The sequence below is a fragment of the Theobroma cacao genome, chromosome 4, assembly GCF_000208745.1.
Source record: "Theobroma cacao cultivar B97-61/B2 chromosome 4, Criollo_cocoa_genome_V2, whole genome shotgun sequence".
Classification (NCBI taxonomy): Eukaryota; Viridiplantae; Streptophyta; class Magnoliopsida; order Malvales; family Malvaceae; genus Theobroma; species Theobroma cacao.
In genome coordinates this window covers 28,796,051-28,867,026 of record NC_030853.1, presented here as the reverse complement: position 1 = coordinate 28,867,026, position 70,976 = coordinate 28,796,051, and the positions used below count along the sequence as shown (strand labels likewise).

The 70,976-nt window shown below is 33.2% G+C and overlaps 7 protein-coding genes and 1 non-coding gene across 11 annotated transcripts in view; 1 reads left to right on the top strand and 7 right to left on the bottom strand.

Moving 5' to 3' along the window:
• LOC18603163 (AT-hook motif nuclear-localized protein 20) lies at positions 801 to 1,744 on the top strand. The gene has a single exon (XM_018120321.1). It carries the CDS (start codon positions 923 to 925, stop codon positions 1,742 to 1,744), a length of 822 nt encoding a protein of 273 aa, XP_017975810.1. The 5' UTR covers positions 801 to 922.
• On the bottom strand, positions 13,033 to 13,103 carry TRNAG-GCC. The gene has a single exon. It is a non-coding gene; the product is annotated as a tRNA-Gly (tRNA).
• Positions 19,332 to 23,887, bottom strand: LOC18603161 (ethylene receptor 2). Its single transcript, XM_007034976.2, has 3 exons — positions 23,309 to 23,887; positions 20,915 to 22,801; positions 19,332 to 20,467 (listed from the first exon to the last, which is right to left on the bottom strand). The coding sequence occupies exons 2-3, from the start codon at positions 22,658 to 22,660 to the stop codon at positions 19,925 to 19,927; spliced, it is 2,289 nt and encodes a 762-aa protein (XP_007035038.2). The 5' UTR covers positions 22,661 to 22,801; positions 23,309 to 23,887; the 3' UTR covers positions 19,332 to 19,924.
• LOC18603159 (transcriptional regulator SUPERMAN) lies at positions 39,623 to 40,797 on the bottom strand. Its single transcript, XM_007034974.2, has one exon. The coding sequence runs from the start codon at positions 40,588 to 40,590 to the stop codon at positions 40,042 to 40,044; it is 549 nt and encodes a 182-aa protein (XP_007035036.1). The 5' UTR covers positions 40,591 to 40,797; the 3' UTR covers positions 39,623 to 40,041.
• On the bottom strand, positions 48,458 to 50,061 carry LOC18603158 (transcriptional regulator SUPERMAN). The gene is made up of 2 exons (XM_007034973.2): positions 49,732 to 50,061; positions 48,458 to 49,594 (listed from the first exon to the last, which is right to left on the bottom strand). The coding sequence occupies exon 2, from the start codon at positions 49,568 to 49,570 to the stop codon at positions 48,872 to 48,874; it is 699 nt and encodes a 232-aa protein (XP_007035035.2). The 5' UTR covers positions 49,571 to 49,594; positions 49,732 to 50,061; the 3' UTR covers positions 48,458 to 48,871.
• On the bottom strand, positions 53,252 to 55,441 carry LOC18603156 (serine/threonine-protein kinase BLUS1). The gene has a single exon (XM_007034971.2). It carries the CDS (start codon positions 55,121 to 55,123, stop codon positions 53,495 to 53,497), a length of 1,629 nt encoding a protein of 542 aa, XP_007035033.2. The 5' UTR covers positions 55,124 to 55,441; the 3' UTR covers positions 53,252 to 53,494.
• Positions 55,979 to 60,377, bottom strand: LOC18603153 (cellulose synthase-like protein G2). 4 transcript variants are annotated; one of them, XM_007034966.2, is made up of 8 exons: positions 59,547 to 60,377; positions 58,965 to 59,072; positions 58,454 to 58,573; positions 58,144 to 58,356; positions 57,641 to 57,740; positions 57,315 to 57,493; positions 56,873 to 57,220; positions 55,979 to 56,782 (listed from the first exon to the last, which is right to left on the bottom strand). In XM_007034966.2, exons 1-8 carry the CDS (start codon positions 60,141 to 60,143, stop codon positions 56,231 to 56,233), a joined length of 2,217 nt encoding a protein of 738 aa, XP_007035028.2. In that variant the 5' UTR covers positions 60,144 to 60,377; the 3' UTR covers positions 55,979 to 56,230. The 4 variants fall into 4 exon arrangements, with proteins under 4 accessions (XP_007035028.2, XP_017975685.1, XP_017975686.1 ...); XM_018120196.1 differs by lacking the exon at positions 58,144 to 58,356 and having other exon boundaries at positions 59,547 to 60,376; XM_018120197.1 differs by lacking the exons at positions 58,454 to 58,573; positions 58,965 to 59,072.
• The window catches only part of LOC18603152 (cellulose synthase-like protein G2), a 4,624-nt gene continuing 3,373 nt past the window's right edge, over positions 69,726 to 70,976 (bottom strand). The window contains exons 7-8 of the mRNA XM_007034965.2: positions 70,582 to 70,932; positions 69,726 to 70,421 (exon numbers count right to left, since the gene is read on the bottom strand). Coding sequence (XP_007035027.2) covers positions 69,870 to 70,421; positions 70,582 to 70,932 — 903 coding nt within the window. The 3' untranslated portion in view covers positions 69,726 to 69,869. The remainder of the gene's footprint in view (positions 70,422 to 70,581; positions 70,933 to 70,976) is intronic.

The following is a 70,976-nucleotide window of genomic DNA, read 5'->3' as shown; positions in this document are numbered from 1 at the left end:
GATATAAATATATATATATATATATATATATATATACACACTAGTGCACTACTACCTCAGATATGTTGGGGCACGAGAAAACGACGTGCTTCCCACCTGCCCACGCGCACGCGACCCCACGGAAACCCTAATTTCCAAGGCCCTCTAAAAGGAGAGCTCATTTTAATTACCAAAAAAAGGAAAAGGAAAATGATAAGGGAAATGGTGGTGATAATAATATTGATGATAGTGTATATATTAATAATAGTAATATACGCACGCACCCGGTAGCTCCCCAAATCAAAACACAACACAGTTTCAACCTAGAAAGAAAGAAAAGAACATTTGATCCAATCTTGTTTTACGTTTTCTTCTTTTAAATACTGCAAATTTCTCTCTCAGTGCTTTAGTTTATTCTTTCTCTTTCCTTTCTTCCTCTCTCTCTCTCTCTCTTTTTCTCTCTGTGTTTGATGCTATCAAGGGTTCTTTGTTTGATCAAATTTTTCTGGGTCGTTGATCTATAGTTGATTCATCTTCACCAGGGAGATTAGTTGGTTCTCTTTTATTTTCTTCTCTCTCTACTTGATTCTGCGTTTGGGAATTGCATCTAATTCTCTCTTCCTACAACCTTCTCATCCCTTGTCTTATCACCTTCTCAGCTAATTCTCTCTTTCTCATCAAAATTTGTGAAAAGTGTTATGGCAAGTAACGAGTAGAAAAAGAACCCTGTTGAGGCAGCAAGCAAACCCTTTCTCCTTGCTGACTTCTTCTTTAACTTAACTCTCTCTGATCTCAAACCCTTCAATTAACTTGTTAGAAGAAAGTGATCAAGGTCCGCCAATTCTGGTCCTTTTGTTCTTCTTTTTCGTTACTAATTGTGTGTTGAATTCAATTTGCAACCCTGGCGAATCCTTGGTGGGCTAATCAGGTGAGTCTTCCGGGCATGGACCCGGCAGGCAATTCACCAGCCTTAAGCAAACGTGACCTTGAAATTTCCATGAACGACACGAGCAACAGTAGAAGCAACGGCAGAGGGGATGAAGATGAAGATAGAGACACCGGCGATGAGCCTAAAGAAGGGGCAGTCGAGGTTGGTACCCGGAGACCCAGAGGCCGTCCTCCGGGCTCCAAAAACAAGCCTAAGCCACCCATTTTCGTCACTCGGGACAGCCCAAACGCGCTCCGTAGCCATGTCATGGAAGTTGCAAGCGGCACTGATGTAGCTGAAAGCATAGCCCAATTCGCTCGAAGAAGACAACGTGGGGTTTGTGTGCTCAGCGGCAGTGGCTCCGTGGCTAACGTTACACTAAGACAACCAGCAGCACCAGGAGCTGTGGTTGCTCTCCATGGAAGGTTCGAAATCTTGTCTTTAACGGGGGCTTTTCTGCCTGGACCAGCACCACCAGGCTCAACAGGGCTCACGGTGTACCTAGCAGGTGGTCAAGGCCAAGTCGTTGGTGGAAGCGTTGTAGGTTCACTGATTGCAGCAGGGCCTGTTATGGTCATTGCAGCAACATTTGCAAACGCAACTTATGAAAGACTGCCTATAGAAGATGATGAAGAAGCTGGCAGTGGTGGCCATGGAGGACAGATCCAAGGAGGAGCAGGTAATTCCCCACCGGCAATTGGAAGTAGCGGCCCACAGACAGGTCTGCCCGATCCATCTTCACTGCCAATATACAATTTACCCCCTAATCTACTCGCCAATGGAGGGCAACTAGGGCATGAAGCCTATGCTTGGGCGCATGGGCGGCCGCCTTACTAATAATTATTGGAGCTGCAGCTTCGTATAAGAGAGTGAGACTTAATTTTCTTAGATCTTACAAAAATGTTGTGTTTGTATCTAGAGATAGAGACTGGAAGAAAATAGCAAAAAGAGGGGATTGTGAACAAAAGAAAAACCTTGGGTGATCTCATTGTATATTAAACTCTCTCTTTCCCTTTGCTTCTTTTCTGTTTGCAATAAAAGATGATGATTTAGACTACTCTTTTAAATTGTTCTCCATATCCTCCAATTCAAATTATTGAATTGTTCATCTGAGCTAGTGTTTTTTCCCTTTTACATATCTTTCTTGGTTGGATTACTTATTTTATATTTTTTTCTTTCATTTGATTCTAAGTAGAGTATAGTTTCTTTGATTATGCATGATGGATTAGACAGATACAAAAAACTATATGTATATTTAATATTTATATTGCTGCAGGAAAAGGCATCCTCTTATTATAAAGATTTGTGTTTTGCTAATCAATAGCATTCTTTTTTAATCTCCTGCTTTATGCCTTGGTTAATCCCACTTTTGCACAGATGATGAACTACTAAAGGGACTGTCCTAAATTTCATGTCATGTTTTTGTGTTTGATTTTGTAGGTTGGCAGATAAGGAGCACCTACATATATGCCTGTTTGTGTCTGTATGTCTTTCATATATTTTGTAGTAAAATAAAAAGCAACCTCAAAAGATTATTTTATGCTATCAACAAGATAGCAGTGGCTATTCTGCAGAAAGAGCACAAGATAAATGTATAAATATATATAGATACACATTCATTTTCAAGAGCAGCATTATTTTTTTCTGCTTTCCCTGTAAAACAATTGTAGTTTCTCTTTAAAGTTATTGTTATTATTATTATAGTTGTATAGTTTGAGTGCAACTTTACTTAAAAGCATGCTGCAGTTAGACACACAGGTTTTGTAATAGAATAACCCCAAAAAAAAGAGGAGAAAGCACACATCTTCCAAAACTGTTTTAAGTTTTAAGTCAAATCATTTGATCTTTCATAGGTTATGTATATTTTAGAATTTATGTTAAAACTTTTTAAAAAATAATTATAGGTTTTACCAGAGACATTCTCCTTCTTTTTTTTTTTCCTCATTGGCATTTCCTCAATGGAGCAGCCTACTGCATCACTCTGCTTGAGCATACATTTAATAGCCCCACATGTCTGACCAAACCAAAGCAGCCCTCTTCCATTGCAGTAGGGCTCTTGTGTCTCTGCCATTTTTGAGGAAGACCAATTCTTTGTATCCCCCCTTTGAATTCACACATGTGATGCTTGAAACCCTCGAAGTGAAGAGGTCAATTAATTTAATTTCTTTTTTGGATCACAAATTTGCTGGTAGAATTGAGTATAATTCTGACCAATCGACTTAAGCATTTTGATGTATAAATTAAAAGATAAATTAACTGAAAAAGCTTTATTTTGAGGTAATTTTATAGCTTAATTCAAGCACATGATTTTTGGGATAAGGGCTCAGCCATTATTCTTCGAAGTGCAATAAAATTTTATACTGATATCAAGATCTATATGATGCCTTTCTCTTGATCGAATTTAAGTATTTAGGTTCTTGTTTAATATACAATGACTACGTCACATATATCTTCCAACAGATTGACAAAATTTTAGTAATGGTCTACTTATTAAATTATTGTCTAAACCCAATTAACAAACAAAGTCTTTCTTATTAAATTGTGTTATAATTAACCTATAAAATTCAACAATTGTCATATGCATGACAAAATATATTCATATTAGAATACTTATTCCTTCCCAGCTTCTAGCCACCTTATGTTCCAGGTCTTATTCTAACAATTAATTTTAAGCAGATCAGCTTATTTTATGGTTGGAATCTTGGACTTCATATAATATAAGGAAATTCATATGATGATTCCCATTTTCCCACCCTGATAAATAATTTTGAATTTCTATTTAAACATGAGTGTTATTACTCTATAATTGGCTCAGTCCAACATCTACTATAGCTAGCTAGGTAATTAAACTAAGGTATAATGGGAAATGAAATTCTTAAATTTCAGCAATAAATTAAATGAACCATGTTCCCATATCCTAGACTAAGGGGGAAAACGAAAATAAACAGCATTTAATTGCTCAGTCGAAGGCAATTAATTGGAAGGATATAGCTGGCTGAATGTACTAGCTAGGAGAAGACAATAACAGTATGATTAGATTGTTTAAGATGAAAAAAAATAATTAATATACCTTGTAACATATCATAGGAAAAGAAATATAAAGGAAAAAAAAAAAAAGAAAAGAGGGGGGAGAAGAAAACCATTCGAATAATTTTCACTTAACCCCATCCACTACTTTTTTTTATCCTTTCATCATATTCAAGAGATGCAACTTGAGAGGAAAGGGTTTCATCTTTTTCTTCTTCCCACTAATTGTCCTTAAGGAAAAAGGGTAATAGAAAGAAGAAAATCATTTTGATTTGATTTTGTACATGACTTTGCATTATCACGTGTTTTCATCAGCACTATGCAATTTTCCTACCTTACCTAATTTTCCTGTTGATATGAATCAAATTATTAATTTGTTTCATTAAAAGCACTTCTCTTCTAATTTACTTTGATTAGCGGATTAATTTTGACATCTACGATATCCTGATTAAAGAATGCTGGAAAGATGCGAAACTTGCTTCATCAAATTGATGAATTGCTTTGTGTGCATGCCTATATCTAAGTTATAAGTTATAAATTAATTGGTTCTATATAGAGCAGCAGAAATAGAGCAATGGCAGTAGATAAAGATATTTTTGTCATAAAAGGGCAATCATCATACTTTTTTCCAATCATCAATTAACAAATTAAGTGGTCCGAGTAAGATTAGATATAGTTTTAAAATTCAACTGCAAAGATGATATTGATGTGAATTGAATATGTAATCAAATTGTTTTTTAAGTGAAAGATTGCAAGGATTTCCTGTGGAATCGTAGAAGAATGATACACTTTTTACTGGACATGAGTTGAAATGCATGTGGGTTTTCATCAGTGACAGTAGTTTATTTTATTTTATTTTTTAAAAAAATTGGATTTCTTTTTTCATGTTTAATACTCATATATTGCTGTCGTAGACTTGTAGATTTCTATGAAAATACCCATATGCAACTTTTAACTACAGGTTCCTTCGCCAAATTGGGTGTTAATGTCATGAGAGTTTTTGATCAAGTAGACAAGAAACTTAACATAACATTCTGATTTTAAGACTTAATAATATCATCTTAAAAAATAGTAAAAACTAAAATTTTGGAGGAAACAATTAAGTCTTAAGACCTAATGGGAGAAAATATGAGACTTAATTAAAAATATGAAGGGGATAGAGTATCATATCTTTAAATATGATACTCTATCCCCTTCATCTTCTTCTGGTTTTCTTTTTTTTTGCGGGGGGATTCACATTAATCTCAACTGTACCACAATATATATAAATATAAATATGAAACATTTAAAAAAAAATGTCATAACCTCAAATATATAAATAAAAAAAATTCATAATATAAATAAGACCAATATTTATATCGGAGTCAAATACATGTTAATCGCATTCAATACATATATATATATCTGAGTCCAGTCAATATGGAGTATAAGAAAACAAAAAAAAAAAAGGTTTTCAAACAATTAGAAAAGCTGATTGGAAACTTTTATATTCCACCTAATACACTATAATACAACTTTAATCAAGCTGTTTAGAATAATGTTCCATCAATACACTCAAAGGATCATAGAGGTGTATAAGAGGTTAAGAACATGGAGGACCCTCTTCACATGAATTCACGTGTCATAGTTAATAAGCCCTAATAAAATATTACTCGAAATTTAACAACTTGGATACAACATTCCAACGCTAAAGTCACAACATCAATGGACCCCATTTTTGTTCAATAATTACCACTGTTTTTTCCCCAGTTAAATTAATCACAATCAAAAGAACCAATTAAAAACAAAATATATTCCCCTTTTTTGTTCCATTTGCCTTTCCAAATGTTGGCACCCTACCACTTGCTGTGTTGCACACACATTACTTAGCTTTCTTTTTAGATTGTGAGAGAGAAAGCCATTTTCAGCTTACAATAATTTGAAAAGGAATCCACTAATTAAGTCTTTGCATTAATGAAATGTAGACCACTCATATAAAGATGGTTAATTATTATTCTAATCTAGTGATTAAATTTAATAAGATTTAGTCGTGGGGCAGCAGCCAACATCATCCAACAGAAATCCAAAAACATGTCGAAACCCTTCTTTTGTTTATTGTTCTTTCAAGTCCTTTGATGCTAAAATTCAATGGCGCCCTGCCTTTTGTTGTGGAGTACACGTCATCTTTTTCGATCCAATGAATCAAAGAGTTTGACCTAATTTAATCTCAAAGAACCAATTGGACTTGGATTTTGTTTTGTTTTTTTTTTTTTTTTGAAAGGGATTACAAATAAAAGGCAGAATTTAACTTAGGCATGGATTCGTTGAATTAGCAATAGCCTTTGCTAAGCATAAAGTGTGTCAACAAATTAATTAAACAAAACAAAGCCTGGAATGTGGCTTCAAGTTTATCTATTACTTTTTACTTTTTACTTTAATTTTTTCTTTTTTGATTCATAGGATCATATTTGTTGTAGAGATTGCTTAGCCTGAGTGGCTTCTTCCTTTCTTTAATTGGCTTGATTTTCACGTTTTAATTGAAATTAGCAACAATTAATTTTGAACTTCTTAAGATGAACTTACAAGGGGTTTATCTTAAGATGAACAAATTTCCATTAAATTTTGGAGGTTAGGAAAATGGAAAAACTCTCCTTCTCAAAGTCTCTAATCTTCATTAATAGTGGAAAGGGATTGAAAGTACTGCTAGATTCACCCCTTCCCTTTCTTATCAAATGATTGACAAGGCTTGTAACTGTGATTGAATATTAGTCATGTTATGATTGATAATTTTTGCATACGTACTTCAAAGCCCCAAAAAATACAAATACAATATGCTGTAGGATTTGGAATTTTCTATTCACCCTTTGAGGCCAATCATTCAATTTCATAATGGCTAGAGGCAAACACAAATGAATCCCACGAGCCAAAATAGAATTCAATAAACAAATAAAAGGAAGCTATTAGGAAACAGTGCCAAAAAGTTCTAAAATAATTTAGCTGTACATATTTGTTTATTATTTAAATCTAATAAAATAAATAACCTATCATAATTGCACCATTTAAAATGAGTTATTACAGTTTTCCGCACATTTTTTTTTATTAACAAATGCTGAAATGCATGATGCTTTTGCATTGCATACATATATTGTTAACAAATATAAAATGTAAAAGTTACTCAAAATAAACTGCGGACAGCAACATAATCCAAAGACTGAACTGAACAGCACAACTCTAGTCAGTTACATAATTGATAAAAATTTGTGAATTAAATACCATATTAGCTTGGCAGACATTAGATTATTTTATATATATATATATATAGGTTTCGTACACGACGGGTTTATACGATATTTTAATTAAATGTGATACTATATATATTCAAATACTTCTAAGATGCGAAGTTGGAGCTATGGTGGTAATTATATACAGACTTTATGTAGCTTTATAAGATTTTCAACTTAATGGATTAGCAATGGCAATTAGAATTTAATACGTTGGCCAGATGGCATGCGTCTCACATTGCTTGAGTTCACCCACAATTTGCTTTATTGACTTCAAATCTCACCTAGTTATTGGACTAGCTAGCTAATCAGGATATAACTCCAAGCCCTAAATTTAGCAGCTTCCACACTGATCTTTGAATTAATGGTGATATGACTAAGAGATGAGAGATTCAAGCACTTGAAGCAACGCAATTGACAGATGATTAATGGAATGATTAATTGAGCATAGACCCCAATTAATTGGTGTTGTAATAACCAACTAGTTATATATATTTCTACCATTGAAGTTAGCTCTCATCCAAACCTTGGGAAAGTACTACACATAATTATCTTTCAGGTTTCTAAAGTGCTAGATCGGAAATACTTGTTGGTGCAAATGGGGTTTAGATAAAATTTAAATAACGGGTAAATTTGACTTTAAGACGATCCTTTTAATAGACGTTATTTTTAAAACTTATTTCACTCCCACCACTCAGTATGAAAAAGGAAAATTATGTCAATTGTCTTAGAGATACAATGAAGTCAACGTTTAACTTTATCCTTGCACTTGACGATAGTAGACCGCTAGATACACCCAAGGATTTGCAAAGTTGTCCAACCTTAGAACCTACTTTCTGCAATAAGTAGATTATAAGGAATTTGGATTCGTTCAATAAATGATGGAATCTCAAGTGTTTATATTTAATTTCAGAAAATAATACTTGAGTTGCCCTTGATTTTTTTGCCAATATCTTATTTGTTTTTGGTGTATCAAAATGGTTGGTAGTAAGTTCTTTACATAGGCTTGTAAATGTCTCTTCTTCAAGGACACAATCTTTTCATTAAAATACCACTTTGTCTAAAAGATATCTTTACATCTTGCAAGATACAACCTTTAGATAAAAGCATTGTTTGAATAATCACTTTATGAAAGATAACTATTCATTCTATAAAACATAATTTTTGAGCTATAATTTGAAACAATAACTTTTCATATTTAAACTTTTAAGTTATGGTATTTTTTTTAATTTGTCTCATAATTTTTTGATGTTATTTTATCAAGAGACGTAACCATTCACATGAAAAACCTTCCTACAATCCAATAATCACACTATGTCACTTTACCTGACATAACTTTTGAGTTAAAATAACTTTTCATTATGTGACATAACCTTTGATTTTGAAAATATACCAACAATCTCTCACCATTTTCAAAATTTTCAAATACCAACAAATTTAAGAATTTTATGCATAAATGAAGGTATCTCATAGATTTGAACCTTCACTTAATGAATGTGGGTGGTTTTAATCTGAATTGAGTGGTTGATCAAGCATTAAACCATCGATTTTTCATTTGATTAGTCAGGCCATTAAACACACAAGCTTCCTCACTCACTTTGTATTTAGTTTTGCCAACACGTTTTATAGCTTTGTATTCTGCATCCAGTCATGAGTGCTATAACAGTCAAGCATTTAGCTCCTAGAAGCAACCATACTTCCACTCATATAAGTAACCCCCATTAGAAGTACTCCATCATATAATACTTCAACATATACATGTTATGGGTCTATTAAGAACTTTTGTTCAACCTCATCTTACACATAACGGGAATCAAGCACTACACACCTCAGGATGAAAAATATAAATCGGTGCTTGCAATCACTATGTGGTAGAATGGTCAATACCCAAGACTTGTAAGTCAACTGCAAGCATCAAGGTGAGCTCCCACCATTGGAGATTTAGTTAATAGGCTTGAGACCCATCCCTCTTGAGGTCTTTATTACCAAGTCTTTTTTTAGACCTTTGGTAAATAGATCCATTAAATTTTCACAAGATTTCACATAACTTATAGTGACTATACCATCACTAATTCTTTGTCTTACAATGCTATATATGTCGAAGTCCAATATATCGACTCTTTCCATTGTATGCTTAATTATATGCCTTTGATATCATTACTTTATTATTAAAATGTATCAAGATTGATACCATTGGTTTAGGCCACAACGGAATTTCGTAGAGTAAATCTTTCAACTAGTCTGCTTCTTGAATGGCAAATGCTAAGGCTTTATATTCAACCGTCATGGTGGAGCTTGCTTAACAAGATTGTTTCTTACAACCCAAAGAAACAACACCCCCACCAATTGTAAAAATCCAACCAATTGTAGAGGTATGATCCATTCTATTTGAGTTCTAACTAGCATCTTTATACTCTTATAAAATCGAAGGAAAACCTAAATAAAAAATTTCATAATTCATTATATTTTTTAAGTACCTTAAAACTCTATGAACAACATACCAATATTTTTTACTTTGATTACTTATAAACTGACTTAGCATCCAAATCACAAATGTAATATCCAGCCTTGTATACATCATTGCATATATTAGGCATCCAATAATACTTGCATATTCATTTTGTCCTATTGGCTTTTCTTTGTTGGGTACTAGCCTTATATTAGATTATAAGGCGTAAACATTAGCGTACAATCTAACTAACTATACTTTATTCTAATCATTTGAATATAATGAGATTAAAATAATATTAGGTCATTAGTGTTTTTCATTATTCGTATATCAAGATTAACATCCGCTACACTTATATCTTTCATGTCAAAATTCTTTGACAGGAACTTTTTTTGTCTTCCACTTATTCCAAAATTGGTATCAAAGATTAATATGTCATCCACATATACACAAACGATGACACTTATAACTCACTGTAGACACGTTTGCTAGATTGATTGATTTTGTAGCCATTAGCTAGTACAATCTCATCAAGCTTTGATGTCATTGTTTAAGTGTTTGTTCTAATTCATACAAAGATTTTACAAACTTATACACATTCCCTTCTTTTTCAATTGACACTATTGTACCTTAATGTACAATCAAAATGTCAAATTAACACATCAACGTATATGTTCACACAAGCACCATTGTACCTTTATTGCATAATAAAAATGCCATGTCAAAGATATTGAATATCTATGTTGCTCCATTTTGCCTTTGATGGTAAAATTGGAATGTACCACATACCAAAATGATAAATTTACATATTGACACCATTATACTTTCACGTATAATAAGAATGTTATTTACCCACCTATCACATAAACCTTGATGGTATTTACATATTGGCATCATTATATCTTAATGTATAATAAGAATGCCACATACCCAAGCCTTGTGTCTTCCATCACATGGATCTTCATAAACTTAAGATGGTTTACTTTGGGATCTTTATCCTCCTCATCTTATTTGTGACTTCATCTTGGTTGCAACAATCTTCTTTTATTCGAAAGTGATTACCAAGGTCCTTGAGAGACATCATTTTTTTCTTATGATTTAGAGTTTTTTTAATGTCTCTCCATGATGGGAGAAGTATGTCAATTATAGAAGACACAATAAAAACCTTATCCATATCAAGATCATATATGAATATAACAAAATCTTTCTTTTCAACTAATATTCGTTTTCCATGCATGTCAAATACAATATCATGCATATCAAGTAAAGAAATAAAACTTATCTTGTAATCCAATGAGGAACCATTTTGTCACTTTCCTTGTCACCATCAAATCGATCCATCGTTTGCCAACGAATAAAGTTTCCTTCTTCAAAGAAGTCTAGCTAAATGATGTTGGTATATCTCTTTTAAGGAAACCATTGAATTCCAATACCACAAAAAATAAGTCTTAAAATTGTTGGTGCAAATGGGGTTTAGATGAAATTCAAATAATTGGCAAAATTGATTTTAAGGCGAGCCTTTCAATAGATATTATCTTTAAATAGATATTATCTTTAAAACTTATTTCGGCCCCACCACTCGGTATGCAAAAGGCAACTTATGCCAATAGTCTTAAAGATACAATGAAACCAACATTTGACTTCGTCTTTGCACTTTAAAATAGTAAATTACTAGATGCACTACAGGATTTGCAAAGTTATTCGGCCTTAGAACCTACTTTCTGCAGCAAGTAGATTATAAAGAATTTGATTCTTTTGATAGATGATGGGAACTCAAGTGTTTATGTTTAATTTCAGAACATAACACTTGTATTACTCTTGATTTTTCTACTAATATCTTTTTTTTTTTGTGTATCAAAATGATTGATAGTAAGTCTTTTATATAGGCTTGAAAGTATCTCTTCATCTATGACACGACCCTTTTATTAAGGCATCACTTTGTCTAAAAGACATCTTTACATTTTGTAAGACACAATTTTTGAATAAAAGTATTGTTTCAATAATCACCCTATAAAAGGACAACCATTCATTTTATAAAACATAATCATTAAGCTAAAGTTTGAAACGATAACTTTTCGTATTTAAACTTTTGAGCTGTGGTATTTTTTTAATTTGTCTTATAACTTTTAAATGTCATTTTATTAAGAGATGTAACCATTCACATGAAAAACCTACCTACAATCTAATAGTCACACTATGTCACTTTATATGACATAACCTTTGAGTTAAGATAGTTTTTCATTATATAATATAATTTTTTATTTCAAAAATACACCAACAATACTTAACTAAGACTATTAAATGGCTTACTTATCTTAATTTATCTAAGAAATTTTGATGGCTTACGCATTAACTTACATATTGATTCTTGTGGAAAAATGAATTAAACATGATATCCATGTTATAATCCCTTAAATAAACAAAGAAATAACCAATTTGAAGTGCTCACCTAATAAACCGACACAAATAAAATATATAAAACTACTATTTACCAGACTAAACCAATCTATAAAGGTGTAAACACAAATGCTTTCCCAGTAATTTCATGTCATTTTCGTTGCATACATATAGTGTACTATATCTTTTCCCATCGATTGTATGTTTGTCAGCAATAATACTGATAAATTAACTTGGATTGGCATCCAAGCTAGAATCACTTCGAGATATCGATACTTTGTCTAGATTTGATATTGGATAAAAGGATGAAGCCAAAGAAATGGACTTGTTGAGTGATATGGGGAAATAGTAACAGGCAGGCATGTTGAGCTTAATATATGTCCCGACTATGTTGCTTAATTCACAATTTATTTTTAAGGTTGACACTTTGAGTTGATCGGATATAATATTTAATTGACATAAGTTTGAAATTTGATTCTCATCCGATTAAGTTTAGAATTTTAAATTTTCACATATAACAAATATCACAATTTCGTATCAAACATGAAATCCAAAATTATTTGAATTCATCAATTTATCAGCTCTAGATAAGTCAATGAATATGCAATTCAGCAAAATTAATCAGCTGCCCAAAACAAAACCCTAGAAGGATGTTGAAAGAAAAAAAAAGGATGAAGAAAAAGAAATGGTAAAAGTGGGTGTAACAGACAAAAAAGGGTATCAGACTATCAGTATCCAATAGAGGAAGAGACCCACCAATCTTTACCTTTGCAATGGGACACCCAAATAAACCGATGTTGACCGGTCAACTCCTCATGTGCTTCCACGTGGGCGTCTTCTGGTGGCTTTTGGTCCCTACAAATCCGCCCGTTGCTTCCCTCCCGTCAAATGCGGGAGGACAGTGTTTGTCCCTAGGAGGAAAAAGTTTCTTCTTTCTTCAAAAAAAAACGATTGCACTAAAAATAATATTTAAAAGCAACCGAGAAGGCATATGCACCAGCCGGGAATCGAACCCGGGTCTGTACCGTGGCAGGGTACTATTCTACCACTAGACCACTGGTGCTTCTTGAAAATTTTTAACAAATTTACTATAATTTAAGTTAATTTATTCCAATGCAGATTTGAGCATCTTTAATACAATTATTCACATTTATTAACACGTATTATGTTAAAAGGAATCAAAATATACATAAAAATAGAATTCTCCTTTCTTGATTATATATAGTTATATAAATTTTGATAAGATTTGGAGATGATGGGTGGTCAAGGTACTGTCTTATAGTGCAGTAGTGACTTGGATTTGGTGTTGTTAGAGCTGACAGCTTATTAGTCACCTATTGACTCTTAAATCAAACCAACGGCTACAAACCATCCCAAACTACATCATTTCTTAATCAAATTGCAAAACCCAAAGTGATGAACAACCTTGACATGACCAGCTTCCTTGAAGTTAATGAACATCAACTAGGCTTTCTCCCCTTTATTTTTCTACCCTCCCTACTTTCTTAGTCAACGAAGGGCATATTCCTTTTTTGGAAAGTAAGACTTGAGATTGGGTTTCAATTATGCAAGAAATCCCCCTTTTGAAGAATGTAATAATGTTCAAATATTGTGGGTTACCATCTCAAGATAGCCAATTACACATCTTAGAATGTTGAAAATAATTAAACTCAAAACCCAACAAAATCCTTAGAGATGTGAAAACGGTTTAGCATTTGTTACAAGAAATTGATTTAATTAAATCTCAGATTTGACCTTGATCATATGTGTCAAATAATGAAATGTCACATTTTTCCATCTGCCAGACCAAGGGGGCTTTAAACATTTTTCCCCCAAATAATGCTGAAGATAATGATAAAATTAATCAAAAGGACAGCTCATACATGTTGAATTTGTCAGCAAGCAACTACAGACATGGAGTGGGGCTGCAGAAATGCCGGCTTTAAAAAAAGGAAAAATTATTTAACAACTAGGGGGGAGGCTTGGAGATTAGTGAATCAACCATATTAGTTTATTTAACATGTTCCTTAATTAAATTAAGGTTTGTTATTTCCCTTTTTTTATAATTAGTTTAATATAAGTTTGTCATCACTAGATGACAATTTGAAGAAAGGGTTTTTGGCTGTTTTCTCTTTGCAATTACATTGACTAAAGAACTATTATTTTTATGTATATAATCAGCAAAATAAGAAAAAAAATATCATGTCTGGGTTTTAAAGTTTGATGTAGACTTCTTTTTTTTTAATTTCTTTGGACTGACTCTCTTCAGCTTAATCTTAATTTTAATCTTAATCTTATGTAATCAGCAAGCGGTAGTAAATAATTGTATTCAACAAACATAATATATTCAAAAGCAGCGACCTCTTTTTAAAAAAAAAAAAGTAAATGATAGTCATATTTCAGCAGGTTGCAGACATTTCCGACCTTGAAAACTTCCTTCGATCGTCAAGTTAGGTAAGTTATTACTACTAATATTATTTTTTTAAAGATTTTGTTAATGAATGTTAGACTTGATAATGTTATATATAACACGAATATGATTTAAAATTAAATAAATTTAGATTTAAGATAATTATATTTCCTGTTTTAATTATATCGATATAATTAAAATATTAAAATTTTGTATCTTATATGTGTCAAATTTGTTTAACTCATTAAATGAATCGTGTTATTATATTTTGTTAATTTGTAATCCGTTTATTACTCATTTAATTTATCGTTTAAATATCATTTATAATCTGATTATAACCCGTTTAAACTAAATATGATAATGTAAACACATTTATAGTTTGATTATGACTCGTGTAAACTAAATATGATAATCTTTACCCTTCTGGCACTCGTTAACAATTGTTTTTCAAAACAATTTTGGAAGTCTAAAAGAAAGACTTCACAATATAGCCTGAGCGAAAGGCTTGACCAGCTCGATGAGTGTCACCTGGTTCTTGCTTGTGGAGTTTGGTGTCTCGACCTTCCTTTCTACCAAAAACCAATAATAAAAAAACAAGATTAAAGATTGGTATATCTGGGCCTCCTTCTTTATAGTGCTTGGTGGGCCTTTATGAAGAAACGACGAAGCCCAATTGAGCAAATGAAAAAACAACTTAATTAATTGCCATATCTGGGCCAGAGATTTTTTTGACCTGGAATTTCCTTCTCAAAAGCTTTGCTCACATTTCCAAGGTCATGCTTTGGTGCCAAAAGTAGTTGCTGGCCCAAGGATGGAATGAGTAAGGATCAAGGCCAGCCCATTAATTTTCTTACAATATGGCCCATCAACCACAAAGCTTTATCTTGGGTTCAAAAAACCCAGCTCCAAATCCAATTAGGCCCATCAGCCCTCTTCTCAAACAAGTCAAGAAGAAGCAGTGCCCGCCTAGTGCCTACTTGTCTGTTGCATAACTCTTTCAAGTAATCTTACGCACAAAAGAAAACTCAAAAAGTAGTCAAATTTAGAGATGCTCTCTTCCATTGTCTCTGAATCTCTACAGTAGTTGTCCTTGGCGAAAAAAAAAAAAGCCAATCTCTCACTGTCATGCGATTTTATGATCAGTAATTGGGCTTCAGTGCGCCAATAGGCTTCAATCATGCCTTCAAATTGGAACCTTGGAAATTCCTTTCCAATGAGATATTTTATGATTTTGTACATTCTTTTCTTACTTTTAATAACATTACTTGGAATATTTCATTGGTTGGAAAATCACAATTTTCATCTACAAATTCGTATGCAAACTCTGTAAAATGGGATTTAAAAGATAAGAGGAAGCTTCTCGCACTTTGTTTGTAACCAAATAAATCTTTACATATACACACAAAAAATGAAAATTTTATAAGCAATAAATTTTATCAGAATTACATCCACGGCTTTGTTTATTTTGTCTTAAGATATTAATTGCTTTTGATTTTGATAGATGGAAATTGAAACAAATTTCCAAATGGATTGAAAGATTAATAGACAAGAAACAAACGAATAATAAAATGTCATTTCTTTATAGTGATTCTCACACCTTTACAAAATTGATGGTAAGTATAAGGCCTTTATTTTTTGTTAAAGAGGAACAAAAGAAAAAACCCACTTCCTATGGGATTGTCACTTTTCAAAGTATGCTAATTTTTTTTCTTTTTTCCCTAATTTGTTAATTGACAAAAGCAAATTACAAATTAATTAACAAAGAGGAAAGGTACCGTCCCTTTTTTTGTCTGTTTCTTAAGAAAAAATTCTAAGACAATTTCTCATTACTCAAACATGCTAAAATTGTTCATTTCAAAGGAATAGGGACCAACAAGATATAGTAGTTCTAAAACCAAAATTAATGGACAAACAATTGAGGGAAAAAAAAAAAAAAGGGAGATCAAACAAAAGAACTAAAAACAGAAAGGATACACTTTTGAGTGTGGTGGGATGAGTCTCTCGTGTTCTGGAAGAGTTTTCTGCTTATGAGATTTTCTATTTGGTTGTGTGTTTCGTGGTGAATTGTTAAATGATCTTATTATAGTCGAATAAATTTATTTCTGTTAATTTACGCAAATCAAATAAAAAATAAGGTTTTTATATCCCTTCTTATACTGAATTATTACATTACAATTTTGCAAGATAGTTTTTGTAATTTTTTTTAAAAGAAAGTTTTAATTTACCTTTTAAAAAAACAGAAACTTCATACATATATTCCTTTTTGACTTGTGCTTGATAAGTCTGTCACATTATAAGTTCAACCATTGTAATCAAATGATAAGACTTTTGGAAGAGGAATGGGAAAAAAGCTGAGTAAATTATTACCACCTAATTCTCATGTTTAAATTAAACTTTTTCATGGCTGAATCATAGTTAAAAAACTAATAATTTTTGCCACTTCTTTTTGGTTGTAAACATGGCCCCTAGATCCTAGCCGTGATGTTAGGTAAATATAATAACTTAATTAATAAGCCCACATGCAGACAGCAAAGTCCAAATTTTTTCAATTCAGCAAACTTAATTTTTTTTTTTTTTTGTTTTTGTATATATTAAGAAGATATTTGAATGTTGATCCCATTGGGACAAGAGCTGCTTTTCTATTCTGATCTCTTCTTAATAATATTAAACTCGAATTTCAATTATCTATAATGTAGGTTTGTACTTTGTTCTTTCTTATGCTCAGATTAGGGCAGCATATAAATGGAAATATGCATGTGAAAAAGCAATAAAGAATTCAATAACCATTAATTTAAGTTCTTAAACCCCCAAATTAGGAAGTCCTGCCAATCCTTCATCTAAAACCCAATGCAACTCTTGACTTTATTTTAATTTATACTTTGCTTGCACATAAAGCCATTTGGCCCATATTAGCTTCCCTATGATAAAGCAATATATGAACAAGTGGGTTTGAGGTTTGCCAGGCCATTTCTCCTAGATTCACTGCTTCAAACAATCAAGTTCCCATGAAAAGAACAAATTGATTGTATTTTTTTTTTCTTTTTTTGGTGAAGGTGCAGAGCCCCTGGCAGAACACTTTTTTACTAGCTAGTACAAAATCATATTCTCAACTTGTTATTCTGAGCAATAAATATAAAAGTTTTGGACAAGTTGTGCCATAATTTAGTACTGGGATCCATTGCATATGTTTCTTTATTTTGACCAGGTTGTTGGTCCTGAAATCATATTCCCTTAGATATTTTAAGAAGCAATGCTATCACCTTCATTATGATTTGCCACCTTCTTAGAGACACCACTCATTGATAAGTTTCTTGTTCTATGATAAATTATGGAGCAAGACTACAACTCTAGAGTGGGGCAATTTTTCTTTCCTTTTGTCAAATGTGACCTAACTCAACTTTTTAGATAAAGAACTAAATACATAATTTCACTCTTACGAAAAAATTTGCATAAAATTTATATGATAATAACTCGCGTAATTGTATAAAGTATGATTTTGAGTAGAGATCTGAATTCGACAACGAATTTTTTTTTATATATATAATAGTGTTAATTTGTCAATTTAAAGTAAAAAAAAAAGTTTAAAATGTGAAGAATTGAAAAATCAGTAATTGTTGGATAGGAAAGGGATGAATGGAATTAAAATTAAGAAAGAGAGGGAGAACTTAAACATGCCATAGGTACCGTCAAGCTAATGTTGAAATGCACCAACCAAAGGCATTGTTTACCTAATCATGATTGTTGAGTGAGCCACCAACTTAATACTAATTCGAAGAACCTGCAGTAGAAGTTGATGGGAGCAAAAGCGACAGCCAGCAAATGGAAGAATTTTTGGCAAGGGGGGATGGTCAATATTCCAAAAGGATCTAAAGGTCAAATCCTCCAAATAAAATAATCATAACCCGAATAGAAAATTTGTATGGTATAGACCAACTTCATCCCTGGGTGTGTTACCGATAATACTTAATATATTTTTCCCAATCTGGGGTTGGGGTTCGTATGATAAGACAGCGGTCCACGTGGTGTGATTTTATTGAAACAGAAGGGGAGAAGAGAAATATATATAAAGAACGAAGAACCTAAGTCTATATACGTACTCGGGTTCATGCATGAACTTGAAAGCAAAGAAACAACAGCAAAAGCTAATAGTCTAAATTGACCCATACTCTCCCATCATATCCTTTCCCACTTTCTCAACGCAACCAGTATTTGGAAAAAGGCACATGAATTCATATCTTGTGAATTAAATTTTGTCTGCAATATCATGGGTGTGCCATTCTTTTTTCTTCCAAACCTAATAAAAAATATTTCTTCCAAGTCTTCACATCCTGTTCAAGAACTGAATGGAGGGAATGTGAACAGCGGGCTCACTTTATGTCAGCTAAGAAAATCCGTAAAACAATGTAAAACCTCGTTTGAAAGGATTGCAGGTTCATGGATTGGATAGAAGGACGAATTCCAGTCATTGTTCATAGGTTTTTCCTGAATGAAATAATTGCTGGGTTTTAATATGGTCCGCAGATGGGTGAGCTGCAAGGGTATTGCCATTGCCATCCTGGTACGAAAGCACTGGTGGGAAGACCACACGCCGTGAACCAACATAAACTGAATATTTTCGCATGGTCGATCATTCCATTGCATGCTTCTACCATTTATATTTTTCTTAACCCTAACCCGAGGGAGAGAAGAGAATGAAGAATATGGTCTTTGCTGAACTTGTTATATCCCTTGGGATTTCAAGCTTTGACCGTTTCTTAAGGTATAAATCTTCCAAGAATGTCAGCTTTGACAATTATCATGTTGAGTAGCCGGTTTGTACTAAGATCAAAGAGGAAATTGAACATAACACTGACACTCAACACAAGACTTGTTAGGCTAGGCTATAGCAGATTGCAAGTAGACATCATGTTCAACTGAAATTTCAATTATGACAGAAGGCAGAACTAGCACGGCACAAGGCAGGCTGATGAACAACTTTCTACAAATACAACTTCTGCGAAATGTTTCACCTAGAGATTTTGAATTGTCTATGAACCATTTCTTTCCAAATGGCACAGAATAAACTGCCTTACAATTGCCAAGTTGTATCTATACTATAGCACTCTAAGTATGTTCCCAAATTGCTGTACCAACTGAATTCGAACCTGCAATAACTTTATCTAGCTAGTTTTGCACTGTGCATGTAATCTATTTTATTAGAATGATGTGTTGAAGAGAATTCTAGTAAACTAATGATTAGATCTGAAACTATCTATGCAATTGCACAAGAGCTTGAGCACATCAAGGGGGGAAAAGGTGAAGGAGCTAACTTTGTATACCATTTTGACTGTGAAGGTTGTGTGTGTAACATCTCTATGCAGGAAGCACGTAGGGGAATTGAAGGGGCCAAAAGATGTTTTCTTAGTCTATGGAAACCCCAAATTGATTTGAAAGATTCAAGGCCGCCAGAGTTCTGCAACTTAAAGCAGGTCTCATCACACAACTTTGTTTGCCTGCGTCAGGACTTTTCGAAGCTCAATGGCAATTTCTTGTAATAGCACTGGTTTTCGAATAACTCCATTCATTCCAATCTGCGAACATCTTTCCCAGACATCCTCATCACCACTAGCAGTCATGGCAACAATCAATGGCCAACTTCGACTTCGGTACTTACGAATTCTCAGTGCAACTTCATATCCATCCAACTCAGGCATCTGAAGCTCCAAAATAACAATCTGAAAAGGAGATGAGGCTGTCCCAATAGCACTAAGGCATTCAAATCCAGATGACACAGCAGAAACAGTGCATCCCAACTTCTCAAGAAGCTTTCGAGTCACAGCACGGTTCACATCATCAATATCAGCTAGTAAAACTTGCAAGCCCCTGAAAAGAGAGTTGGAACGTGGCTGGTCTGAAGATTCTCCGGACTCAGTCATTGTTATGGTGATGGATGGTCGGACTTGAAACCGAATAACAAGTGCCATGCTTTGAGCAGAACCTTGAGGATTTTGTACTACCCAGATATTCCCATGCATCAGCTGCAAATTTTTTTGAGATCATCAGAAATAAATTAATCAAAAAGTAGTATTAAAAAAATATTATTATCATAGGGGTATAGCCTCTTTTACTGCATCACAATTAAAAATTTCAGCTTGCACTAATCACTTGCAGAAAAAATCAACACTTCTCGCTTAGCCACTTCCTTAAAGAAACTATCAAGCATCCAAGTGGAAAACTCTAATATGGTTTCAGAATATATCCAAGCATCCAAAGCCTTAGCCATATATAGGGAACAGCGAGCATGACATGCCATACATGCAATTAACTAATAATAGAAAACCAGATGCAGGACGTTTCATCAGCAACTTATCAGATGATAAAAACTCTTTATCCTACTTAATGCCCTATCATGTTGCAGATTTTATATGTTCTTAATACTCTATTACTCTCTTTCTCTCTCAGCAGAAAAAATTTACCATTTTTACCTGCACTAGCTTTTGGCAAATGCTGAAGCTCAAGCGTTCCTCAGCTCCATGGCTGTGGTATCTTCTCCCACTGTGCTGTACGTCCAACGTTGAGCAGCCCTCTGATTGAGAATCGCTTTCAATCCTAATTTCAAACCTGATATGTACATCTGCATCAGAAGAGCTTTGCCTCCAGGCTGCCCGTCTCTGATCATTCCGTTCCTGACTACCATTCTCTGAAAACACCCGAAGTGTTACAGTTCCCCCTCCATTATTGCCATCCAAGAGACTCCCAACCATATGCAGTATCACCTGAAAAACTCTCCTTTCATCACCGAAAACAAGATCAGGCAAGGACTTCTCAACCTCAATTGAAAAACCAAATCCCCTATAAACACACAAGCACTTGGCAAGGCAAGCAGCTTCTTTTATCATGGAATGTAATCGGAGAGATCTCCTATCCAATGGGGATCTTCCACTATCCATTGTTGAAATATCCATCACATCATTTATCAAAGTTGATAGGACATTGCTGGTCTTCATCATCGCATCAACAATAATGCGCTGATCATTATTCAAATTTCCATCCTGCATCACGGAAAGCAAGCCTAAAATCGAGTGCATAGGCCTCCTCATTCCATCACTCATTACCTTCTGAAATGCATTTCTAGCCTGGCTTGCCCTCATAGCATTCTGCCTTGCCAGCTGTAATGCCCGATTTTGCTCAACCAACTTGTCCCTCATGAGTTGGGATTCTTCAAGAACTGCAGCATGAGAAAGTGCAACAGCAACCTGATCAGCAACCACTTTAACTATCTCTAGCTCCTGGTTGCTCCATGATCTATGTTGTTCACTTGGAAGAAGACAAACCAAGATAGCATAGCATGTCTGAACTAGCTCAGGAGTTCCCCCTTTAAAATTGGATACACGAAGCATTGGCATCCGAATTGCAGCCACTGGTCCTGGCTCACCATACTCTCCATTGCTTGCAGTAGCAAGTGCTGAGTCTGGCTTGAGGATATTCACTCCATCACTCCCTTTAATCCTTACAACATCTGGATCAGTAATGGGAATGGTAAAATTAAATGAATAGTTCCTTCCTTTGAGTTCATGAGTCAGATTCATTTCTGTCTTAATCTCATTAGGCATCCAAACAGCACAATTTTGCAAACCTAATGTCTTGGACAATTCAACCATTGTTGTGTACAAAATGTTATGCCTATCCAATGATTTACGAATTTCTTGAGTGAGCATGCGGACATGCAATCCAGTCTCCTTCTGTTTCATTATAATACCAACTTCCCGCCCAAGGTCCCAAGCCTTTTTCTTCAACATAAATTCTCTCACCTTCACTTTGAGAAGCAAAGGAATGAGCGTGATAAGCGTAATAGCAGTGGCACATGAGACCAAAGCAGTGAGAATCTTGAACACAGTGAGAGCCAACATAAGTTGAAAAGGATGGGGGCCATAGGTCCACCCATTTAGCAAATGGGTCAATCCACATAGGACAATGAAGGCGATGAACTGAAAGAGGACCCATTTGAATGGCACGTTTGAGCAGCTAACAAAGTAAAGCAGCTCAATAGGGATCGAAAAATATGCCACAGCAATCAAGAAATCACTCACTCTTTGAGTCTCTAAGATGCTCTCAATGCTCCAAAAACTTCCCTCATCATCACAATTACACCTCGGAAAGCCATTATCTGCCGTTGATACCGATATGAGAAGTGAAGAAATCAACAGCCCAGGAGCTAATGCTTTTAACATTGCATCCAAACGGACTGCTACCCTTTTTCAATCCATTTATTGATAAACCATTTCAGTTATTTCTAAACACTTAACGCCTCTATCTGAAACACAGCTCACCTGAGCTACAAACTTAGAATTCCAAGCTTCAATTCTCATTGCCTGTAATAGAAAGACGACTCAATACTGTCGAAAAATATTAAAAACCCACCAAAATATTAGATTTAATAGCATTGAATTAAGATCTAAAACACTGTACATCCCAGAATTAGTAAACTTAATTAATTTTGGTTGGTCAAAATAATTTAGCCCAAAAATCTTATCTGATTTTTATTAGCTTATATAATATGAATTATCAAATAGTACAGTAACAAAAGAACACGACATTTTCTTCACTCAAAAGAAATACAATTTTTTATAGCTTATATAACCCAAAAAAAAGGAAAAAGGAATAAGCTTTCGAAGGGCAGCCCCCACAAAAACAAAACAAAACAAAAAAACTTAAAAACAATATAACCCAGAAACCAAAAAAAAAAAAAAAACCTTAACACCAGTATAAGCAACAGAAACCAACCCATTTCTTCTGACTGATAATCCCAGAAATGCAGCCTCAAAATATGCCAAAAAAGAAAACCCGGAAATTTAAAAACCAAAAAAGGAAAAACTTACCTGAAACTCGAAGCCAGGACAAGGACCACCTTCAGATCTTTTGAGTTTCTACCACATGCAAAGCCAGAGACATATCTTCGACGACTCCAAGTAGAAGTTTTTCACATTCCAATTCAATCACTCGCCGTTCATTTGACAGGTTCAAAGCACCAAAACGAAAGAAGAAAAAACGAAAACAAAAGATATGGTTTTTTTATTCCAAAAGCTTCCGGGGTATTTTCCTTCTTTTTTGTTTTTTTCAACCGCTGAAACAAAAACCAAACCAGGAGGCGGTGAAGCTAACAACAATAACACAAACAAGAATAAGAAGAAGCGGCTAGAACAAGGTGGTTTTTGAGTTTTATGTCTGGTCTGGTCGACTGGGGTCCCCTTCTTTTTTCCTTCTTCAAAGCTTTCCTTTATATAGCAAACAATCTGGTTTTCTTTTTGTTTAATATTTGTTTTTTCCTCTAAATTCTCTTTCAAATTTCAAACAAAAGCAGAGAAGCACACCCCAAAAAACTCAAAAACCGAAAAACAGTTTTCTCAGAAGAAATGAGAGAGAGAGAGAGAGAGGTTTTAAGAGGAAAAGGAAAAGGGGTATGTATATATGTAAGTTAGCGCCGTTGTTTTTGTAAGAAGCTGAAAAAATTAAAAAAAGGAAGAGAGAGACAAGGCGAAGAAGAGAGGGAAAAGCCTGGGACCCACCTTCTTACATGAAGAGAACTTGGACGCTCTTTCGAACCAAAACGTCCTCGTCACACCCCAAAAGATTTGTTTTATTTCTCTCTCTCTCTCTCCCCCCCCTCCCACCCCCCCACCCCGAGGCTTTACNTTTCCTTTCCTTTTTTTTTTTTTTTTTTTTGTTGCTAATTTTAGTACTTTATATTTCTCTTTTATCATTTTCTTGCAATTCAATCTAAGCTTCCCAATCCAAACCTATTTTCATTTTCCCTTTTATTGGTTGTTTGGTGCCACGATAGTCTTTTCTTTCATTTTCAACTTACGGCGCGTGGGATATCGGTCCTTTTACAATGTTGATGGAAAATGCAACATGTTTCAAATCCTCAAGCCTTGTTTGGGCGCACTCATTATTGGGATTTTTTTTTTTTAACTTGCCATCCATGCCATCTTATCTCCATCCACCATGTTTTAATCATATAGTAGTAGATATGTCATACTTCAATTTTACTGTTTATTTCTAAAAATGACCCTATTTAGTCTCTTAATTTCATCTACCATAAATATATTTTGTGTTAAAAATACGTCTTATCGGATGTGAACAAATACATCCATATCAATAACTGTATTCATTCTTAATATATTATGATTAAACGAATGTAATCTTACATGTAAGATAATTTCATAAACAATTATAATTCATTCTTATTATATTATGATGTTATTTTATATTCACAAATTCTTCCATCGTTGTGGCAAAGCGCATAGGAAAGCAAAAATGACAACTATTGCAATTATATATATATATATATATATCATTTATATGACCCTATATATCTCTATAATATTTTTATAACTGAATTGTCATTACGTCAAGTGATGTGTTGCTCTAAAATGAAGATAAAAAGGGTTTGAACTTAATAAATAAATTAAATATCTCAAATTATTAGATTTACCATCTCTATGACTACCATCATCTTGTTCATTCAAATTATTACATGTTTAGGTTATACAAATTTGATAATATTGTGAATAAATGTAATTCTTTGTACAGTTAATGACAACATTCATCAATCTCAAAGAAACATTCCTTAAAAATACTAACAAGAATTACAATAATTGTAGTTAGTAAACATTTCAATGACCTGCTAGACAAACAAGGCATAACATAATTAGGCACACGGTATACACTGCAGCATAGATTTTTTAGAAAGAGAAAAAGGAGAGTGTTTCCTACGCGCTTTTAAGGGAGTGGTCCTTCTTGTGATTAGTGATCGTATTAGAATAGTATATTGTTAATTACGCCTTAAACTTTTTTGATTTAGGAACTTAATCCAATTGCTATCCAATTCCTAATAAGTAATCAAGCTGTCATCTAATTTTTCATGTTTTCTTATAAAGTCAAGGCTACTTACCTTGATTTTGATTTATCTCGATTTTAATATTTTTATAAAAGTTTCATATTAATAAAGAGTTTAATATATTTTTATAAGAATTTGTATTTTTAATTTAAAAAATATGTTTATTAAATAAAAAAAATTTCTTATTTATAAATCAAGATTCATTTCATTTGTTACTAATGTCAGATTCGTGACATTAAAATAACTCAATACAATTTGAATTTAATGTTTAAAAATTTTAAAAAATGGGTCTATATCTTTTCCTATTTTTGGTTATAATTTAATTGACAATTTGTGCTACTCGAGACCACTTGGTTTCATAAATTTGGAACCAAGACAGTTCCTTGTAAAAAATGAAAAGAAAAACAATAATTTAATATAAGATTTGGATTAGAAGTTAAATGAATACTTAATTTTTGTTTTCTAGGTTCCATTTTTGTCTTCTTTTATAGAAATTTGATCCTTGTGAGATCAAGGGACGCTTGAGAAAAATTGATATCGCAAAAGTTGACATATTCTACCAGCATATAAAAGACTAACTAATAGTCAAATTTTCATCTTATAAAGGAATGTTCTTCTTCTGAATTTTATTTTCCTCTAAAAGACAGGATAAGAGGAATTTTTTTTCCATATCTACATTTGAGTCATTCATTGCGTGAATTAACAAGGTTAGCAATTTATGGACGCATTCAATGCACATTAAGTTTCAACATTTTGTAGATTTTTCTTTTTGACAAAAAAAAAAAAAGAAACTGACTATCAAAATTCTCAATCAAACTTTCAACTAAATTCGTTAAGTTCAAAACTTGAGCAAAGACGATTTTGATTACTCAAATCATTAATCAAACAATTCAACTGTAACAAAAATTAAGTTGGATCAGAAATTATGTACAATTTTATTACGTGTGTGTGTGTGTGTGTGTGTGTGTGGGCACATCCACACCTAACCTACTACTGAGTGGATTAAATATGGTATGAATTTTGATAAATGTTCAAGGAAAAAAATATCAAAGTTGGGACCTTCTTGATTATTAGAGTAGTGCATTGACCATATAAAGACAGCGCTTCTTGATCAAAAGAAAGAATGGTCAATAACCAAATACTTTTGATAAATTTTAAAGTAATAATAAATGATTTTTTAAACGAATTTGAATGTTAAAAATAATATACGTGGAGTATTGGGCTTAATTCATTTATATTTTGATTGAAAATCATGAAATTATTTCAGGTATTAGAGGGTTACATACTTACATTTAACTGTTCATTAACATTTGATTATTAAAAACTAAAAGTATTGAATAGTTTAAGTTTAAATTAATATAAAAATAAAATTTAGTATTAAAAAATATTATTTATAATCTGGTTCAAGTAATGAGAATTTTAACATTACTACTCGAACCTATATAAGGTAGTAGTTTTACTACTCAAATTCAATTATGTGATATTTTAATCTTATTTAATTATATAAAAAAATGCAAGTCACCTGATTATAAAGTATTTATTACATTCTTAATTATAGTTAACTATTGATTAAAATTTGACTGTTAAAAATTAAACCTATTAAAAAAACTAATTTCACCTTACATGCAAACAATTAAAGCAATTAAATGTGTGGTGAGGGCGAATTTAGTCATTTAAATAAAACCCATTATTTGCGAATTTGTACAAAAGTCATGTTCGGTTTTGAAAAATATTGTAAAAATTCTTATCTTCAGAGTAAGCGTGGCCTTAAAATTCCATACCAAATCGTACGGAGGCCGAGTAAGTCAAGTCTAACTTTTTTCCACAATGCGTACGGTCAAGATTGGTGGAAAATACCCAACTCTCCTTCGATAAGCAAAACCAACAGTAACGTGGAGCACGTGATCACCGACCCGAAGGAGGAGGACGACGCTTCCAGCTCACGCGCGGGTGGATTGGTTTTATTTTTTTCATTATTATCTGAGTGTTTTTTCGGGAGTATTAAAAATGGTGAACCGCACGGGACGGTGATGGTCCAGCAAGATCCAGCCATTCTATATAAGGAAAAATCATGATCCAAAGAGATTTTGACTGGCATCTTTTACTTAAAATAGAAAACAAATATAGAAATGAGCAGAAAAAGAGGGAAAAAGTTTTAATGTGCTCACAAAATATAAAGGGAATTCCCTCTCCTTCTCACTTTAGGTCTGTTTGGCATTTCTGTTGGTTATTTAAAAAAATAATAATTGCAAAAAAATCTTAAAAAGTGTTTTTGTAATTACTAGAACCACTTTTAAATATCAAATAATCAAAATTATTGAATTATTTAAAATAAAAAATTTATTGCATTAAAAAAATAGTGAGGATATAATTATTTAATTTTTAATTCAAAGTAATTTTAAAATTTTAAAAGAATCTAAATAATATTTTACGTGTACGTATTTAAAATTAAATTTCGTAATAATTTTTTTGAGTACGTCTTTATAATTATTATTAAATAATACAAGAAAATAATTATTTTTTATTTTTCAACATCACGTCTTTTTCATACATTTTAACTCTTTATCCTATTTATTCAGAGTAATATCAAAGTTTTCCACATTAATTTTTTGCAACACTTTTCAAACGCAGATTTTTCAACCGCAACAGCAATTCCAATTCCAATTCCAATTCCAACACTAGCTTTTTCCAAAAGCACTTGTCTTTTTTGATCTTTTCATTCCCTTTCAGCCATTAATTTAAGTTTTAGTGGAACTTGCTGTTCATTTTAGCTTTTGAACCTTTGGGTTGAGGTTGTTTATTTTTTTTGGGATTTTTCTCTTGTTTTTAGTGTAAATTATAGGTGGGCAAATTTTGATACGATACTTATTTATTATATTCATAGCGATTTTTTTTTCAAAAAATTTTTAAATGTAAAATTAAAATTTTAAACTTGATAAGGTTAATCAATTAATATAATAGTTATTATTGAATGTTAAATAAATATGTTGTGCAATTCAAAAGCTTCGGCTGCCAATCTACAAAACAATAATTCATGCTTCTAACGTAAACTTTTGAGACACTTAGTCCCTTATTTGTCTTTTTAAATCATTTTGTCACTCTTTTAATTTTAATAGATCTTTAAATTTCTCAAAGTTATAATTAGAATTTTAAAATTCTAACCACACAAATAATTTCAAATCCTCATGGTTTAAATTATATCCACACAAAGAATCTAGATTTTAGATTCACAAATAGACCACTGGATTTAATTTCATGCATATGGATTTTTTTCTCATTTCTTTCATGATTAACATTTGACTTTAAACATCAATCCTATTTGAATAAAAGAACAAATTATTATAATTAAAAAGTCTATAAAAAGACAAAGTAAATTAACCATGATATTTCAACGTTATATTAATTCATTGAATCACTCTCCTACTTTTATCGCGATATCGTAAATTTTTTGATTAAATAACTTATGAAGATAAAAGTAATTCAATTAATTACCCTAAATAAGAAGTCAAAATGTTAAAAAGTAAATCCCTGTTTTTATTATTTACATACAATTCTCAATTAGAACAATAGAAAAGCAGTATTGAAATGATCACATGTTGAATTTACGAGGTTGAAATAAAGAGAGGAAGCTTTGATGATTTTTACTGGTTAAACAAACATAGTCCATCTCCTTTTCTTTTTTCTTTTACGTCACCATTGGCAAGCTCAGCATTATTAGTTATGACAAAATTTTAATACTTAGCAACAGTTTATGAAAATAACCCGACTAGTCAAATATTTCAACACATTATTTTTTTTTTGTGGCAAATTCCATTATGTTGAAAATGATGGGATTTCCTTTAAAAAGAAGATTGAACACTTTCCTTCTCAGCTAAAAGAAGAAAAAGGTTCAATTTTTTTTTGTTTTTTTACCCAAAAAAATTGCTTTTTAAAGCAAACGTGCTTTAAAGAATAAACCAAGTAAAGTGATTCTTTTATTATATTTTATTTTATGTTCTGAGATTGAATTTTTCTTTTTCTTTTAAAGATGGTAATAATTACCTTAATTGAGATAAGGACATGAATAGGTGAAGAAAAATTAATTTATTTTCCCCATGTGAACATGCATAAACGTGTACCTAAATGTTTGCCTTCATTTATATAACTCATGGCAGGCAGGCTATCGAAATATTCAAAAGCCAACATGTGCGCATTTTTCACGTGATTTATTCGTATTTGATCCAAAAAAAAAAAACTCTTAGTCCTTTTGTTGGGTTTCCAATTTTCCTTCGGGTATTCATTCTATTTCAATAGTTTTTTTTAATTGACTTTTATTATCACTATTTTTCCTTTATTATATTTCTTGCTTTAGGTTTGAGTAAAAAGAAAAATATGTTCCTCATAAATATATATATACATATATTTAGCTACTTTATCTTTGCATAATAATGTTTTGTAATTAATCATTTAGATCAGATCAATTTTGATTAGAGGATCTCATGATCTATAGATGTAATACTTATGTATTGCTCATTTGTTTATGTAAATCATGTATACCAAGGTTTAAATGGGTGTTATATATAATTAATTTTCTAGTGAGTAAGACTAGCATAACATAAAATAAAAAAAGCAAGATTTTTTTATAAAAGGTGGGACGACAAAATATTATTTACTGCAATAGGTGTCTACAAAGTGGAACAACCAAACAAGCCATAAATCTAAAGCATCTTTTACATTTTAGTCTAATTGAAGATTTTACCTAATTCTATCAAATGCCCCCCAATCGCATTGCCCCATTGCAATTAAAACATGCAAAGAGAATTCCGTTCGAAATTAACCTAAAACATGGAAAACAATTTTCATAGAGAATGAATTCTTTGACAAAGGCATTTTCTTTTCTTTTTCTCTCATCTTGCTTTGATTTTTTTGATCATAAAAGTCCTTTTGGCTTAGTGCAATCAAAGATAAGTTTCATTAGCATACGGTATTAGTAAGTGGCATTTGGATATGCGTGATTAGACATGAAAAAGAATGCTTAGAAGTTAGAATTGTGATCCATTGATGCTTTGGAATTAATGGGTTTTATTTAGTCAAAAAAGTAAGATAATAAATACCTTGGGGAACCCCCAAAATAAAGGAAGATAAATGCAATGTACCGGGGATGAGCATTAACATTGATAATAACATGACCCAAATGAAGGGGATGATGATAGCTAGATACTTGATGATTAGAGCCTACAAATCAATTTTCTCCTTGGTCTAATCAATACAAAAGGGAAGTTGTGCAATGAATTATGATTCAAAATTTCTCTTTAATCTAATTCTAAGCATGTAAAATTGGTTTAAGATTGTTGTATACATGCATTAATGACTTGGTCTAATCATATTTTTAAATTGTCAACGAAAATGAAGTTAGGTCGTGACTCAGTCATTTTATGAAAATATTTCTAATCCTTACAACGGGTTTTTAGGAAAATATTAATCATTTGTTGCCTAAATTCTTTTTAATATTAATATTTTTCATTTTAGTGGTGTAAAAAGTATTGATAAATATTATTCACCTTGTTCTATCGATATATATTTTTTGATACAAAAAAAAATATAAAAGAATTCGAAAAGATTCAAAGCAAAAAATATTAAAAAAAATTTAAAGTGCTTGTCTATTTTGAAATACTAAAATCAAAACATCACATAAACAAGCTATATAGAGAAAGAAGATCGTTAACAATATAAAAGGTAAAGTTGGGGGGTAGGTTAAAACGAGGAATATTGTGTACACAAACTAAGCATCATCATCATCTTTACAACCTATAAAAACAAGGGCATCACTTTGGTATTCCCAAAAGAGGGAGGACAAAAGAAAAGCAGAAGAAAATTCATGCACCTAGTGACACATTATCTTAATCATTTATTTTCTTTTCTTGGAAATTACTCTGACCACAAAAGCTAATGTATTTTGTCATTTGAATTTCTGTCTTCTAGATGTTAATTTGTTATTAGTCACCTATCCTTTTTCTCTATCTAACACAAAGGTGGACACACCCACAAACCTAATTATTACTTGCCTAATCTCATTGGAGACAGTTCTTCATAGCCACATGCTTTATATTAATCCATTTGTTTATTTTTCTTTAATTAGCTAGAGTCAAAGTTTAAAGTTAATGTCTTAATTATTTCTTAAAAGACTGTGTTAAAACTGTGTCAATTGATGATTATAAGCTTAAAAAATCCAAATTTGGATTAACGGGTTTTTGTCTGTTCATTTATTTTTTTAAATGGAAGAGCTGATAATATTTCTCTTTCAATCCTATCACCTTTATTTTTCAAAAAAACCAAAAAAAAAAAAAAAGGAACTCTATCACCTTTTGGGCAAAGCAAAGGAGAGAACAAAGGAAATGAAGTTCATTATCGTCCTAGATCGAACTTCTTGTCCTTTGTCTCTTGCAAAACTGGGGGAGAAACCACCCCTTGTTTTTGACTTTCAAATAGCCGTCACGTTTAACTTCTATATGGCGGAAAATTGACTTTGAGATATATATTTCTTTCATTCTGTTTTTCTCATTTAAAAATTCAACTAAAAGGGGAAAAATTATTGAAATGCTATAAACAAGTTTCTTTTCTGTAATTGACCTTTATGCTCTCCACGACAAGCCATTCTACCGTCCCATAAATATTGAATCATGTATCAAGCTATATCGAAAGTGTCAAGTGCAAAATTATTGATTTCTTTTCGATCATATATCGAGAGCAATTAATAATATAATATGATAGATAGATTAATAACAATAAAAACTCCTTGCATTAGAGATTTTAACGTTATTTTGTAGTAATTTCTCTTTCTTTTATCTATTATGTTAAGTATGTTAATTATTATTGATTTTTTTTTCTTCATCCATAAAATTAAAATTCTTGGTACCTTTCAAAATAAAATAATCCTTGCAAAATTTGGTTACAAAATACTCATAAGCTTCAAATTAATTTTTCTCTTCCTTCATTTTTGTTCAAAATATACTAAAAAACATTGATGAAAGAATTTGAATTTTAATTAATTAAGATAAAACAGATATAATATGATCTTTTTTGAAGGGGATATTAAATACTGAATGAATCTCATCAATTAATGTTTTTTATTTAACAATTTTATTTTATCTAATTTACTAAAAGCAGGATTTTGGTGCCCCTTAATGTATAAGTTCTCTCTAAAACAATTTCAAGGGGTGAAAAATTAGCATTATGATTTTGGAGATTATAGAAACAGAAGCCACCCCTCATCAGTCATCACATGTCACTTTACTATCAAAACATTTTAAAATTCCAAAATTAAACTGTTTGTTGCCTCTTTGAAAGCTAAAAAAAAGGAAAGAAAAATAAAAACATAGAAGATGTGGTAAACCGTTGTAGGCCAAAGATATTACACGAAAAAAGGAATAAAATAGGAAAAAGAAAAGGTGGAGAGAGTGGTAAAAATTCCAACCCAAATGCTGCTTCAAAGTCTGCCATCAAATTGTCAAATCTTAGTAGATGTCCCCTTTGACAAAAAGAATTGGTAATTAGCTTGGTCATGAGCCCTAGCATTGCAAGTGGGCGGCACCAAGCCTTTGGTCGGAGACGAAGCTTCAAATGTCTCAACATTTTGATTATCACCGTCAAGGATTGGGTCCCTCTTAAGTTTATCATCTGCTCAATAATTAATTAATTACTTTCCATGTATTTTATAATTTAAAAAATCCATCCGACTTCGTTTTCAAATCATGGGCTTTGTCACATAATTCCTTCCTTCCCCTCTCGTGGATAGCAGCCTTGTCATTTGTTTCCTAGTCATCACTTTCCCCATTCATTGTTGTGCTAATCCTTTTTGCTTGTAATTTTAAGTGTGAGAAAATGGGTTTAGGATTGCACAACACCTGTTTGTGCTTTACCTAATCCAATCCAAGTGCATTTGCTGCCTATGGTGGCCTCTTCAATCAACAATATTTGAACCAACTTATATGCGGTGAAGAGTCAACGTTATTTATAAATAGTTTCAGCTTTACTCTGTGACCCGACGACTTTGAAACATTAATATTCATTGAAAGATTTAATTTTCCATTGAAGATTATTTTTAATGCCATGAATTCTTGACTACCCTTTTCTTTTAAAAAATAAAAATTAAAATCCAGCACAAGCAAGAAATTCATGACAAAATTAAGATTAAGATAATAATGAAATAATGATGAGAGTTAATTAGTAACGACGAAATTAAACAATCGAGTGATAAAAAAACTTCATTCATATTATTTTTCAAATCTTACTTATAACAGTGATATCAGAAATGGTAGATACTGAATATCTTTTAAAATAATATTTTTAAAGTTATGAATTGTTGTGATTTTCTTTTAGTGTTTTCTTTTCTACCGAATCAAAAGAATGTTCAAAGCAATTTGAACATTCTAAGTATTTCAAGAGAAAATTGTACACTCACAAGTTTGCACACTCATGCAATGCAAGGCACAATTGTCCTCGTCATCTTCCTTTTGGATCAAGTTCAGTGAAGAAAACTGGAGGTGCTGTAGAATCAAATGATGGGTGTTGACCCTTAAATATACATCAATCAATTGACTCGAAGGTTTGTTTGGTATAGTGTTAGTGCTTCTTCCACGGTAGCCTTTTTATGATTATCCTCAAAAACACCTTTTAAATATCAAATAACCAAAAAAACTTGTTTATATTTTTTAATTATTAAAATTACCATTTTAATATTTTTTAAATTAAAAAAAATTCAAATTTTATATTTTAGACAAAAAAAATCATACACCAACTATTGAACTAAATATTCAAATGCTACCACTTTAATTATTTAAATATTTTAAAATTAAAAAATTATGTTAATGCATTTAAAAATAATAATAAAAATATAATGAGAATATCACAACAGTTTGCAATAATTTCTCACATTTAATTGTTTTCAAAATATTCTCAATCCAAATTTTTTTTTTCAACCCCAACAATTATACCGAAACTAAATGTCCCTGTGTGAACAAACCCAAATCTCGGGAAAATTCACCAAGTACCCAACAAGTGGGCCTAGGCTGATGAAATTGTAGGGGTAGAGAAAAGAGGGAATCTGCCTTGGTACTTTTTTCACTGTGTTCTCAAATGCAAGAGATGGACTATATTGCAAGGAAGATGAATCATACAGAGTAAAAGATTTTAAAAATAAAAAGAGAGCGAGAAAAACAAGTGAAATTCCTTTTACTAGACAGTTCCCAATCTTCTTAACTACTTATTTTTAGTAAATGTGAAGTGAAAGTTATGCTCTGTTCCATCAAGACTACTGTTAAGGGAAGGTTCATGAACATCAAATCCCCAAAAGAAAATTAGCTTACTGGCCTTGGGGTTAAGGCCATCGACTAGTAGGCCACGTTCGGTGCACAAAGAAAATGTTCAATCACTCTTTTTCTTTTGGCAATCAAATCACATTTTTTCGTTGAGAGCATCTGTTTATCCACGAATTTTCATTTACAAATCCCTGCTTCCGAAATTCCAAAATACAAATTGTTTTAACTTTATAAGTTATATAACTTCTTTCTTTACTCAAATTGGATTGTGGGCATGCAAGGGCAGCGATCAAGTCTCCTTTCACCATCCTCGATTGATTGATCCTCCTCTTACAGAACAATAAAACAAGATGGACATGTTTTAACTTCAATGGTTTTTTGGATTTTAAGGCAGGAAGTAACAATAATTTGATGGGCTGGTAGGAGGAGGGAGCCCTGTCAACTGTGGATAAAGAGGTAAACAGAGGAATTGGAAAAACGAAAAATACCATAAGACAATTTGCCATTACATCAACAGATATTTGTGGGGATTAAAAACCAAAGTCTTATCCATGTCGTTTACTTTGAATTACATGGAAGGTGCCATGCATATTTGCTATGATGGTTTGTTCAATTATTTTCATTTAATTAGCCGTCAGATGAGACTTGTAAATTAAATTATCATATGTTTTGTGAGAGGAGGTATCATAATGAAACTTAAAAGACATAATATTTTAAAAAAACTTTTAAACTATTAAGAAATATTATGTCCAATGCTTAGTAAAACAATTAATAAGTAAATTATTTGACAAAAACAAAGACATTATTTTTTTTTTTACTTTCTAGATAAGAGAATAATGTATCAATTAACGAGTTAAATATTTGGTGCAAGAAAATGATGATTGATTTTCATATGTTTTAAGAAAAATTGGTGTCCAAAGAAAAAGGTGAAGAACCCTTTGATACATGTATATAGAGAATTCAAATTCCTGTGGGCTAGGCGGCTAGCTGACAGGGGAGGGGACGGCTTGCGTTATTGGAAATACTTGTATCTCACTGCAAAACAAAGTATGGGAAAGGGAAATTGCTTCATTGGTTGTGGACAAAATATAATTGAGGTAGGGAAAGTCAAGATCACGCTAAGAAAAGAAACCCCCCTCCCTCTTCTTCTTCTTCATCTTCTTCTTGTTATTACCTTCCATGTGCTGTTGTGGATGGTACATGCTCTGTTTTTTTTTTGGGCAAAAGCTGGTGGAGGGGTCCCCTGCACAATAGCACATGCCCAAACATCGCCCACATGCTTATATACACACCCCATGTGTCTCAGGGAAAAGGGGTCAAATCCTTGCCCTCCCACGCCCCTCACCAACGATGCCTTGTGCCAACATTTTCTGCTCCTTTTTAAAGGGTTTGCTCTGCTGCTGCTTAACCATTTTGTTTTCTTTTGCTTTCTGCTGATATCAAAATCTTAATTTACAAATGCTGAAAAATCTCTTAGTAGTTATCCAAATGTGAGACATTAAATCTTTACCTTTAAAGTTTATATTTAATTAGTAATTATAATTATAATTAGGACGCGGGAGGAGCAAACCATGTGATACATTTATTGAAGAAGAAGTCAAGAATTACATTCTATTGAACTTACAATATAATGTAATCTTAAGCTTTGATAGCCGTAATACCAAATACAACATGATTGGCTATAAAAATTTAGCCCAATACCATGAACAAAACACCTTTTAAGTGCTTTATACGTACAACAAATTGATATGAGAATGTGAAGGCAGGATATTGCCCACGGAATGTCTAAGCACGATCTTTGAATAAAAGGGCGTTTGGGGTGTGCTTTAGAAAGTCAATTGTTGGGGGGGAGGCATTCTTGTCCTTTGACATCTTTCTGCTACTGCTTTCTTCTGCTTTTTCGCTGTAAGGCTATGAAATTTAGGTGCCCGTGGTTAGCAACAAATCATAACTAATACTCCAATGAGATTTCCTTGTTTAACATTGGAGGTACTATTGCCTGTCCATATTCGCTGCCGACAGAACACGTTTGATCTAATCTTGCCTGAGAAAATCTTTGAAGTTGTAGATGACATTTGCAGACGGTATGAAAATGGTTTATAATCTGGTGGGAGTTTCACTCTTCATTAAAAAAAAATTGTGCTGCTGAGCTAAATTGACATGGTTCTCTTCGTCCAAGCTTATGGATTTGGTGTCATAGAAAGACTGCTGGATGTCCAGAGAAGCTTTTCTCTAACCCTTTCAAATTGGATAGAGGGCCGTGCGGTAAATGCATTTCCTTTTTCTCTCTTAATTAATCACTAGAGTTACTGCTCAGATTTTAATGCTGAACTCTCTTTTAAAGGAGATGACATGCAGTTATTGCTCCGTTACCTTGTGTTTCAGGGTAGGCACCAAGCAGGTTCCGGCCATCAGTCATCTCTAACAAGAAAAGAGGGGCCAATTAAAAGCCAGCCAATGTAGCTTCATTGCCCAGGACCTAACAGGCACTTATTATTAATAGGCACATGCTTTTCATGGTTTGTTGAAACTTTGCAATTCAACCAAATTGCTGGACCCTCCTTTGTTTTAGCTTTGCAATCATCAAATCTGATCAAATGAAGGGCAGCGGATTGGGCTACATTGGGCCAACAAGTGCTAAAGCAGGCAGTAAAAACTGATGGTCCATATATATGCATCTCCAAATCCACCTATTCATCTCTTACAGCCTAACAGGAGACACCCTTGTCCTAGAGAAGAGTATTTCGGGCCAGTAATTCTGTTGTGGCCCAAAAGAGATGAGAAAAAAACAAAAAAAAAAAAAAGAAAGAGGAAGAAAAATCAAAACAACGAAAATTCTTTGTGGCTGATATTGTTATTGTCCTTTTCAACAAATTTCTGCTGTTTGTCAGATACGTTGGGATCGAATATGATCTTTGCTTTCAATATGCAACCAATAGGGCTTTAAGGAAATCCTTGATGGGGATTTCGAAAGTGGTAAATAATTACAGATGCTTGATAGATGAATCAATATTTATATCAAATTACGTGTAAATTCATAGGAAATGATTGAATTATTATATTTATATCTCACATTTTTATCCAATTTCTCTGGATCTCTTGGTATGGTAAATTAATTGGTTTTTCATTCGAAATTTTAAATGTGGATCATGCATGTTAGGTAAGTGGAGAAGATTGCAAAATAGTTACATAGGCTCATGAGTGAAACATTCCATTACGTGACTTTTACGACAATACTATCATAAAAAAATAGTTATATTATTTTAAAATTTGATTTAAATTGAGTCGATTTATATTCAAGTTCTTACATTGAAGATACACGTGTTAAGATAATTAGGTTCAATTTGGAGATTATATATGCACATTTCCCTGCAACTATATGTGAATGACTGATTAGAGAAGGCAGATCTCTTGAGCAACCTTGCAAATGTAATTGCACAACATGGTGCCTAAGAAATAAGACTCTAGTGCCTACACCAATTTATATCGCTCATTACTAACTCTTTTCAAAAAGCCAACTGAAGTGATAAAAAATGAATTCTTTAAATATTTGGTTAACTAATTTGTAAATACATTTTTTTTATTCAAAGAGTTGATTTCCAATTTTTTACTTTTGTAATTTAAAATGGACTTAAATGATATTGTTCTCATTAGTGGCAGTGGTATAGACTTCTTAAATGTCAATATATCTTTCCTGCAATCCAAAGACAAGATTTCAAGTTCAAGTTATGACTTATATATCCTCCACAGATCGAAGAAAAAAATGATAATTCACTAAATAATGGTTCCATGCCATTGCATGCATTCGAATGGAAGTGGTTCCAAAAAAAAAAAAAAAACTGGTTCATCACTCACCCTAGGTAGAGCAAGTTGGTATTATAGGAATCCAGTGAAGAAGATTAAATGTACTAAAGCTATGTAATTCTCTAGGCTTCATAGAATTATATGCATAGCTATATATAAAGTGGAAAGTATACCATTTCCACGGTTGACTATTGCAACAAGTATGCCTTCTTGGCAATTCTTTCACATGTCTGTCACTCTCTGCATTTGCAAACCTGAACGAGTAAATTTCGAAGAGACTGCAGTTAACTCGAGGATCATTGTTGATGGTCATCATACTTGGGAATTATTTGACCAGATGGGGAAAATACTTATTGAATGAGCAATCTCTCCCTCTATATAATTAAAGGTATGTATAATATTCCCGGCAAATAGACCTTTGCATCAACTTAATTAACTAGGCACAGTCCACCGAACATTTTAAGGAAGCTGTCTGCATAGATAGCTATATTATATATATGAAGGTAATCTTAACTCATGTTGATTCATTGTTCAAATTTGCACTAAGCTTAGCTAAAAATATTGATGTTTCCTATATATAATTCATTTGAAAGATTAACTGCGTTCCTAATGCTAATTAATACCAATGATATAATGTGTTAAGGTTAAAAATTGCTACGAACTTCATTGAATAATCAGGTTCTATGACTAGACAAGAATTCCTAATTCTAATTAAGGATTACTTATAATTAGTTTTTAAGTACCTCTATATAGGACTAGAGCCACATATGACAAAAAGAAAACTCATCTAACATTTCTATAAATAAACTTCACATGCATGTCAAAGAACCCTAGGGTAACTTACATAGTCTCTAGATACATTAACAATAGTAGTACCATAGAATTGGAAGAAAAAAACATCAATGTCATCCCTCAATTCAATCATTTTCACTGTTGATGCTACCCTAAAAGAAATGATCTTAAGAATTAGATGTAAAGCCAAACTAACGTGGTATCATCCTGCTTAATTTTATGGGGACTGTATAATAAATTATATTTGTCAAACTAATTAATTAATGTCGAGCCTCAAGTGGAAAACTACATTAAAATTGAGGAAGAAGAAACATGAAGGCAGATGCTGAGTTATATGTTGCCTGATCAGATTCAAAAGGGAAGGAATTTAAGGAAGAAGAAATGAAAACATGCATGTTTATCTTAAATTAATATTCATTTACAATCTGAAACATACACTTAAATAAATGGAATTTTTAATAAATTAAAAATAAAAGAAAACTTTTGCTTGATTTCTACTTAAAAACACCAAATAATACACTTACCCTCAGAGAGCATTGACTATATGTGCTTCATTCAGCGGATGCTTCCATCGTTCATCTTTCAATTAATTCCAGAAAAATTAAGAATCCCTCTTCTTTTCTTCGTCGATCCAATATCAATGAACGTCCTAAAGGGAAGAATCTAACAAATAATGTTTTCTCTGCTGAAAAAAAACCCTTAAGAAAATCCCTTTGCCCTATGAAACAGTAGCTAACTAAATATTTCTCCACTGTACAATAAAATTCCTTTAACACTAGAATTAATACACGGTTCGGGATAGAACACAGTATACTGTGTACTATGGATGGTGACCGAGTCGAAGCTCCAAATCCACTTCATCTTCTTTTATAATTCCCCTCCTCACTTCACGATCATCTACATGCGTAGGGCCAATTTGTAGGCTCAAATTTGCACCCAAAAGCTCTTCATTCATGCTCAGAGATTGCGACCTGGCAGGGACAAGAAAATCACTTTCATAGTAACCATATGGGAGTGTAGGGCTAGACACTGGTGGCTGAAGATACATGTGATAGTTCCGTTGAGCCTCCAAAACCGGGTAATACTTTGGCGGTTCGGTCGAAATTGGTGGCAGATATCCAGGGTTCATGTAGTCCTCATTCATTGGCTCACTTGGGACCGAAGAACTCGTTGGTTGCTTGGCCTTGGCTCGATCTTTGCGATGTATGTTCATGTGTCCCCCTAAGGCCTGAGCGTTGGTGAAGCCTCGCTTGCAAAAAGTACACTCGTAGGAACGTTTGGTGGTTGCAGCCGTGTCGCCCTTGACTCGATCAACCCGATCGTTTTCTTCACTTGAAGCATCCGAGCTTCCTTGTTTCCCTGATTCCATTCCCAACCAAAATTTATAGAAACTCTTCTACCTAAAGTTTGGTATTGGCTTAGGATATGGAGATGGCTACGCTCCCAGGAAGAGAGAGAAAATGGTATGGTATTAAAGAAGGGTTATATAGAGCGGAAAAAGATAAGAAGAAGGAACATAGAGACAATTAGAAGACATTGGCTTTGTCATTGCATTTTCTTGGTATTTGTATTTAGGGGGAGAGACTAGGTTTTGGCGTTTGCATACGGACTTTTCCTTTCAGTCGGCTTTAAGATGGATCCATCTTTAGTAAACTATTTAGTATATAATTAACTCTCCCTGATCACACCCTCACAAACAGACACTTTGATTTGGTTGTGAACTTCTGATTTGTGCTCATGTTCCTTTCAGCGAGGTTTTCTCAACGCGGTACCTCTTCCCTTGGGACTTAACCTAAATACCATGAACTTGTATATTTTTTATTATTAAGTTGCAAATAGAAAGTGAAAGATTCCATGAGGATACATATATATATATATTGTATTCTAATTTTTGAGGAAAATTTGATCATTAATTGCCCCATCTTGACATGCAAATATATTTTGCATACAATATTTCTAGTTCACGAGTGGGAGATATTCTAAATTTCAATGGAATGATCCTCATCTTAATTTATATGTGAATGCAAATCCCTCACAATAGGGAGGAGAAAGGATGATAATGAAAGACATATGTAATCAAACCGCGTCGTTCAAGCATCTTTGACATTATTTTCCAATAGCTAGGTTTGAAAGGTAAGCCAAAAATCAAAGTTTCTAAAATTTGTTTCTCCCCCCCAACAACTCCCTATAGTAAGGAAAATGGACTTTCAATTCAACATCACCCCGTTTGTTTCCCCTATTTAGACTTCCTTGCTGAAGGGGAAAGAGATCATGTGACATATTTTCATATTTCAATTCTTATGAACAACTCTGAGGCAAATTAAGTTAGCATTTGGCAGCATTCATGTGACCTGATGGCATGCTTCATCATCAAAGGGGGATTCTTTTTTTTTTTTTTTTGTTGAGGCTCATGTCCTATTAGCCACATGCTTTATTCTCATTCATTTAATGCAAGCTAGCTACAACTAACAACTGACTCCAGTCTATAATCTAATAAAAAGGCTGAGAAGGGAAAGGAGGGAGCAGTTCAAAAAGAATAAATTGATGTAACCCATTAATTATTTTTATTTGGACATCTTTCTAACATACCTTATGTCTTTTAGTGTATGCTGATTTCTTTTTAGATTGGTAATTTGGGGGTTAAAGACGGCCATAAGAACGCGTTTAAGACACATAATCTTTGACATCGTCCCTTGACACAGCTGCTCTTTTTTCAGGATCATAAGGTGTTTGCTTCTTTGAGAATAATTGTAGTTTTTGTTTAATTTATAAATCGTTAAGATGTTAATCAGTCTCGTACAAATGGAAGATGGGCGTCAATGACAGCAACGTAAGTGCTGTACTTCTTACCTAGTGCCAGTTCATTCATTGTTTCATCTAAAAAACACAAAAGAATTGGGAGAGACCTTGACCGATCCTCTTGTCCTCCTGTTTGATTCTGTTTTCTGTTTCCTGAGAAAATCCCAAGCTTCAAAACTGGGCTTCAATAATTAAGAAGCATAGTGCATCTATTAATTATGGGTCCAAAGTTTTGCTTAAGAAGTCGAATTTTGTTCCTGGACAATCATTTGGGCCAAAGAGATTAGAGATTGGGCTTCTTCTGGATTGCTTTGAGTTTTTATCAAAGCTTATGCTTGGTGGAGAAAATGGGATAGCACTATGACTTTGAAAAAATGGCAATTAATTCAGTGCCATGTTATAATTAAAAAATAAAAAAGAAGAAGAGATGGTTAGAAAAATCAAGTGATTTTAAAATAAGTTCCATGTTAGTGAAAGCAATGGAGAAGGGGGAACTAGGGAGAAAAGGGAGATCAGGCGTAGAAGGGGCCAGGTTGAGCACCAAGGTGGATGGCGATGCGCGCCGACTGTAGCTAGGCTTTGCCCTTTTTCCTTTATGCCATGCGTCTCGCTTTCTTCACTTTCACTAAAACAAGACCTTCTACGGCCTCACCCTCCTTCCCATTTGTCTCTCCTCCTTTCTCTGTATTTCCTTTCACCATCCACGTGTGGGGACCTCTCCCTCAATTAAAACAAAAATTCTCCTTTTCTTTTTTTACAATTCCTTTAACTTTTAGATAGTTGGTATCATATCAATGAGGTTAAGCTTCATTTGATCCCACACTCCATGCATTAACTTAAAAGATTGCCGAGTTGAAACCAATGTTAATTTATATCACATTTTTTATTGCCTGAATAGGAGCGGATTTAAAAATTTTTTTGAGTGGTGTTATAACTAAATCTATTTGACTTCAAGTTTTTGACCTCACTCCCTATAAAATTATAAAAAAATAATGGATTAATTAGAATCATTAACTATATAAAATTCTAACATAAATAATATAATTAATAAGAATTTTTGGTAGTTTAGTGATGGTATCTGGTACCTGGTACCACTCCACTTTATGTTAGTCTACTCCCATGGATGGGAGAGCAGGGTATGCATCATTTCACATTTCACATGTAAATCTCAAATTTGACCATACAATGGAATAGGGAAGATCCCGAGTACAAGTATCTTGAGATCCACATTGTATTATTGGAAAAAACTCACTTGCAATACCTAGTCTTGGGTCTTGAAGTATGATATATTACCATCCTTATTTGGTAAGTCTTAATTAGTCTTCTGACAACCCAAGGACCAAGAAAACGAGTTTTTGTTTGAACTTTTTCTCACTTAAAGATCTAAATTAATTAAGTGACTAGCTACATATGAAAAGAGATAGCAAGCTTCGCATTTGATTTTCCCCAAGAAGCACTTTTTGGTGTGTGTTATTAATGGGAAACGAATGCAAGTTTAGTTCAAAACGACATAATCAGTCAATCACTCAACAATGACATAGTATAAAGTTTGTAATAACATTTAATTGATTGAATGAGTCGTGAATGCATGCATAATTTGCTTTGATTGTGCATGCTTATTTGCTTATAAACGTACGCACAACAATTTGCTTAGTTGAAAGTAATTAAGTCGCACATCAAAGTTCTTTATTTTTATTTTTATATTTTTTATGATAAATTATCTTTTATGGGTAAATCTTAAATACAGATGTCACACATCAAGAGTTTTCCAATCGGTTTTCCTTATTTTTTTGTTTAATTTAAGTGTTAATTTTAGATAATTTAACTATAGTTAAAGTGAGTCCACGAGGATTTTTTTTTTTGAGAAGTCAGTCAACGAGGATTGATCCGATACAAGAGAGTCTATGCTATTAAATAACAGGGCTTAAAAAAATTATGAAGTTTTTAGAGGATGCCTAAATACCACTTTGTAAAATAATCTTATAAACATAATTTAAACTATTTTTTTTTAAAATTAGAATTTTATTGAAATTGCACCAAGGGAAATAGGGATGAGCAAATGAGTGGATTAAGTGGTTTGGTCCACCATACCTAAAGACTAAATAGACAAAACATTTTTAGAAAACCAATCAAAATCGACCAAACTTAAAAAAAGATCAAATTGACCAAACATAGAATTGGTTTGTCAGTTTGATTTTGGACTAATTGATCAAAATTTTATTATTTATTTATTTTTACAAATTATAATATTAAAACTTATAAACTTCATCTTTACTATAAGATATGCAAATTATGTATATAATAAATATATATGTATACTTTATTATATATATGAAATTAATGACACAACTTATATGTTATAATATTTTAATTTTTATATCAAAATTTGTATAAATAATAACTAATTATAAACAATATGTTATAAAAATTAAGATAATAACTAATAAAATTATTAAGTGTAATCATATAAATAAATATTATAAATTATAGTAATGCTCATGTATAATTATATATAATACATTTATACAATTATATATATATATATATGTATATATGAAATTAATAATATAACTTATTTGTTATAATGTTTTATATCAAAGTTGTATAAGTAATAACTAATTATAAATAATATGTGATTAAAACTAAGGTGATAATTAATAAAGTTATTAAGTATAATCTTATAAATAAAGTTTATTATAAATTATAAAAATATTTATGTATAAATTAATTATATGTATATATAATATATTTATACAATTATATATATATTCACAACATTTTATATTACGAAACATTACTAAAGTGTAATAATTATAACNTATATATATATATATATATATATATATATATATATATATATATATATACACAAAACATTTTATATTATTGAATATTATTAAGGTGTAATAATTATAACATATTAATATGTAGGATATTTACTATCATATATTATAATATTAACAAATAAGTTATATCATTTAAAATATATAACTTATAATTTCATATTAATACAGGTTTATAAAAAAAAAATTGAATTGTTATGATTATGATTTGTATACGTACATATAATAAATTAATATATTTTAAATGTATTATTAATTAAGTTTATTATCAATTCTTCTTAATATATATAAAAAGTTAGTTTGGTTTTTTGGATGGATTAGTCTAAAAATTTTAAAATTGAGAACCGATCAAAAAACTAATTGGATCAAACATTTTGGACTAATTGATCCAATTGATCAATTAGACTGAACCATTTTATCCAAATCGTATTTAATTTGGATGGATAATTAATTTGATTTAGTTTTACTCACCCCTAAAGAGAAGAGATATCACCCTTTCAAAATACTTACAAAAAGAGTCTCTGTATTTGATATCAATGCTTCTCACCCAAAATAGATATATAATTTCCAATCAAAAACCTATACCTATATTTCTTGTTCATTTTTTTCCCATGGACTAATTCCATGTGGTATATAGGCAAGGGTATCCCTTCTACCAAAAGATATTTGTATTTAATCTAAAAACTTTCCTTTAATGAAAATCACAAAGTAGTTCACTCTTTTCTTTCTACAAAATTATGGCTCGAATTTAAAATTTTTATCAAAATCTCACCTTATCCTTATTATTTGAGTTAAATTCAAGTGAGACGTGACAAATTAATTAGTACTTTAACAAATAGAGTAGTAGTGTGGGATTTCTTTTTTGTTATTGCATTTGCAATGAAAAGATATTTATTTGCTTAAAGTGTTTTCAAGTAATAATCATCCTTTTTACATAAATGCAAACCCTTTCTTCAGATTTGACAACATTTTGATTCTACATATTTTGCTATATAACTTTAAACTTTATATACAAAAGAAAAAGAAAAGGTTCCCTCCATGGCCACCTAATTTTTCTTTCATTCAATATGCAAGGAACATGGGATATTGATCCTTTATCGGTTGGCAGAAGTTGAACATGTAACAATTTTTGAGTACTTTGGCAAGCGTTTGGTCTCATTTGTCTTTGGCGAAGACAGTATCTAAAAGAAGTTTGAATGGACAATGATAAAGAAGGTGACGTCGGTTCTGGGCTTCTGGCCCCTCCCCTGAGGTTCTATAATCAATCACATTTCAGTATCTGACTTGAGTGAGGAGTGCTTGTACATGCTACATGTTTGTAACAGATGTGTTGGATTGGATTGGATGTGCCCTGCCCCATCTTTTCTCTCTTCAGTACAGCTTTAACAGTTTTCGGTTTCACCCTTCACATTACATTTGATTCGGCCACTCTCTTTGACCTCCTTTTCTTAAGGGCATGCCATAGTTTTCACCTCTTATAAAATATTCTCAATTTATTTGTCAAAAGCAAAACAGCATTTGATTCAATGATGCGTGTATATGTTTGTTTCGAATTCTTTTGCTTCCCCTAATCAAAACCCTTAAAGATAAAATCTCTCAACTTATGGTTTTGAACTGTTTGATAAGGCTCTAATACAACATAGTACATGCACCTTAATTCAGGGCTTCAATAAAAAAATATAAAAAGGGGGGGGGGGGGGAGGGAGGGTGGAGACGACAGGAGAGATGAAGAGGAGGGGAAAGAGTGCCCTATCAATCAAAAAGAGGGCTGTCAATACATAAAAGTGCATTTAGGAGGAGAAATAGTAGTACTGAAATGTTATAAATGAAATGAAATGACAGAGGAGAGGAGGTTGGGGGGAGGGGAGTGGTTTGTAAGTATGTGAGTGTTGTGTCCTGACTGAATGCCATGTTGGGAAAGAGTTTGGGTCTATCAGTTCTCTGTAATGCTTTGAACTGACCTAAACCTCTCATTCCCTTTAAGGAAAAGCCATCATACCATTTGACACCCAGACATTGTCGGGAACATGCAAACCATCAGATTTTGGGAAAAGCATCCAAAGAACCCCCCCAAAAAAAACAAACCCTCTCTCACCACTCAGCATGTCCTTTTGACATGGCGACCATTTCGGTATCAGTATGTGAATTATAGAGATTACTCCTCCAATTCATCTTTATCTTCATCCTCATTCACTCACCTTCTCATATGTAACTTCTTATTTCATTAATTGCTCATTTTATTACGTTTGTACTGACTGTCCAAGGTGTGCCAAAATCTTGCAACTTTTGTCTGAGAAAAATCTTTCTTTGGTTTATTCTAAGATATCTTGTGAAGGAGGAATCACATTATGATATTCAAACCTTATCATTGCTTTTCTTTTTTCTCTCTTTTGCATGAGTTTCTGTTGGAGCTGACATTCAATTCACTATGAATACTTCAACATTTTTGCATATAGTTCATCATTAAATTGATATGAGTAAGTATATATGCTCCACTTAACTAAATTTAAATCATTGCAATCACCTAATATGTACTCGCAGAGGTATAATAAGAAGGAAAAGGAAAAAGATATTGCTGGCTTTTGTATGCTAAAAAATTGTAGTTAACATTTAGAGATTATTATGAATTTTTGTTGAATTGTTAAAATTTTGAAGTAACGAAGTTGGCATTATGGGTTCTGCTCAGTATACACTCATGCCTGTGTTGGAACTTGGTTCCAATAATGATCTGCCATGGTGATTGTAAATAATGCAGAGTATAAGTGACTGTATGGAAAATGACTTGCTCAAAAAGTACCAGGAAGTCATTTTTCCCTATTTCACTACAAATTTTATTTTCAATAATGTGACATTCCATCCACCAGTGATTCAAAAACAAACTTTAAACTGTCATATTTTTCCTTTTTATCGACATAATCTATTCAAAGCAATATTAATTTATAGATGCAGCAAGCAATTTTAAGATTTGTCTAACAATTGACAAACTGTCATGAAATCAATCTCTTGTTTTTGTTTATATTCTAACTTGTTAAGAGTAGAAACTAAATAAATATTATCAAATCGGAACAAATTATTCTTGCCTTTTCCCCCCTTCTTTGTGGTTAATTACCATTCAAATTCGATTGTTTTGTCAACTATGGAACATTTTTTGTCCTCATCTTCCTTTTGGCTAGGCAGCCAAGCAAAATTTTTTCTTCATATATGTACTATATATTTTGGGGAGAGGGGGTTTATTTGAATTTGTTCCTCACCTAAAACAAGAGCTAGCTAGTTATGTTTTCTAACTAAAGCAAGCTACCTTGATATAATTAATATACCTAAGAAAATCATTCAAACATTAGTTCTCCTTATATTTTCTTTGGCATATATTCACTAGTAAACATCATCAGGTTTTCTCTTCTAAGTAGGTCAATTACACAAAAAGAAAGCTGACCACTTGAACTATTTTACTTTGGGTTTTAAAATTTTGATTAAACCAACTGTTTGTAGTTAAGTACAGTTAACCTAACAAGAGTATTTTGTAGTTTGTACACCAACAACGTTAATAACCAAAGCCAATAAGAAAAATCAGGATAAAATTAACACACGTATATGTAAGGAGAGACAATAGAGATAATATTCATACAAAATTAATTAACAAGATGGCTTTTCCTTAGCTTAAAAGATGTGCAATGCTATATAATGAAGAATTAATTAAGCATACTTCATTTAAACATAAAACTAAATTGTCAATATATGGTAGGTATATACTACATGGTAGATTCCTACTGCTGAGGGGCCGGAGGATGAGAGTCATGAGAGACTAGCACATTCGGCTATGATATTCTAACATTTAAGCAAACTGATAAGACATATTTATGTAGCATTGCAGCTTCATGATTGAGTTGATTTCCCAGTGCATGGTAAACAAATGAAGCTTATAATTGATCACAGACTTCAATATGCCAAATTGGAAGCACCCGGTCCTTGGATGTTAGTTGATAATGCTGCAACAAATTCATCAAAGAACTAAGAGTACCCCAATCGAAGCTCCAAATCCAAATCTTTCTTGGAATCACTAACCAGACCGATCTCCAAGTCCAAGTCCAACCTTACATACTCAGTCTTCTTTAGGAACTTATTACACTCATAATCTTTTAATTCTTTAACTCCATAAAACGATTTTGCACCCTTGGTCATGTTAGTTGAATCCGAGCCTTTCGAGCTTAAAGGATCCATAAGGGTACCATTCACTAGCCATTTCTTCATTTCATGACTAGGGGAAGCAAAAGAAGAAGATAAAGAAGAAAGAGGAGGAGAAACCAGGGAAGGTAATGTGGATGAGAATGGAGAAGAAACCAAGGATGAGGAAGAGAAATTAGGGTTAGGGTTAGGGTTAGGGTTAAGGTTAAGGTTCAGACAAGGGGGCTGACCATGATCCCTTGGAGGTGATTGTCTTAGCCTGGCTCTGTCTCTCCTGTGAACATTCATGTGACCACCCAGAGCTTGAGCAGATCTAAATTCTCTCTTGCAGAAGCTGCAAGTGTAAGACCTTGGTGGCCATGAAAACCCAGCTAGATAATCTTCTCCAAAACCTTGATTATTACTGCTCCGTGTATCCTTAAGCTTGAAGTTGTTCTGGTTGTCGTAGTTGCTGCTGCTGTCTTTAATGGCTTTACTTCCAATACTATGGTCTTTCAGGCTGTTACTAAAACTGTTCCTCTCCATGGATTCTTTTTGGTTCAGTCAGACCTGGCAAGATCAAAAAGACAAGAACAGTCTAGCTCATATCATGTCAATTTATAAAGAAACAAAAGAACCCCACCTCTCAAAAGTTGGGACTAGAAAAAAGAAAGAGAGAGAGAGAAAGAGAGGGGAACGCAACTGACCTGAGATTTATGGTGATGATATGGAGTTGGGTTCTCGGTCTCAGAGAAGAAAGTGATTAAAGTTGCAACAATTCAGGCCATCAAATTCTAAGCCAAGAAGCTGACAATCCCATTGAAGGGGTAACCCATCCATATTTTCGGTCACTACATACTATATGTAGAACCTCGGCCCGCCATGTTTTGCCTTTTTGCCATATGAAGAAAAAACTCTCCAACTATTTTATAAATTGTTTTATACGTAACTGTTCCAAAGAAATTAATTTAGGAGATGAGATCAGTGGATGGACACCTTACACTGAACCATACAACATGGCCAGATGCCATTGGTTAAAATCAGACAAGTCAGAGGAAAGAGAAAATACATACTAGCTTGAATGCTTGATTTCCCATGGTTCTTAGCTTTTGTACCTCTGTGGAAAAAGGAAAAATAAATGATGAGATTAACACAAGAACTCTGTGTACTGAATGTTTGAATAAGGCTCATTGATTATCAGAACCTAATTAATAATGGACTAATAGGAGTACAAGTTATCATTCTCATCCATATCTGGACCAATCGACAAGAAGTACTATGGCTACAATTAATATTGAATGTCTGCAATGGCAACTTGAATGAATTGAGTACGGAATCAATCACCAATTCACCGTGCATGAACAAGCATTAATCTTGATACCCACAACTGCCCTAATCATTCATTAATACTCATCAAACTGATAATCAAATGACTGGTACATGGAGCTTATTCTTAGACACATTCATTATCCTTAGATTTTATCCTACCCTTGCATCTTCCTTTTTGCTTAGATTTTATTTTAAATGATAAACGAATATCTTTTTAGAGCACATAATCAAAATTTTCTTGATGTCATACTAGTGATTAGTAAAGTTTCATTTGCAAATAAACTTAATTTAATTAGTAAAAAAACTGAAGATGTTCCCTTAGTGTTGGACCTCAACTAAAGGAATATACTAGAGTATTTGTCCTTCATCAGTTACTCTAAAAAAGAAAAAAAAAATATCAATGGCGCGGCTAAATTCATAATTATTGTGCTTTAATGAAACATACATGCACATTACTTCTAACTTATTAACAAGGAAGCAATAAGTCGAAAAGAAGATAATTAATGTGCTTTATCACTTCTAAAATTATTATTATTGTTATTATATATAATATAACGAGGACTACTAAGTCTCTTTCATTTCCTAGACCAAACATCTTTTTCAGAATTCAGACTACTAGTTTAAATGTTGCAAATTGAAGTTCTCAAATTCTAAGATATTTTCTTGGAAATGGAAAATTGCTAATACATTAGTATTCAAGTTTTACTAATGTTCTTAGAGTCCAACACGTATATAATTCATAAATAATTAATCTGAAAACTATTTGTTCAAAAATATAAGATTAAAATTTAAATAGTACAATAAATTTGGACTTCAGTTACATTTCTTTAAACAATATATTTTTTATATAATGAAATCTTAAAAAGTGTAACTATTTAAACTTTTAATTGTATTTTTTTTACATTTAGTAGACATATCAAACGTTTAGTCTTTACTAATGTATGTAAGCTCTATAACTACATTTTATTCATAGTGCTTTTATAAACTTTTATAGAACAATTAAATTTACAAAATTACTGTAAAAGTATACAGACAGAAAGTATTATTGAAAATATTTTTAATAGCATATTTTTAAATTGTTAAATTTGTTGTAGTTCCAAGGGGAAAGTTAAAAATTGCCAACCTTATACATGCTTCATGACAAACACAATTCAAAATCCGGTGATAGTTCTGTTTTACCATTAGAAGGAAAAGTCGACAAAAGTCACACCCAATTGATTTAAAATCAACACAAACCCTTCATATAAAATAGATCTTTCAATGTATTTTTAAGTCTATGCCAGCCATAATAAACTATACTGAATTAATGCCCCAAAAGGGTTTCTTTTTTTTTTGCTAAAAAAATTGTGAAAAACCAAGGAAGAAAAGACATGAAATCGTTAACATGGGAACACTGGGATAACGAAAACAAGGTCATAACATTCCCTACGTTTTTCAACTTTTGTTCCTGCTTTACTTGGATGTTGAAAATGGAATGGAGCTAGCTACAATAGCTACCGCTAAAAAGTACCAAAAAACAAAAAAAAAGAGAAAAGGTAGTAGCTGTATATAATTGCCAGCACAACGCAGATGCAACAATGCCTGCAGCCAATATCATATCATTCGAAAAAGCTTTGATTTACACAACATTATCTCAAAGGAAGGAAATCCCAGTGCACCCCCCCCATGATTTCCTTTCCTTATTCTTTGAGAATAAGGGAGCAAGGTTCATCAGAGAAGCCGTTTAGACAAAAGATACTGCCCCATTTAGCTGAGATTTACTAAAAGACTAGCAGCCAATTAGGTGATCCCGTGTCATGCTATATATAGCCGTGATTTCATTAGGTTCGGCAGCCGAAATTGCAGTGTTTACCCGCAGTGTAAGAGGTTGCCGTCTCTTCCACTCATAGTTTAAGATTGCAGGTTGTTATGTATATTTTCACTAGAATCTGAGGTTTACAGCTTCCTTTAATGCTTAATTACTTTGTTTACATATGACAAAAATGGAAGTGGAGAAAGTAGTTAATTAGTACAGGCTAAATTGTGGTTTTGTTGGCTGTTAATGAATTACAGTCCTGATGGGAATTAAACAGGCTTTGCCATTTGGTTGCTTGTCTCATCAGCTTTGAATCATTTCGAGTCTTCCTTTTTTTGTCATTGTTTTTCTAATCTCTGCCTGAAAAGCACATGGAAAGTATCAACAGGTAAAGCAGAAGCTCAAATGCTCTTTACAATGTGCATTGAATTTATGCGGGTTGAGACTTGAGAGGCTGACAGATTGGGAACTCCTTTTCGTTTGGATTCTGAATTACGGTAAGGCTTGCCATTCGCTGTTCACAGCTCTTTGTGTTGATAAGAGATTCCAATTTCCAACGGGGAAGAAGGTCCTGAGACCAGAAGAAAATGGCAAAATGTTCACTGATCTGAGCAGATCTTCCATGGTCCTGTTGTCACATTTTTCATGTTGGCCGCTAATTAACTATTTCATAAATCAGGGCACCCTGTCAAATTTTTTTCTTTGTACAAATTTTATTATCAAACAACTATGAATTTATGCATCATTGGGAAAATAAAGATAAGACTTTTGCTATATCAAGAATTGATAGCCAAAAGAAAAATTATTATTTTCATTCTTTTATTTTGTAAAGAAAGAGATAAAAATTATTAGTTCATGGTCCATTTCATTATGTAGTCAATTAAGGAAGATTAAGAATCTGCTATTGGCATTTGAAAAAAACGCACAAAAATTAAGAACTATTTGAGCTATTCGCTTGAGCTTAGCCCAATGGAGCGGCCTATGGACCATGTGAAAGTTTTGTGTCGTCCGCAGGTGAACCCCTCAAAAGAAAAATGGGCTTTCCAGCCCAACAAGTTTCTGTAGCTCATAAACCCAGTTTTAAGTGACGATTGAACTCCGCATTAAAAGGACGTCAAAAGATGATCTCATATTATCTCAATTTCTTCTATTAGATGAAATCAGATTAGGCCTGTTTGGCATATCCCCAAACTATCCTAGAGCACAAATTTTCACAACTGATACGTAATACTAGAACCCAGACCCAAAGAACAGGTTCCAGGCAAGAAAACATGAAAATAGACTGAAATTTCACGGTTATATCCGAAAGTCTTCAACCGACTCCACATATAATAGTTGTGCGAACTTCAATTGTTTTCATCAGTGTTAGATGCACCAGAAATATGAATTTTGAGAAACTCCAGTTCCATCTCTAATTGAAAGTTCTTTTGCCTTTCATTCTCCAAGTCCAACCTCAACCTCTCAATTAATTGCAACAATTGATCTTCTCTGCTGGTCACATCCCCTCCAAACAGGGTAATTAGATCTGTCACCCTCTGCCTTTGATCATCCAAACTCCTTACCAGTGCTGTCAGGCCACCCACCATTATATCTGTATTAACAGTACCTTCAATTCCAGCCTCATCTCCTACAATTCCCTCAATGCCTGACTCTTCTTTACCCCCAACTCGCCATGATGATGGTGAAGAAGCCTCATCTCCTCCCTCCCCTCTTGAACTAAGCAAACTTGACTCTGTTTCTGGTGAATTCAAATTTATCCTCCCAGAGTTACTTAATCCATCCGCCTCGCCTACCGTTCCTGGAATTATCATTTCGCCACCAAAACGAACCTGTTTCACAATTGAATCCTCTTTTGATTCATCGGGGAATACGGGTTCTAACTCGAACCCATCTTCGTTGAAGTTCCACCCACTAATCCTTCTATATTTAACAAGCTGAGACACTGACTCCCCATCAACATCATCATCATCGGCTTCAACATGAACACCCTTGCCAAGAATCTTGCTTACCCTGAACCTTTCTTCAACACTAGGCAATCCATGCAACACATTCTTCACAAGAAATTCAGAACCTTTGCAACTCTTGAAAAGAGAATGTTTCAGAAGTTTCTCTGCCGAGGGTCGCTTTGCAGGATCTTGATCAAGACATGAGGCAACCATATCCTTAAATGCCTTGGAAAACTTCTTGCTTTTACCTTCTTTGCTATTACTTTCATAATCAGAAAATCTAAATCGTTTGGTAATCTTCATGATTAAAGACTTTGAAAGAGGTAGATGAGATAAAGGAGGCCTTCCATGGGCTAATTCAAGTGCAGTTATACCAAACGACCATATATCAGCCTTGAAACTATATCCTGTATGCGAGTGTATCACCTCTGGAGCCATCCAATATGGGGTTCCCGTCACGTCATTTAGCATCAACGGTGATGAAGATGTTGATGAGCCTGATCCATAACCCGGATTGGACTCATAAATCGAAGCGGAAACGCCAAAATCGGCAAGCTTAACACACCCGTTTGAGTCCATCAAAATGTTGCCAGCCTTTATATCTCTATGCAAATGCCCTTGGTTGTGAAGATACGACAATGCATTTAGGGTTTCTTTGAGAACAATGGCAATGCATTGCTCTGGTAAGCCATCAGGGAAAGAAGATGAGATTATGGATTGTAAAGAACCGCCAGACATAAAGGGCATCACCACCCAGAGACGTTGGTCGACTGTAAAGGAACAATGAGCATTGAGGATGTTAGGGTGTGAAAGAAGCGACAAGATCTTGGTCTCACGTCGAATGTTGTCGAAATCTTTGGACTGGTCAAGATCAATGGATTTAATGGCAACAACAGTTGAATTCATGGGAGTACATTCGGCTTTGTAAACTACGGCACTAACACCAACTCCGATTTCATCAATGATCTTGTAAGCCTCTGATTCTAATGGGAATTGAAGCTTAGGATGATGTTCTTGTTCATGAGCCATGAAGTTTCTTTTTTCTTTGCTTTCTCTCTGAGTGAAACAGAATTCTTCTTGTTGTTTGGGATGGGGTTTTTCTGGAGGATTCTTGAAGAATATAGATGAAGGGAAGAGAAAGAAAAGTAGAAAGGTTTTAGGCGGTTTTCTTGTGAGGTTTGAAAAGGAAAGACATTGTTGTAGCGGTGATATATTTATCTATGAGGGGGTAAAGGGGATACATGTGAATCTACAACTACTTTATCTGTATAAAAGAAAGAGAACGAAATTCAGGCTTCTAGCATTAAATAAAAAGAAGCAAAGGCCAAAGGCAATGGGATGTTGCCCCAATGGGCATTTGGAGCTAATTAATATTAATTGGTTCTATATCTTTGTTGCAATTAATAAAATCTATTTTTGGACCAAAAAGCATTGGAGACTCCATTATAATCAGCATATATAGAGAGTTGATGTGATTATTTTATATAGTTAATGAAAATATGAAAAATAGTAATGAGGTGATTGTTTGATGCAATTGGTGAAAGATAAGGAAAGCAATGATAAACCAATCCAAGAAAACTAATTTTGGATAAGTGGATATGCTCTCATCTTTTCCAGACTGATCTGGTCCTTGGGCTACACTTTCAAGGCTGCTTCAAATTTTACTCCAAAAGGGTAGCCACGAGCCGATCAGAGATGATCTACCAAGAACTTAAAAAATGTAATTACCTATGTAAGTCCCCTGCTTTTGTTTTTTTGTTGCTGCTTTCTGAATTAATGATTAATTGTTTAACATCAATCATTGAGTATTACGCATTGGAATTCTTTTCTCCAATTTCCAAGCTCCAAACAGTGAATTAGCATACCATTCAATGGAATACTGGCAAAAGCAAAAAACAGAGCAGTACTATTTCTTGCCAAATCTGTTTCTTCAGTTCCTAAGATCTCCTTTTATCTACCTTATAGCCATTTAATTTGTTGCTAACAAGTTTGATAACTAGATTTGTTACTGGTAAATACCAAAGACTTACCCCTGACAGCCTCTTATTTGAAAAATTTCTGCCTCCTTTGTCACAAAAGTTTAGGATTTGATACTTGAAAAGCAGTAGGCTGATAGCAGCAGAGGAACTTGACAGTTCAGGGCATGAGAATCAAGGATCCAAGGCACAGGAAAGAAGTGGAAAGTGCAAGAGAAAATAGGGTAACCGAAGGAGGAATCCGTCCTTTGTCCTTCCTGAACATCATCCCTTCAACTATAGGGAAATGCACCATTAGGATGAAAAAGGAGAGGAAAATTTGTCCAAACATCTCATTCCAATTACTTCCCTTGATAATTATTCTGGCAAGCCCTCCGGCGAAGGAAATCATGTTTAAGGAGACTAATGTAACCAGTGGAGCAAGAACGATTGTTGATGCTTGGAAATTGAATATTCCCTTTTGGTAGAATGTAACTTGTTCATCATCTGCAACTTTATTTGTGGGCACGAAGTTGGCTTCCCTCAAACCAAAAAACTTCAACACAGCGTTCAAACTTCCAATGGAATAAGATGTAACTGACTTCATCATCCAAATCCTCTCTTCATTCCACCATGTCCACATTGGATCACCCGTTGACAGAACTTCCTCTAAATGTTTCAATTGTGACATGATAAAAATATATGAATAGATCATAAACCATGAATCTGAAACCTGTAAGAGAGAAAAAAAAAAAAAAGTCAGATCCTCTTAGTGAAGAAAATCCAGTTTGGTAAAAATAGAATTGCTTTTTAATGAACGCACCTTGGGGTACAAAGGAATGGCATTCAAGAGGCAAAGTTGAGGAATAGTAGCTAAACACCACATAGGCAAGGAATAGAGGGGCTGAAGTGAAAGGTGGGCATAACACATTGTTTGAAGCAGGGACATTCTTGATAATCCATAAATCAGAGGGGAAAACCGTGAGAGGGCAACTTGGAGCACCCCACAGTTCCACCTTGCACCTTGTAATAACGTGTCATTCAACTTAGTTGTGGCGGTGCCCAAGAATGCTGGCCTTGGGGGATCACAAAAGAGAGAATTCCACCCCTTGCAGTGCAATATAAACCCAGTCAAATAATCTTCTACCACGGAATTGTACAAGAATCCAACCTGTTTTTTTTTTTTAGGAAACAAAACCTGAAAATTTATTGGCACATCAACTAGTCTATGATAGAAATAATTATATTTGAATGTCGATGCTTGCCTGTTTTCCCCACTGAGTTTCTTTCTCGTATGTGCAGGAGGCTAAATTTCTGGTTTCTTCTAGCAATCTGCTTGGCGAGTCCATGTTGTTGACAGAGTTGTGATGGTTGCTCCGATGAAGTGATTTCACTAATTCATTTGATGGACCAAGATATTGTTTTAACTGAATGGGGTCGGTATCTGGATTGAAAATGAAAATTAAAGCCATACAGTCTAAATGAAAAATGCTACACATTACAAAATCCGAGTAGAACTATTTCAACGTTTAAGTCCAATATGATGAGTTTTCTGAGTAATTCTGCTTAACTGGTTTTTTTTTTCACCCACCTTCTTGTACTATATCTCCATACAATGCCTTTCGCTTCATGTAAAAGCCCGTTCCAGATAACATAGGTCCCTGCAGTCCATCCATACCAGGCCACTTTACCTAAAAAATGAGATCCAACAATTGTGTTTAATGTTCAACTAAGCAGCAAACAAGAACATTCTCACATATAAGAGCCTCCGTTACTGAACCTGAAAACAGGGGCAAACAGAGCACATTTTTCTTATATTTCTTACACACACATACACTTGTGATTACAACCACATTACTTACAGTAAACATAGCAGTAGAACAAGTTTCATTGCACTAGCACTCGTCATCAGCATTAAACAAGTGTTAGATTACACAAACTGATGCCCATGCAAGATTACACGTATGGTTCTTAAAGACTAAACCAGTTATAACATAATTCTGAAAAAGATTGTGCCTAATGCAGGCCAAGGGATCATTCCATTATTACATGTAAGTGTAACACAATGATTGTAGTTTCACTTCATTCACGTACCAAGAATACTGATCTTAATTGGCCATCGTATATATCCATCGTACTGAGATTGTGGAATTTCTGAGGGAATTGAACAAAAGCTAGGTTGGAAGAGATTCTAGGATCCAAGTGGAAACACATTGCTTGTAATGCGGATGTCGGGTCATTGCAGCGCATGTCGCAGTCTAATACTAATATGTAAGGCGAGTTGCTTATCATGCTGGACACCCTAAGCTACAACAGAAGTAAAACCAACTTACAACTTCACGATCAGTCGTCTTCTGCATGAGAAATGTGTTTTGGCAAAACATATAGGGAAGAGAGAAATTACAAGAACATTGAGTGCTCCAGCTTTGAAATGGTGAGGAGAAGAAGGGCTTTTCTCACGAGAAACGTAGACGAGAAGGGGCATCTTGGCTTGATTGGTGTCATGGGATTCATCCTGTATCACCTGCAAAAGAATTCCCAATGCATTTGAATGCTTTACTAAGGCAGGTCAGTCGTGGGCCTCTCAGCTGAATTTGGTCCATGGAGCTAGTGGATCGATTATGTTTTTGTTACAAAAGGCCAGATCTAATGGACCCTATTTCGTATCTGCCCTTTCTATGTATTAGCGACCCAAAGAAATACCAAAACCAGATGCTAAAGCCCCCATCACCAACCATCGTGATCTGCATCATTTATATATATATAATAAACTTCTCTATTTCGTTTTCCTTTTCGGCCTTTTCCCCCAAAATCAATTTTCCCATGATCCAAAAGATTAGACAAAAACAAAACATGGACATATTCTTAAAGTGGCCAACGATTTAGTGATTTACAGAGATATATTAAAGAAATACCTCAATATGTGCAGGATGATTTATAGAATTCAAACTGCAGGTTTCTCCCAGCATCCCACCACTGCTTCCTGCTTTCTTCACGTGCTCTTCCAACCATTTGTATTGTTGCTGCACCAGTGTTGACCCAAATCTCAATTATTAAATTTAAACAGTTAGTAGATTAATTCCCCTTGCACAAGCATTACAGATTCCGATATATGCTTGTATATAATTATAGCTAATAAATAACAGCTGCAAGTGATAAAAATCCAAGTTCCAAATAATTTTTTAAATATTTATTTGGAAGTGTTATTTTATTATAAGATTATTGTTTTTTAAATCCATCTTAGAGTTAATTAAAATGTACCACACTTGTAGAGGATAGTTTTCTTTCAATTATAAAGAACGCTTATTTTGACTAACAATAATTATTGAAGTATGAAAGTAACAAGGTCTTACACATGGAACCAAGAAAGCTGTACAAAATGCTACACAGAATTCATATTTAGAAGTGAAGTTGATTTAAGCGGTATTTTTTTATATAAAAAAGGAATTATAAACGGTAATGAAATTATATTAAGTCCAAAAAAAAAATGTTCAAACCTTGATCTTCTCTTTTTCTTCGTGGTATCCCTTTTCCCCAAGATCATCCTCGTACCTTGAAAAATAGGCCTTGGGACATCTGGTTTTTATCCCAAACCTCGTACAAAATGGAAGCCAAGACCTACCAAATTTCCAAGCCTCTCTCATAGCATGTAAAGTTGAGGAAGAACCACCATCATCCGAAACATAAACTGAGAGCTTCCCTATCGGATAATCCAGTGCCATTGCTGACAAAACAGTGTTCATTACCTCCAAAGGCGGCTCCTTCTTGGGGTCTGCAGTGCATATAAACACATCGATTCCTGGTAGTTCTTCCCCCTTTTCTTGCAATAATCTCTCGGGGAAAGTTTTTCGAGAAACGGGTCTCCATAGATAAGCTTGGTTGAGTAGCCAAAGAAGAGATAGAATAAGCTCAGAGGCAAACATCAGGAGGTGAGGGAGAGAAGGTCTTGAATGCAACAAAGAAGAAACTCTGTAGAAAATTAGGGAAGTTGCAGCTATGGAATGGAGGAGAGCGTAAGAACGGTTGATTATGGCAGGTCTTTTCTTGGGGTTGCAAAGATTGAAGGGAAGAGGCTTCATCTTGCATGCTAACATTTGCTCCCTATCCAGTCTATTAAATTTCTCTCATCACCTTCATTATATATAATTGTATAGTAATTTATTACCATTTAATACAGACAGATTCTACATGTACTATGTTCATATACTAATTAACTGGAGCAGATATAAATATAAAAATTGTACTAGAAAAAAATTAACTCCCCATTGTACAAAATCGGATCAAATGAAATAGAGAAGATTAAGTGGACAAAAACATTGGGGCTAGTGGGTAGGAAGATGATGCGATTACGGATGAAACGTGGAGGGTGAGAATAGCTGGATAAGGTTACCCAAGGTGTCTAGAATCGTGGTGGGATTTCTCAAGAAAGGAGTTGCAAAACGAAACGCAAATAGAATCGGTAATTACCTTATTATAGGATTAATATATTTATTGAAGTAGGCAAAGTTCGGATTAAGTCACTATACGGAGCTGTCTCCGTATATTGGAAACAAACGATGACAAACAACGTGTGTGTGTGTGTGTATGTGTGTGTGTTCTTCTTATAATAAACCGACATAGAGAGTACTAATCTGAAAATTTTTGGTCAAAGGGGCACTCATTGTGCCGTCTTAGTGTAGAAAGACAAAGAAAGTTTATAAATGAGAATGATGTAATATGCCAATAAAAATAAAAACTTGAAGTTGACGTGGCATAAAGATGTAGTCATATGACAAATTTATTTTTTATTGTGATGACTTAATGTAGCACAACAATGTTATATTAAATTTAATTAAGATAATTAGTTAATTTTTAGGTATAAAAATTTATAAAATTTAAAATAAAAAAATAGAAATTTAATTAAATTTAATAAAAAATAATTTATTTGAATTTTTATAAATAGTTGAAGAGGTTCTTTAAGTATTATGTGATGAAATTTTGGAACAGAAAGGAGAGGGAGAGAAAGAGGTTGAGAAAGATAGTAGACAAGAGAGGAAGAGAAAAAACAAATGTATAAGTTTTTGTTTCTTTTTTTTTTCTGCTTAAGAACTTAGTTAGTTCTCCTCTCTTTAAATAGCTTACAAATCATGTTATACAATGAAACTTTGTCCAACAATAGGGAGAGATTATAGGGTCAATAATGGTGTATTAATTTTCCAAAATTGGTGTAGCGTCTTTTTACAGAAAATAGTGCAAGATATGATGCTAATCTTGTTGCTGATATATTGTTGATTTGCTATTGGTTTGTGAGTGATTTGGTGCTATTTTGTGAGAGATTTCTTGCTTATTTGTGATTGATTTACTACTGGTTTGTGAGAGATGATACTGTTCTACACTCCCATTCAAACTTGACATGGAAGGAGACCATACTCCAAGTTTGCCATGAAATGCTTCGAAAGTGTGTCGAGGTAATGCCTTAGTGAGTATGTCTACTACTTATAACTTTGAAGGAATAAACTTGGTTTCGAGAGATCCTAAGGCCACCTTTTTTCGAACAAAGTGATAGTCAATCTCTATGTGTTTTGTTCTAGTATGAAACACAGAATTAATAATGAGATGAAGAGCTGATAAGTTGTCATAGAAAAGTAAAGATGGGCGAGCTATATAGAGACCGAGATCATGCAATAAGTAGGATAACCAAGTAAGTTCTGCTACCGTTGAGGCTAAAGCTCGATATTCAGCTTCAGCATTAGATCGAGCAATAGTAGATTGCTTCTTAGAACTCCAAGAGATACAATTACCACCAAGAAATGTGCAAAAGCCAGTAGTGTATCGTTGTGTGGAAGGACAACCTGTGCAATCTGCATCTAAATAAGCACAAAGAATTAAAGGATTTTGAGATATTAATCGAATACCGAATGACATAGTGCCTTTAACATATCTAAGAATTCTTTTAACAAATTGAAAATGGTATTTAGAGGGTGAATGCATAAATTGAGAGACATAGTTAAGACTAAAGGTAATATCTAGTCTAGTTAATGTTAAATATTGTAATCCACTAATAATGTTTCGATAAAGATGGTCATCTTCAAAAAGTTCAATGGTGGGAAGGATATGTTTGGATGGTAGTGGGGTAGAGAATGGTTTACAATCAAGCATTTGGGCTTTGGTAAGAAGATCGGTAGCATAATTGGTTTGATTGAGAAAAAGCCCCTAAGGAAACTTATAAACTTCTATACCTAGAAAGTAATGAATGAATCCAAGATCTTTCATTGAAAATTCTTTGTTTAATGTTTGAATAAAATCATGCAATGAGTTTGTGTCACTACCTATGAGAAGAATGTCATCAACATATACAAAAAGATAGATGATGTTATGTGTGTTGTGTTTAATAAAGAGTGAGGAATCTGCAGTACTACAAGAAAAACCAATTGAAAGAAGGAATAAGCTAAAATGATCAAACCAGGCACGTGGAGCTTGATGGAGACCATATAAGACATTCTTTAGTTTGCAGACATGATTGGGCCTACTAGTGTCTTGAAAGCCAGGTGGCTGCTTAAGATAGACAACTTCAGAGATGGTGCCATGGAGGAAGGCATTCTTTATATCTAATTGTCTGATATCCCAATTATGTGCTAGAGCAATAGTAAGAACAACTCTAATAGTAGCTGGTTTAATGACAAGAGAAAAAGTCTCTAAAAAATCTAAACCTTGCACTTGGGAGTATCCTTTTGCCACCAATCAACCTTTCAATCTTTCTAAAGTGCCATTTGACTTGAGTTTTGTCTTGTAAACCCATTTACTTCTAATGATATTCATATCAGATTTTCATGGAATAAGTTCCCAAGTTTCATTGGCATGGAGTGCGACAATCTCTTCTTGGATTATAGCTAGCCATCCTGGATATTGAAGGGTAGTTTTAAGTGTTTTAGGTTTAGGAGGTATGTGGGCTAGGAATGTGTATGCTAAAGATGCGTATTTGGGGTTTGGTTTGACAATGCCACTCTTAGATCTAGTCGTCATTGTATGTGATTTTGTTTGAGTGCATGATGGAGACTGAGTTATTTGTGAGAGAGATTTGTTAAAATTGGATAGTGAAGGAAGAATATTAGTTTGTGGTGTTGAGGAAGATGGTATGACAATGGAAGAGAATTCATGGTTAAGTTCGTCTAAAGGACTATCATGGGTAGGAAAGCATTGTTGTGGATTGAAATGTTCACTTGTGGTTGACAAGGTGTGATCAGATTGTATGAAAGTGGATAATGGGATTGTATTTGGTGAAGACTCAAGATGAGATTGGTTTAAGTGTTTGTCTTGGATAGAGGAAGAAGGTTCCATGTTTTTTTTTTAAAACTAGTTTGTTGGTTTTGTTCATAAACAATTGGTAGAAATCTAAACTAGGGTATTGTTGATGAGGCTGTGATAAAGTCTGTAGTACCTGCACCTGTAGACCATTCACTAAAAGAAGTAACTTCATTAGTAGTCCGATTGTTAGAGAAAAACTTGGTCGGTTCTTGAAAATGATAAGTTTCCTTATCAAAAACCACATGTCGAGATATATATATTCTTTTTGTTGAAGGATAATAACACTTATATCCTTTGTATACTTCACTGTATCCAACAAATACACATGATAAGAAGTGAGGGTTAAGTTTGGTTTTGTTGCAAGGTTTTAAGTTAGGGAAACAACGACAACAAAAGACTCTTAAGGATGAATAATTAGGTTTTCTATTGTATAAAAGCTAATAAGGGCTCTTCCATTATAATATACTAGAAGGTTGTCTATTAATCAACCAAACCGCAATTCCAAATGCCTCATATCACAAGTATTTGGGAATTCTTCCATGAAACATCATAGTTAAACCTAATTTAGCTATGTTCCTAAGCTTTCTTTCTGCAATCCTATTTTGTGGTGATGTATGAGGACAAGACATTTGGTGTTTACTGCCAAACTTGGATAGATAGGCATTAAACTTGGTCTTTGTGAGATAGAAACACTTTAATCTTTTTTTCAAACTAGTTTTCAACATATTTATGAAACTTAATAAAACATTGTAAAAAATCATATTTATTCTTCAAAGGAAAATACCATGTAAACCTTGTGCATTCATAAAAGAAAATAACATAACAATTAAAGTAATGATACGAAGCAATGGGTGCTTTTCCCCATAAGTCACAATGAATGACAGAAAGATGTTTCTTACTTAAATCCTTTCTACATGCAAATGACAGCCTACATGCTTTGGCCATTTGACAGTTGGAGCAAACATGTTCTTTTCATTGCTAGAATTAGTCTTACTGGAGATTAAATTTTGATGTTTGAGCATATCAATGATGATCATTTGAGGATGTCCTAGCCTTGCATGCCAAACTTTTGCTGAAGCAATTCAAAATCTATTGGAGAACAATGCTGTTGTTGTTGAACTATTATTTGGTTACAGGGCATAAAGGCCTCCATTTCTATTCCTATTGCTATGACCTGTTTTGTCTCCTTTTTTTTTTATCACAAATCCATTATATGAGAATTTACAAGTGTAAGGATAATTAGAGGTTAATTGACTGACAGATAATAATTTTTTCTTAATTTGAGGGACAACAAGAACATTTTGTAAATGTAGATTATTTTTCAAGTTTTAAGTGATGCAGATCCTATGTGAGAAATATCTAGTATGCGTCCATTACCTACCATAATTTTGTCAGGTCCATGATATGAATTGAAAATATTTAGCTTACCAATGTCAGAAGTCATATGAGACAAGGCTCTAGTGTCTGGATGCTAGATTTCATCTTGAATATCTGATATAGTAATGGCCGTTAGACCTTGTGAAGGAATTCCAAGTTGATAAAGTTGATTGAAGCGTTGCTAACAATTAAGAGCGGTATGCCTTGGTTTGTTGCAGATTTGACAACAGGCTTCAGTGTCTTGGTCTTGCTTGGTAGAGACATTTGTTGTAGATGTGAAGGATCTTATGCCTAGAATGCCATCCTTAACATGTGAATGAGTAGATTGGGAAAAACCTTTACCTTGAGATGAAAAACTAATTTATGGTTCTTGAGATCTATTGTTGAAGATCCTTTGATTAGATTGACGTTGAGAACATTGGCTAACAAAAGCCATTTTTTGATTTAAAGAACCAAAACTCTTAGGAAAGTTGATAGACTTCATTGTCTCATGTCCTTGAAGTAAAAGAGCAATTTCACAAAATGATGGTAGAAGAGGTTTCATCATAGTTGTTACAAATGACTCATATCCATGACCAAGACCCCTGAGCAATTGGAACACTTTGGTTCGATCACTTACTGGTTTTCCAATAGCAGCCAAGTCATCACAAATTGCTTTGAATTTTTTGATGTAGTCAGGAATGGAGAGATTATATTTTCTATGAATTTGTAGAGTTTGTAAAAGATAAAAATCCCTTTCTTGTGATTCTTGGGCAAAGGCATCCATTAAGGCATTCCATACATCTAATGATTTTTCTAATCTAATAACAAGTCGGAGCACTTCTTCAGATAATGTACCTGTTATCCAACCTCGTAGAAGAGAATCTGATTTTTTCCAAAGTATATACTCTGGACTAGTTTGATCAGGCATGGTTGTTGTAACGTGCGGGTCCGGGAACCCGACCGCCAAACACGGGCGAAAATTAAATGGTTTAGGAGTCGCCACCAATCTTTTTTATCTAGGTGTGATTGGTCACCTATTAATCTGATTCTAATCGACGAAGTCCTAAATTAATTTTAGGTCCGTCGAAAGAACGAGAACTGGTCAACGTTTTTAGAGATGGGTTCGGGAGTGCGGTTACGCACGGAGAAGGGTTAGCACCTCCGTGGCACCCATTCCGCGAACGATACCATTTAATCTTAAGTTATCTTAATATAGCCTACTTTTAATTTAATCCTTACTTATTAATTAAATTTTTATTAAATTGACTGACTAAGTTCTTTTTTTAGTTTTACGTATGCACATGATGCAAGCGTAAAATGATGTTATGACTTGTTTATTTTAAATGATGGAGTCGGTAATCTTTTATTGAAAAATTATTCGAAGACCATCCTAACGCTTTGGTGAAGTTTCGAAATTCTCCTCACCTAGAGATATCCCCGGAAGAACTCGTCTCTACAAGCTCCTCGGGGAAATCCCATCATCGGGACTCCCGCACCATTTGCAAGATAAATGTGGCATGCTATGACAGGATAAAATAATGATATCTACATGCACGCGTTTATTGATTTAGGTGATTTATAATTCACCCAATTATATGTTTAATAAAATTTTTAGATTATTTATTATTTTAATATATATATATATATATTTTTATTTTTATTTAAATCCATATCCTTTATTTAACGTTGTTGGTTAATTTTTACTTGATTACAAAGCTTATCAAATAAATAATTAATTAATTTTTAAATGATTAAATTAACTTTATTTAGTAATATTTATTTAAGCTCATTAACTAATTACATTAATTCGAATGCAACAACATTTTCTTACATATATCATTTTTTAACAACGACTATTTGACTTAACGGGTTTTGAAGTTTAGAGTTCAGATTTATCCTGATGCTTCGGTGAAAATCCGTCTCGAACTTCGCATCCGAAAAACATCCACCCGAAAAAGGCAACTCTTTGCCCCTTTTAGGTAGTAATACTCAAATAATTGTTCCAATTATGTTATTTATTATTTTTTTTATTTTTTTTATTTTTCTTATTTTTTTAAAATATATATATTTGTATTATGAATTATTATTATTATTATTATTATTATTTTATTTGTAATATTAAATATAAGCATTCATGATATATATATATATATATAAATGATTTTTCCTAATATGGTTTAAATCATAATAATAAAATGTAATTTATTTAACCAAATGGGCCAATCCAAAGTTAATTGAGCCAAGTCCAAACCAAAGAAGATGGATTATACCTTACTGGGCTCTAGTTAGCCCAACCTGCTAGCCCGCAAAAGCCCAAATCTGTTACACCCGGCCTGCTTCCTAAGGTCTACAAAGCAGAGTTCAAAACGCACTGTTTGGTGCTTGTGGAGCTGCTCAAAACGACGCCGTTTGGGCTTGGACCTTCCAACTTCTGCCACTCCACTAAAATGGCACTGTTTTGCTTCCCTGCCTCTAGGTATAAAAACCCCTTTTTAGCCTTTTCTATTCATTTTCATTTTTCATTTTCTCTCTCTAGTCGTCGACCTCTCCACCTTCTCTCTACCCGCTGACCTCTCCACCTTCTCTCTACCCGTTGGCCTCTCCACTTTCTCTCTTCTCGCTGGCCTCTCCACTTTCTCTCTTCTCGCAGGCCACCACAAGACCTCCCTTTTCCTTTCACTTCACCGACGGTGGCAACCAAAACTCCCTTTTTTTTTCTTTTTCACCACCGGCCAAACACCTACATAGATCGATTCATTTCCTTTCACCCACTTCCCGAACCCCCTTTTCAAACACTGATCTCTCAGCTCTCTTTTTTTGGTTCTTTTCTGATTGCTTTTTTGATTTTTTTTTTTTGTGGCTAGATCTTGCTGCTGGTAGATTTAGGACTTTTGATCTGTGGTTTTTTTATTTTTTTGGTTCCTTGTGGCTAGGTAGCTTATGGTAGATTTTTTATAAGACATGAAGTTTGCAGAAAAAATGGGAAATTATTTATTTATTTATTTATTTTAGGTGTCTACAATGGTATATTTACCATCAAGAAAACTAAGCATATCTTGGCTTTCAATTAATCCCATGACCTGAGCTTTCCATGAAAGAAATTTTTTTTTTTGATTGAGATGGATAGAAACAAAATTTCCTACATTTAGTATTGAAGAGTATGGATATTTAATAGATGAGGCTATTGAGGGAGAAGAGATAGCTAGTAAGGTAATTTAAGAATGGTCAAGAAAAAGAAAAAATATTAAAGATATAGTGATAGAAGAAATTTAGAAACAGTAAAAAAGGCTTGATAGTAAAAAGTGTAATGATATTAGTAGTTCAGAAAAAAAAAATGTAATAGTAACGTAATAGTAAGAACAATAAGTAAAAAGAAAAAAAATAAATTGTAATGATAGTGAAATTTCATAAAAGAAAGAGATTGAGATTGGGTAAAAGTTTATCAAATAGTTAAAAGTTTTGATTTGATTTTGAATTTAGATATTTAAGAAGGAATCTAGAATGGAAGAATAATTAAATCACCAAATAGTAGAATGACAGAATTATAAGATAAGAAGAGCAATTAGGATAAGATTAGGATGATAGAATAAGAATAAGTATAACAGAAAAAAAATCAAAAAAGGAAGTATAAGAAATAGAAGATTTTGACTCAACCTGCTCAAGTAAGATTGTAGACAGAAAAAACAACTCAAGTAAGGTAGTAGGCAGAAGAAACAACTTTGAAACAGAGGGGAAAAAAATTAAAATTCACCCAGAAATTGCTCTAATACCATGAAAAAGCTTAGGAATAGAAAGGAGAGGGAGAGAAAGAGGTTGAGAGAGATAATAGACAAGAGAGGAAGAGAAAAAACAAACGTCTCTTTACAGAAAATATTGCAAAACATGCTGCTAATCTTGTTGCTGATCTCTTGCTGATTAGCTATTGGTTTGTGAATGATTTGGTGCTATTTTGTGAGAGATTTCTTGCTGGTTTGTGATTGATTTACTGCTGGTTTGTGGTAGATGATAGTGTTCTACATTATGTTGTTAAAAAAAATTCTCATCTATTCCATTTTCATAATCAATCTTAATTTTTTAGATATAAAAAAATTGTTACAAATGATAAATTCAAAAAAAATGATTCAATAAAAATAGAGCCCGAAAGCTTGCAATTTAGCTATTGATCAATTACATAGAATGTTCAAATTTAAAGCTGAAAAGATGCCATAACATCATAGGCTAAAATTCAAGTTGAGTTGGCAAAGGCTAACTTTTATTGATTGTTTTTAATTGGCCAGACAGGATATCAGTACTCTATATAATAATTTCAAATGCCATGAATCCCATTTTTTTGAAGGTTTCAATGATTCAATAAAAAGCAGCATGCAATTGCCCAAATGCCAAAGAAAATTTTGGAAGCATTTGGTATGTGGAGAGTGAATTATTTTACAGGAATTTTAATTAATCAGAAAGATTTTATGCTGTTTGATATGTCAAGTTGTTGGGAATGTAATTTTATATGGAAATAAGATTACAACAGCGGGAGAGAAAGTGATTCCCTATTGGATGGGAGTGAATGTTACTTTCCCATGACAGAGGGAAAGTAGAGTGGACTAAGAGAAAAAAATAAAGAAAAGAAAAAGAAAGAAAGTGGTGGATTGTGTGGCAACCTAGAACTTAAATACTTAGATATAACTTGAAGAACAGGTAGCCATGCTACACTTCTAATATAAATCAATTAAATTATTTGATTAATCATTTTATAAAATAATTTAAATTAATTAATTTAATTTTTTAAATTTTAACTAATTTAGTAAAAATAAATATTTAATAATTTCATATATTTTTATATTTAAATAATTAATATTCAAATATTATATTATTTTTATCATGTTATTATTTATTACTTTAAAAAATAAAGTTGAAAAATTAAAAAATTATATTAAAAAAGTAAGTTTATTCAATTTTATATTTTCATATATAATTATAACTTTGTAAATTTACATTACGTTTCTAGTAAAGTGCTTTCAACCAAACACTATAATGACATCACATTCCATACAATCATCACTTTCTTATTTTATACCAAATGCTATAAAATTATCCTTTCAACAATCACATACCAAACAATTACATCATCAATAATCAAATTCCCAATAAACTACCAAATGCAACTTATAAGTTTATTTCAATATAATTTAACACAGAACGATAGATCCGATTGACAAAATTATCATTGAGAATACAACAGATAATAAAGTAACATATGATGGAATGCTAGCCTTGTCCTTCCTGATTATCATCCCTTCAATAATTGCATAATTCGCAATTAATATGTAAAATGACAGAGAGATTTGACCAACCATCATTTTCCAATCTCCATTATCCATGGCCACCATTCTAACGACACCTCCAACCAATGATGCAATGTTCACTAGAATTATTGTAGCCAATGGAGCAAGAAGCATTGTTGGCGCTTGGAAATCAAACACTCCCATTTCGTATCGCTTAACTTGTTCATCATCAGTGACTTTACTGGTAGGCAAAAAACTGGCTTCACTCATACCAAGCTTACTCAGAATAGCATCCACGCATCCATAAAAATCAGATGTAACTGATTTTATCATCCATATCCTCCGTTCATTTGTCCATGTCCGAATTTGCCCACCAGTTGCAAAAATCTCGTATAAATTTTTTGAAAGCGCTGATATGAAAATGAACAAAAATATGCTGAAATATGGATCTGATACCTGTGAGACAAGCAAAGGAAAAGATTAGTGATTAAAAACATGTAAACAAAGAGTTCAATAATAAAAAGAAATGCACTCAGAGCATTTACTTCCATGGTTTCCTCACTAAAAAAGTGAGTTGTCTTTTAAAACACCATCCTTTCAATTTATGTCACGTTACCTCTGGATACAAAGGAATGCCATTGATTAGACAGAGTTGAGGGATAAGAGCAAAGCCCCAAAGAGGCAGGGAAAAGAGAAGAGGCCAAAATGCAAGTTCTGCATAGCACAAGCTGTGAAGCAAAGACATCCTTAATGGTCCATAAATGAGAGGGCAAAACCTTGAGATTGCAACTTCAGTCAATCCAGATGCCCATCTTGTGCCCTGAATTAATAGGTCACTTAAATTTGTGGTAGACGTTCCCAAGAATTGGGGCCTTGGCGGATTAAGATAGACAGATTTCCAGCCTTTGCAGTGTAAAGTAAAGCTTGTGAAGTAATCTTCCACAACACAAAAATACATAAAACCGACCTGCAGACATATGAATTGGAGGACAACAAATCATAGGTATGATA

What these genes read in the sequence shown, in the direction of transcription:
- LOC18603153 (XM_007034966.2), bottom strand. Translation starts at nt 60,143, where the DNA reads ATGTTAGCATGCAAGATGAAGCCTCTTCCCTTCAATCTTTGCAACCCC. An exon ending in AATTAAGATCAGTATTCTTG is followed by an intron (nt 57,741 to 58,143) that starts GTACGTGAATGA and finishes CTCATTTTTTAG; the next exon opens with GTAAAGTGGCCTGGTATGGA. An exon ending in CCATTCCTTTGTACCCCAAG is followed by an intron (nt 56,783 to 56,872) that starts GTGCGTTCATTA and finishes TCTCTCTTACAG; the next exon opens with GTTTCAGATTCATGGTTTAT.
- LOC18603161 (XM_007034976.2), bottom strand. Translation starts at nt 22,660, where the DNA reads ATGTTAAAAGCATTAGCTCCTGGGCTGTTGATTTCTTCACTTCTCATA. An exon ending in TTTGCCAAAAGCTAGTGCAG is followed by an intron (nt 20,468 to 20,914) that starts GTAAAAATGGTA and finishes AAAAATTTGCAG; the next exon opens with CTGATGCATGGGAATATCTG.
- LOC18603163 (XM_018120321.1), top strand. Translation starts at nt 923, where the DNA reads ATGGACCCGGCAGGCAATTCACCAGCCTTAAGCAAACGTGACCTTGAA.
- LOC18603158 (XM_007034973.2), bottom strand. Translation starts at nt 49,570, where the DNA reads ATGGAGAGGAACAGTTTTAGTAACAGCCTGAAAGACCATAGTATTGGA.
- LOC18603159 (XM_007034974.2), bottom strand. Translation starts at nt 40,590, where the DNA reads ATGGAATCAGGGAAACAAGGAAGCTCGGATGCTTCAAGTGAAGAAAAC.
- LOC18603156 (XM_007034971.2), bottom strand. Translation starts at nt 55,123, where the DNA reads ATGGCTCATGAACAAGAACATCATCCTAAGCTTCAATTCCCATTAGAA.